Source organism: Muscardinus avellanarius (genome assembly GCF_963383645.1).
Source record: "Muscardinus avellanarius genome assembly, chromosome: 16".
NCBI lineage: Eukaryota > Metazoa > Chordata > Mammalia > Rodentia > Gliridae > Muscardinus > Muscardinus avellanarius.
In genome coordinates, this window is record NC_137802.1 from 73737159 (window position 1) to 73797700 (window position 60542).

Sequence of the window (60542 nt, forward strand, 5' to 3'; positions counted from 1 at the left end):
AAATCCAAGCCCATCCTCAGAAATCAAGCAAGAACCTATTTCTTTTTTTCTTTTTTTTTTTTTTTCTTTCTTTCTTTCTTTTTTTTTTTGCGGATCTGGGGATGGGACCCAGGGGCATTTTACCTCCGAGCTACACCCCCTGCCCTGTTTTTTTTTTTTATTCTTTATTTTGAAACCGGGTCTCACTGAGTTGCAGAGGGCCTCACTAAGTAGCTGAGGCTGTCTGCAAGCCGCGATCCTCCAGGTCTCAGCCTCCCGAATGCTGGGATGACAAGCGTGTGCCACCACGCCCGGCACTAAGCAAGAACCTATTTCAAAATAAAAAAATAAAATTGGAGCCGGGCGTGGTGACGCACGCTTGTAATCCCCGTGCTTGGGAGGCAGAGACAGGAGGATCACGCAGGTTCGAAGCCAGCCGCGCTGGCGTAAGAGACCCTGTTTCAAAAATATAAAATAGGTCTGGGAGTGTAGCCCGGAGGTAGAAGGGCTTCCAGGAACCCCAGTACCACCAAAAATAAATAAATAAATTAATTAATTAATTAAATAAAATTGGTCTGGGGGAGCCGGGTATGGTGGTGCACGTTTGTAATCCCAGATGTTGGGAGGCTGAGACAGGAGGACCGTGGTTTGCCGACAGCCTCAGCTACTTAGTGAGGCCCTTTGAAACTCAGTGAGACCCTGTTTCAAAATAAAGAATAAAAAATGGGGTTGGGGATGTAGCTCAGTGGTAGAATGCCCCTGGGTTCCATCCCCAGCACCAAAATAAAATAAAATAAAATATAAATAGACACAGCTGGGTGTGGTGGCGCACGCTTGTAATCCCCACGCTTAGGAAGCTGAGACAGGAGGAGCGCACAGGTTCGAAGCCAGCCTCAGCTACTTAGTGAGGCTCTCGGCAACTTAGTGAGACCCTGTTTCCAAATAAAATATAATATAGGTCTGGGTGTATAGCCCAGAGGTAGTAAGACTCTGAGTTCTACCCCTAGTACCACCAAAAAAATAAAATAAAATAAAATTTGGTCTGGGGGTGTAGTGCAGAGTTAGAATACCCCTGGGTTCCATCCATCCCTAATACCACCAAAAAACAAAACAGCTAAAATAAAATTCAGTCATTTCACCTCTGAACATGTTTACATTGACAACACTTGGGCTGTTCCAGAGGACACTGTGTCCAAACTCCAGTAGCCACCCACACCTTCCAGCCCGCCTGGCTTCCCCTACCTCACCCCGGTCGGCGTGGAGTGTGACTCCGGCCGCCGTGAATGGACAGCACTGTCTCTCTGTCCCCTCCTCCTCTGCCAGCCTACTGGCCCTCAGCTCCGCTGACCGGAGCGTGGCCCGCTCAGGGCTGGTGGCAGGGCCCTTCCTGCCACCCCACACCCCTCTACGCGGCTGACTCAGTGAGGCCACACTGGTGCCCCTGATGGGACTTTGGCTGATGACCTCGGTGGTGACTCCAGACACGAGGCGCTGGCGAGGCAGAAGCGGGGCTGCTGCCCGGTCGTGGTGGCCGCCCTCTGTAGGAGGTTGGGGGCTGCTCGGCGGCCGAGGGGAGGGCCCCCTTCCCTCAGCACATCCTTGCTTCCTAGAATCAGCAGCGCTGCAATGAGAAACCAGGATTCATGGGGCCAGAGGGGCCTGCCCCGAGCCCCGGAGGAGGCAGCTTGGGAGGCTGGAGACGGGAAGAGGGCGGCCGGCAGCACCTCCCGACCCCCCACACCCAGCTCTAGGCCTGGGGACCCGACCTTCCACGGTGGCCAGACTCTAGACACGGTGTCACCGGTGTGTAGGCCACGAGCCAAGCTACCCTGTCACCGGGCAACACTGAATTGTTCCACCTCTCTGTGCCTCAGTTTACCTTCTCCAGATGCACTTGACTGGCCTTTCAGGAGCCTCTCTGGGAGGCGATGGTGCTGGCGGGAAGCACTGAGCCGAGCCTGCCTGCCCCAGGGACAGAGCGCATGGTCACTGGAGCCCCTGAACCTACAGCTCCCGGCCCTCAGTCCTGCTGCCTGCCCCTAGGGCCGCCGGAGGAAAGCCTCCACGTTAGGATGGGCCAGGTTGGAGCTGCGGCGCCCACACCTGCCTGGGAGCTTGGGTCCGGAGCGTCTGCCTGTGCTGGGGCTCGCTCAGACCTCAGGCCCAGCAGGCAGCGCCTCCCTACCCAGAGTCTCTCTGCTGGCCACCCTAGACCCCCTCAGCCCCTCTGGCTCAGCCCCAGCAGCCCCTTGGGCCAAGGGGCTCACAGAGGACAGCCTGGAAACACACACACACACACACACACGCACACACACACGCACACGCTCGAACACACACAGACACATGCCTTCCTGTGAGAGCAAGTGGCTGGCAGCTGAGCGCCCTGGTGTTATGTTTATTACCAGTGCCACAAAACTAACCAACTAACTAAATAACTAAATAAATACTTGAGGCATTGAACACAGGGAGATTCTAACTCTGAGCTATACACTCAGCCTATTTTAGTTTTTATTCTGTGTGTGTGTGTGTGTGTGTGTGTGTTCCTGGTGATGGGGATCGAACACAGGCATTCTACCTCCAAGTTACACCTCTCGTCCTATTTGGGTTTTAATTTTTATTCATATTTATTTATTTATTTATTTATTTATTTATTGCATTACTGGGGATGGAACCCAGGGGCATTCTACCTCTGAGCTACACCCAGTATAAAAAGAAAAAAAATGCCGACTGTGGTGGCGCACGCTTATAATCCCAGTATTTGGGAGGCTGAGACAGGAGGATCACGCAGGTTCGAAGCCAGCCTCAGCTACTTAATGAGGCTCTCAGAGACTTAGTGAGACCCTGCTTCCAAATAAAATATAAAATAGGTCTGAGAGTATAGCCCGGAGGTAGAAAGCCTCTGGGTTCCACCTCTATAACCAAAAAGAAAGAAAGAAAGAAAGAAGAAAGAAAGAAAGAAAGAAAGAAAGAAAGAAAGAAAGAAAGAAAATAGAATAATATCCTTAATAAACACAGATGACATGCAAAGACTTCTTAATAGAATGATAATGAATCCAACTCATAAATACCTTATTACAAAGTGAGATTTATTTCAGGAAAGCAAGGCTGGGCAACATTTGGAAATCAGAGTGATTCACCATAGCAATTGACTAAGAAAGAAAAATTATAAGATCATCTTATAAAAAAAGAAAAAAAGAGCGGGTGTGGTGAGGCCTCCCGTGCCCTAGTCCTCGGGAGGCTGAGGCAGGAGGATGCAGGCTCCAGGCGGCCTCGGCAACACAGTGACGCTCCTCAACCTACTGAGACTCTGTTTCAAAACAAAACATGAAAAGGGCTGGGTGGGACTCGGAGGTAAATGTGCCTGGCTTCAATCCCGGGTGCCATATATATATATATATATATATATATATATATATATATATATTTTTTTTTTTTTTTTTAAGAAAATTCTGTTTCAGAGCTGGGGATGATGGAGCATGCCTGTAATCCCAATACTTGGGAGGCTGAGACAAGAGGATCACAGTTTTGAAGATGGCCTCCGCGAGTAGTGAGACACTTATCACCCTCGAGACCCTGTTTCAAAATAAAAATAAAATTGGGATTCCAGTACAAAAAAGGAATACATATTCATGATAAAAGCCCTCTGCAAGTTGGACATGGTGGCACACACTTGTAATCCCAGTACTTGAGAGGCTGAGACAGGAGGATCTGGGTTCATGGCCAGCTTCAGATACTTAGTGAGGCTCTCTGCAACTTAGTGAGAACCTGTTTCCAAATATAATATAAAATAGGTTTGGGAGTGTAGCCTGGAGGTAGAAAGCTCCTGGATTCCACCCCAGTACCACACACACACACAAAAGAAAAAGAAAAAAAGAAAAAGAAAAAGAATAAAAAATAGGGCAGGAGTGGAGCTCAGAAATAGAATGTCCCTGGGTTCAATCCCTAGGACCACACACACACACACACACACACACACACACACACAAAAAAAAAAAAAATGGCTAGCTGGGCATGGTAGCACACACTTTAATCCCAGCATTTGGGAGACTGAGACAGGAGGATCACAGTTTGCGGCCAGCCTTAGCTACTAAGTGAGGCCCTTCGCAACTCAGTGAGACCCTGTTTTGAAATTAGGAAGAATAAAAAAACAGGGCTGGGGGTGTCGCTCTGAGATAGAAAGCCCGTTGGTTCCATCCCTAGCACCAAAAAAATAAATAAATAATAAATAAATAAATAGAATAACAAATAGGGCTGGTACCTATTTGTACCACAAATAAAATAAAATTTAAAAATAAAATATTGGTCTGGGGGTGTAGCTCAGAGGTAGAATGCCCCTGGGTTCAATCCCCAGTACCAAAAAAACCCCCCAAAAAACCCCAAAAAGTCCCTGAGCACACGGGCTGCCTAGAGCCCTGCGCAGGCGCAGGTGTCTGGGAGGAGTCCGTGAGCTTCCCCGGGCACCTGCCGCTCCGGCCGCGGCTGTTGGACGTTGCACTGCAGATCACAGCTCACACGCTGAGCGGCCGAAAAATAAACAGAAGGCCGACGTGGGACAGTAAAGGCAGAGGACCCTCTTCACAGTCACGGTCACAGGATAGCCCAAAAGGCGTTGCTGAGAGCCTCACTGCGTAGCGAGGCTGCCTGCGAACCTGCGCTCCTCCTGTCTCAGCCTCCCAGGTGCTGGAAAAATAAGCGTGTGCCGCCATTCCTGGCTTGGCCTTTTTCTTTTCTTTCCTGTGGTACTGATCAATGCAGGGCCACACATACAGGCGCCCACTCTACCACTAGGCTACATCCCAACACTTTTTTTTTTCCAGTACTGGAGATGGAACCCAGGGGCATTCTGCCTCAGAGTTACACCCCCAGCCCAATATTTTATTTTATTTTATTTTTTATTATTTATTTATTTATTTATTTTTTTTTTTGGTGGTACTGGGGGTGGAACCCAGAGGCTTTCTACCTCCGGGCAATACTCCCAGACCTTTTTTACATTTTATTTGGAAACAGGGTCTCACTAAGTTGCTGAGAGCCCCACTAAGTAGCTGAGGCTGGCTTCAAACCCCGTGCGATCCTCCTGTCTCAGCCTCCCAAGCGCGGGGATTACAAGCGTGCGCCACCACGCCCGGCTCCAATATTTTATTTTTAAATTTTATTTTATTTGTGGTACTGGGAATGGAACCCAGGGGCTTTCTATCCCTGGGTTAGATGGCTTATTCTTTATTTTGAAAAGGTCCCACTAAGTCGGGAGGGCCTCGCTAAAGAGCTGAGGCTGCAGGACCTGCACGCCTCCATTTTCAGGGCCCTGGAAATCTGTGTCGGCCCAGGGCACAGGAATAGCGCGCCTTCCCCCTTGGTGGGGAGGACCCTGGGGAATTGGGCGGACAGGCGCCTCGCCCAGCCCCCTCGTTCCCAGCTCCCACTCTGTTTATGTCTTTGAACGTCAGAGAAACCCAGAGCGGATGGTAGTTACAAAGGCAAAACAGATTTTATTCAGGGCTACTGGATGGGGGCAGAGAAACCCCAGTGTGGAACTGGGCTCTGAGCACCGGGCAGCCAGGGCGGGAGGGGCCCCGAGTGGGAAGTCTGCCAGGACACGCGGCAAAAACAACCTGACAGGATTCAGGCTGAAAAATTCTGGGGTGCCAGGGCGATGGCACCCCGCTGGGGAGGTGAAGGATGGCATCAGACAGGAGGCCGGGTTTCCAGCTGCCTGACCGGGCAGGCTCTGGCTGAAACTGGATTTCACCAGGCCAGCCATGGGTGGGTCTAGGAAGGGTTCCGGAGCGGGGCAGAGCTGGGGTGAGCAGAGAATCTCTGGCGGGAATCAGTCATGCAGGGAGTAGTGGCCCAGCCTGGGAGGGCGGCCCAGGGTCCTCTCCACCTCCCCCCACCTCTCCACCTCCCCCCACTGCCCCTCACACTTCTTCCCCTGGTTCCCCTCCCCCTGGCTGTCCTGGGGAAACAATGTCCAGAGGGGAGAGCCAGCAGGGATGGCCCAGCCTCCCGACAAGCCTATAATCCAGTACTTGGGAGGCTGAAACCAGAGGAGTGCAGGTTGGAGGCCGGCCACAGCAACTTGCCGCCCTGCGATGGCGGGGAGCCCAGGCGAGAACCCTGACACCCCTAGCCTAGGGGTGGCCCTGGAGGCCAGGCAGCAGCTGGAGAGAGGCTGCAGGGAGGAAGGAGGTGGTGCTAGGCAGCCCCCAGACAGGTGGACACTGATTTCATGACCTTTGCCTCTGCCGTTGCCTCCCAGCTGTTACCTGAGCCCAAACCGGAGGGCTGCTCTGTGGCAGGGCCCTGGGGATGGGCTGGTGAGGATGGCGCACAGCAAAGGCTCCCCCAGAAGACCCCCGAGTTCTCAGGCTGGCGCCCGGGGGCAAGGGCCAGGTGTCGGGACGGCCGTGATGCCATGGAAGTCTTCTCCCTGTTGGCCTGCCCGCTGTGACGACCATGGATTCTAACGCCCTAAACAGGACTGGGGTTCTAGCACTTAAGGACCCCACCTGGGCAGGATCTGACGGGGCAGGGAGAGTCAGGACGACGGGGAGGGACCAGAGATACTGCAGGCACCGGAGGGCAGGGCGCAGCGGGGAGTTTTTATAATCTCAACACTTGGGAGGAGGGCAGGTGGCTGGCTAGGGGCCAGCCTCGCAATTTAGTGAGACTTTAAAAATAAATAAATAAATAAAGCTGGGCGTGGTGGTGAACACTTGTAATCCCAGTCCTTGGGAGGCTGAGACAGAAGGATTGCAGGTTCGTGGCCAGCTTCAGCTACTTAGTGAGGCCCTCTGCAACTTAGTGAGACCGTATTTCAAAATAAAGAATAAAAAACAGGGCTGCGGGTGTAGCTTAGAGATAGAATGCCCTGGGTTCCATTCCCAGTACTGCAAAAAATAAAAAATAAAATAAAGAATTAAAAAAAAATCAGGCTGGTGGTGTAGCTCAGTGGTAGAATGTCCCTGGGTTCAATCCTTAATACCACACAAAAAGAAAAAAATAAAATAAATAAGGTTGGGGTTGTAACCCAGAGGTAGAATGCCCCTGGGTTGCATCTCTAGTAATGCGCACGCGCGCACACACGAAAGAAAGAAAGAAAGAAAGAAAGAAAGAAAGAAAGAAAGAAAGGAAGAAAGAAAGAAAAAGAAGGAAGGAAGGAAGTGAGGGAGGAAGGAAGGAAGGAAGGAAGGAAGGAAGGAAGGAAGGAAGGAAGGAAGGAAGGGGCCCGACTAGCCTGGGAGGGGAGGCCTGGGCCCCTGCCAGGCATCCCTCTGATGGGGCTGGAGGCAGCCCCTGGGGGGCATGGAGGCCTCCGTGGACCAGGAAGAGGGCTCGGGGTGGGCCCAGACTGTGGACTGGGAGAGGGGAGAGGAAGCCCTGGAAGAAGTCATGGCCCCGTGTCCCGGGACTCAGCGAAGCCAGGAAAGCTGGCGCCCACAAACCCCTGGGCAGGTTGGGGGCCGGGATGGCAGGGAGTGATGGACGGGGTGGGCGGCGCTGCAGGAGGGCCGGCAGAGGCACCCCGTTGGCCTTAGGGGCCAGTCAGGGAGCCAGCCTCCCCTGGGCGAGTCTGGGGCAGAGGCGGCCTCCTGGCTCGGGCTCCTGGCAGCCGGGGGAAGGAGGCGCCTGTGGGAGGGGCGAGCGCCGGCCGCGGGCCGGGGTCAGTGGGCTGTCCGTGCGTGGCGCCGGGATGCTCCGCACCAGGTCCGGGCGCTGAGACTCGCTGCAGCGCGCAAGGGGTTAAGGGCCCCTGGGGGCCCACCTGCGAGACCTCCAGCCCCCGCCCCGCCCGCGATGCCGGCGCCCTAGCCGAGCAGTGTCACCCGGAGACGGTGGGTAAGTACGGAGGGTCCTCGCGGAGGGTCCGGAGGCCGCGGACCCGAGAGGACGGGTGCGGGAGCCGGCCCGCGCCACCTGCGAGCCAGGGCCGCGGCGCAGGTCAGCAGGTCAGCTGGGCTCGAGGGTCTGCAGGCGGGTCGGGGTCGCCGGCGAGGCCGGGAGGGACGCCGTCTGCGGACGGGGCGCGGGCGAGGGCGCCAGGGAGTGCCGCCGGCCTGCCGGGGCCAGCGGGCAGCGGGGCAGCGGCCGGACGGCTCCCCAGCCCCGACCCCAGCGCCGCGGGGGACGGAGGGGAGCACCTGGCGCGGCCAGATCAGCTCCGAGCCCCCCTCCTGGACGCAGGAGCGCGGGCCGGCGTCGGGCCGGCAGGTGGTGCCCGCGCCGGGGCCTGACCTTGTCCGGGTTGGGTGCCTCAGTGCCCAACCCTGAGGATGCGCCCCTCGAGCTCACACGGCGCCTGGCCCCCACCGTGGCAGGCACAGGCTCTCAGCACCTCTTCCCGTGCTCGGTGCCCCCCACCACACTGCGCCGGGGCTCCTCCTCCCCCGGGGCTGCACCCCAGAGGCGCCCGTCCTCCCTGTGCACTGCCTCTGCTCCCTAGGACTCCCGGCCGGCACCCGGGCTTCCCCGCTGGGGTGAGGGGCACTGTCAGCCCGCCTGGCAGGCCCTTCTTCAGCGGCCCAAACTTGTGACTTTGACCCGGGCAAGCGGGTCAACGCCCTGTGCTGCCCTCCCCCTCCCTCCGCAGCCCCGTGGGTTCATGCCCCGACTGGACCCCTCCGCCCCTCACCTCTTGGCGCCAGCATGCTCTGAGGAAGGGTCAGGGCTGCTTTGCTGTCCTGTGTGGGGACATGTGGGCGTGGGGGGTCAGAGCCCACTGTGGCCCGCATCCCAGGCCAGCCTGCCCCCATAGTGGGGAGGCTTCGGGAGTAAGTTTGTCAACAGCCTGTGGCCCCTGAGCCCGCCCTGGAGTCATGACCTTCTACCTGCTGTTTCTGGTTTCACAAAAACACCTCACCTCAGGGCTCCCCGGCCAGGCAGAGGAGGCCCCTGCCCCGCCCTTTCGGACCCTGGGGCACTGAAGGCCAGGTGGCCCACCAATGCCTTCCCAGCCAGTTGGCTATCTACCTGCCTGAGGTCCCCCAGCCACCCTCCCGTGGGAGTTGTTGGGATACTGGCCACACCAGGAGCGCCCAAGAGTCCCGTGTCCTGCGGGGCCGGCGCGGGGCAGCCAGTCCAGGTGGCCGGGCGTGGGGAGGGGCATGCCCGCGCAGGGCTGGGAGCCCTGGGCTCACACTGGTCCCTTGACGTCCGAGAGGGAGCTTCACTCACCTGGTCAAGAAGGTAGAAGGTAGGGTCCCGCCGGGCGCCCAGCCCCACCTGCTCCCCGCCTGGGAGGGTAATAAGGTGGAAGAGGGCCAATGGGAGCCCTCAGAGTGGTGCATCTGGCTCCCCTGTCATTCCAGTGCTTCTGTCCACCTGCTCATTGAGCAAATATTTATCGTGCTCAGTGAGGGGCACTCTGGAGTGTTAGCTCGGTGGGGGGCCTGGAAACACAGGCTGCGGTCCTTCCCTGCAGGTGACAAGCCCTTTGCCCTCTGGAAGCAGGGATCCCCACGTGAGACCTTAAATTGTTTGACCTTGGCCCCAGGCTCCAGGTGTCTGCCCTCTTCCCGGGGCCAGCCTCCTGCCTGGAGCCTCAGCCATGCACAGTTGGAAGCCCCCTCCCCACTCAGAGAAGAAGCTGGAGATGTCCTTACACCTGGCCAGCGGTGGAGGATTCCCCCACTTCTGCCCTTCCCAAACCCAAGTTTCTTTTTTCTTTTTTTCTTTCTCCATCTCTCTCTCTCTCTCTCTCTCTCTCTCTCTCTCTCTCTCTGGTACTAGGGATTAAACCCAGGGGTATTCTACCATTGAGCTACATCCCCAGCCCTATTTTATTTTTTATTTTGAAACAGGACCTCACTAAGTTATTGAGGGTCTCCTTAAGTTGCTGTGTCTGGCTTTGAGTCTGTGATCTTCCTGTCTCAGCCTCCCTAGTACTGGGATTACAGCTGCCCGCTTCTCGGGCCTCCGGTTGCGAGGTGGGGCCTGAGGCTCTGGCCCTGGGGACTTGGAGCCTGGGCGTGTGTGTCATGGAGAGGCCCTCCGCAGCCATGCCTGCAAAGGCCTGTGCTCCTCACGGGCCCAGGGCAGCCCATCTCCACTGGCTTCTGCCTGGGGGCCCTGCTGCTCTCTGGGGTTCCCTAGTCTGGGTGGCTGGCTCCCCTGGCAGGAGCAGTCCCTGGGGCAGGCCAGCCCCACTCTTTCTTCTCTATCAGCTCCAAAGTTTCTAAAAATGGCCGGGCGTGGTGGCGCATGCTCCATAATCCCAGTACTTGGGAGGCTGAGACAGGAGCATGGGTTCATGGCCCACCTCAGCTACTTAGTGTAGCCCTCTGCAACTTAGTGAGATCCAGTTTCAAAATAAAGAATAAAAAAAGGGCTGGGTCTGGTGGGGCATGCTTGTAATCCCAGCACTTGGAAGGCTGCGATGGGAGGATCACAGGTGTCCGGCCAGCCTCAGCTACTTTAGTGAGACCTTCAGCAACTAAATAAACCGTGGTTTTTTGTTTGTTTGTTTGTTTTTGTGGTACTAGGGGTGGAACCCAGGGGCTTTCTACCTCCGGGCTACACTCCCAGACCTATTTTTAAAAATATTTTATTTGGAAACAGGGTCTCACTAAGTTGCCTAGAGCCTCACTAAGTAGCCGAGGCTGGCTCCAAACCTGTGCAATCCTCCTGTCTCAGCCTCCCAAGCGCAGGGATTACAAGTGTGTGCCACCATGCCCAGCTGAGTGAAACTGTGTTTCAAAATAAAAAATAAAATCAGGCCAGCAGTATAACTTGGAGGTAGAATGTCCTGGGCTCAATCTCCAGTACTGTAATAACAAAGCAAAACAAAGGTCCTAATAACCTGGGACGTGGGCAAGAAGAACAGCAGCCCACCTCTGTTTTCCAAACAGGGCTGTGGAGGCAGAGCTGGGTTTCCAGGACCTTGGGGACCCCCACCAGAGTGAGCCTCCCTTCCTTGGGGTTTCCCCCACAGCTGCATCTCCGCGATCTCCCACCCTGGCCAGCCCTGGCGCTCTCCACCTGTCCCAGGCTTATCACCCACTCGCCCCCCTACCAGGGCCCTGGGGAGCCCAGCGGCCTGAGGGTGGGGCCAGGCCTAGCAGCAGTCTAGAGGAGGCTGAGACCCCGTTGCCTGGGGCTGAGGATACCCAAGCGGCCCCTCCTCCGCCTGTCTGCTGCCCTTCCCCCAGTGAGCGCCCTCCACTCCGGGGGTCCCTCGCCCTAGCTCTGAGCCTGGGTCAGGGGTTGGGGACCTCAACTCCTGGACCCTGCCTCTCACCAGGCCCTGCGTGATGAGGGCCCAGAGGCGGAGGTCAGGGACTGGCAGTCAGCAAGGGCCGGCTGGGGGCTCAAAGGCTCGTGTCCTTCTCTGCCATCTGCCCAGGCCCTCCTGAGACCCCCACCTCAGCCCTGCCGCACCCTCGTGCGCCTCAATCCTTTCTGGGGTGCACAGGAGAGGGCCTCCCCCCAGGGATCTCCGCCCACTCCTCCCTTGGGATTCAGTGGAGGCAAAAGAGGGTGAGGGACCAAACCGGGGGAGGCTGCGTGCTGGCTCCCAGGACCAGGCGCTGGCCTCGCTGGCAGTGCTAATCTCAGAAGAATGTGCTGCCAGCCGGCCTGCGGTGTCCCGGGGGACAGAATCAGCGCTGAGCCTGTGTGAGGCCCCAGCTCAGATGGGCAGGCTGGCCTGGGAAAGGGACGGAGCGGGACAGAGCCCCTTGAGTGTGCCCGCTGCGCACACCTGGCTCGGGGGCCCAGTGACAGTGGGTCTGGTCACACCCCCAGCCCGCACCCGGGCCTGGCCCCCTGTGCGGCCAGCTTCTCTGGGGGTAAGAATAGGTGGGGAGGCTGAGGGAAGAAACTGGCGCAAGGGGAGCTGGTTCCCCTGAGAGTTTTGAGTGGCCGCAGGCCGTCCCCTGGGACTGTCAGAACCACCATACAGACAGCCAAGTAACCACCCAGCCTGCACTGGCACAGACTCCCCCATGGCCCCCGTGGGCGCCAGCCTGCACCTCGTCTGCCACCTTACCAGAGAGCGGGACAACGCTGGGTCAGGACTGTCTCCGAACCCCACTGTTCTGACCCTCTGCAGTCCAAGGAGGGCCGTGCACACCCACAAGGGCCCTGACGAGAGCCCCCTGCCAGATGTGCGGGGTGGCGGCCCAGAGGCATGCCCCCCGCTCAGCCCCGCCGCCCCCTCCTCCTGCTGCTGCTGCTGGCCTGCCAGGTGAGCGTCGTGGCCGCCCCCTCCCTGGCTCTGGGTCCATCGGCATCCCTTGTCTTCCTGGCACTCACCCCCTGTCCCCAGCTGCAGGCCCCCTGCGCACAGATGATGGACTTCCTGTTTGAAAAGTGGAAGCTGTACAGTGACCAGTGTCACCACAACATGAGCCTGTGGCCGGCCCCCACAGGTGAGGGCCTCCCTCGTCGCCAGAACCAGGCAGAACAGAAAGGGCAGATGTGCCCGGGAACGGGCGCTCAGCAGCCTCCCTTGCTGCTGGGAGAGCTGTCCTGTGCAGCTCAGGCCGAGCGGGAGGGAGACAGGCCGCCACGCAGATGGCTCGTGCCTGGGCTGGTCACTGGGGAGCAGGGGCAGGATTGCCCACGGGGGGCCATTGTCCAGACCCGGAGGTGACCTATGCCAGGAGGAAGGGAGCAGCAGCGGAGCCCTAGGGTTGACGGGGGCTTAGGAAGGGTGCTGACAGAATTGGCTGCAGCCCCAGAGGAAGGTGCTGCTAGAGAGAGTAGAGTGGCGGGCCCGGTGGCGCACACATGTGCCCTAGTCCTGGGGAGGCCCGGGGTGTCACAGGTTTGAGGACTGCCTCAGCAACTTAGGCCCTTTGCAATTTAGTGAGACCCTGTTTCAAAATAAATAAATTAGATCCGGGCGTGGTGGCACACCCTTGTAATCCCAGCATTCGCGAGGCTGAGACAGGAGGATCGCAGTTCGTGGACGGCCTCAGCCACTTAGTGAGGCTGTTTGCAACTCAGGGAGACCTTGTTTCAAAATAAAGAATAAAAGAATAGGGCTGGGGGTGTAGCTTGGAGGTAGAATGTCCCTGGGTTCCATCCCTAGTATTGCAAACAAACAAACAAAAAATAAATAAATGATAAAATAGGGCCAGAGCTGGATCTCAGAGGCAGGATGTCCCTGGGTTCTATCTCCAGTACAAAAAAAAAAAGTGTGAAGAAGGACACCCCAGCATGGGCCTGGGGCACACTGGGTCTCCAAAGGAAGGTGCCCTGGGCCAGTTGGTCTGGCCGGAGATGGAGGTGGACCTGGTGGATCCAGGAGAGGCAGATAGCTCTTGGCCAAGCTGGAGAGACCGTTGCTTGCAGGAGGAGGCGAGGTCTTTGCCACCCGCCCTTGTTGAGGAGCCCCGGCCCTGCCTCTGCAGAGCTGGTTTGTAACAGAACCTTTGACAAGTATTCCTGCTGGCCCGACACCCCTCTCAACACCACGGCCAACATCTCCTGCCCCTGGTACCTGCCTTGGTACCACAAAGGTGAGCCTGGAGGTGCAGGGCGTCGGGAGGCCTGCCCTGGCACGGGCTGACCCGCGCCTGCCCCGGCCCCAGTGCAGCATCGCTTGGTGTTCAAGACGTGTGGGCCCGACGGCCAGTGGCTGCGCGGGCCCCGGGGCCAGCCATGGCGCAACGCCTCCCAGTGCCAGATGGAGGACGAGGAGATCAAGGTGCAGGTCAGCCCTGGCGCGGCGGGAGGCAGCGGTGGCTGGGGAGGGGTGTGGGTCCTGCCGCCCTGACCAGCACTGTGTGTGCAGAAGGAGGTGGCCAAGATGTACAGCAGCTTCCAGGTGATGTACACCGTGGGCTACAGCCTGTCCCTGGGGGCCCTGCTGCTCGCCCTGACCGTCCTGCTGGGCCTCAGGTACTCTGTGGTTCTTGCCCACGGGGCCCCGGGGCAGGCGGGCGTGGCTGACGCTCTGTCCCCGCAGCAAGCTGCACTGCACCCGCAACTACATCCACGTGAACCTGTTTGCGTCCTTCGTGCTGAAGGCTGGCTCCGTGCTGGTCATCGACTGGCTGCTGAAGACCCGCTACAGCCAGAAGATCGGGGACGACCTCCACGTCAGCAACTGGCTCAGCAGCGGGGTGAGCGCCCGCTCGCAGCCCCTGCGGCCCGCACCCGGGCGGCAGGGTGACGCCGGCTCATGCCGCTCCCCCCAGGCGGTGGCCGGCTGCCGCGCGGCTGCGGTGATCATGCAGTACGGCGTCGTGGCCAACTACTGCTGGCTGCTGGTGGAGGGCGTGTACCTGCACAGCCTGCTGGGCCTCGCCACCTTCCCGGAGAGGCGCTCCTTCACCCTCTACCTGGGCATCGGCTGGGGTAAGTGAGCGGGCACAGGGGCTGGCGGGGAGGGTGGCCCGCCAGGGCCTGAGGACAGCCGCTTTCCCACAGGGGCGCCCCTGCTGTTCGTCATCCCCTGGGTGGTGGTCAAGGGCCTGTTTGAGAACATCCAGTGAGTATGAGCCGCCTGTGTGCCGGCTGGGCCAGGGCGCGGGGGTGTCTGGAGCCGGGCTCCTGGAGTCTCCCTGGGAGAGGTGGGGGGCAGGGCGGCGCTCTGGCCAGGGGCCTTTGGGTGGTGTGCAGGGCTGGTGCCTGCAGATGGGGGTCATTTGTGGCCTTCTCCCTAGGCGCTCACTGCCTCACAGCAAAAGCAAGGGCGCTGGGGCTTGGGTGGGGGCTGTGTGCACCCCAGGGTGTGAGCTGCCCGCCCTGCAGGTGCTGGACCACCAACGACAACATGGGCTTCTGGTGGATCCTGCGTGCCCCTGTCTTCCTGGCCATCCTGGTGAGGACAGCGGGCCTCCACCCAGCGGGAAGGGCTCTGGCGGGGCTCCCAGGCCCCTGCTTGGTCCGCTGAGACTTTGGAAAGGCAGCGTCCTGCCCGGGGGAAGGGGAGGAGCACCGCCAGCCCTGGCTGAGCACCAGGCTGTCCACGCTCGCTGGTGCTGCCGGCCCAGGTCCACACCGCCCAGGGCCAGTCTGGCTGTGGGCTCGGGTCGTGAGGGGCCGTGCGGGTGCCGAGCAGCTCTGGGCCGCCCTTTCCCTTCCTTCCCAGATCAATTTCTCCATCTTCATCCGCATCATTCACCTCCTTGTGGGCAAGCTTCGGGCCCGCCAGATGCACTACACCGACTACAAGCTCCGGTGGGTGCGGGCGGGGGCTGGGGCGCTGAGGCCGCGCGTGGGCGCTGGCCCGGCTGTGGCCGGACTGCTCATGCGCTGCCCCTGCAGGCTGGCCAGGTCCACCCTGACACTCATCCCCCTGCTGGGCGTCCACGAAGTGGTCTTTGCCTTCGTGACTGATGAGCAGGCCCAGGGCGCCCTCCGCTCCACCAAGCTCTTCTTCGACCTCCTGCTCAGCTCCTTCCAGGTGACCGCCCGCTGGCCCGCGCACTTCCCGGGGTCTGGGTGCCGCCCTGACCACCCTGTCCCTCCAGGGCCTGCTGGTGGCTGTTCTCTACTGTTTCCTCAACAAGGAGGTAGGTGGGTGCCCACCAGCCCAGGTCCTCGTGCTGGGGCCGGGGCGAGAGGGCGGCGCAGATCCCACACACTCCTCCTCCTCCCTCGTCCATGGGCAGGGCCGGGTTGCCATGGCACTGGGTACCAGGCCCCCAAGTCCTCAGGAGCGCAGGGAGGGGGACTGCAGGCGCCCGCACACCCCGGCTTCCCGTAGTGTCCACTGCTGGGACGTTGCTGTGCCCGCACAGTGGGTCCTGGGGAGGCGGCGGCTGGCTCCGGGCCTGGCCTGACTGCTGCGTCCCCAGGTGCAGGCAGAGGTGCTGCGGCGCTGGCGGCTCTGGCGAGAGGGCAAGGCGCTGCAGGGGGAGCGGCTCACAGGCAGCCAAGAGGCCGGGCGTGGCCGCGGCTCCTCGGCCTCCACCTTCGCCTTTGAGAAGCTTCAGCTAGTGCGGGGGGTCAGCAGCAATGGAACCAGCCGGGAACCGCCTGCGGAGACCACCTTGGCCAGCGCCCCCCCTGGGCTAGCCGAGAGCCCCTTCTGTATCTCCACTGGGCCACATGGGACAGACCACCCAGAATCGGAGACCAGCTGAGGCCAGAGGGGCTGGAGGCCTGACGGTGGCTCTTGCCACTGTCCACGTGTCCCCCTCCCCGCACCCTCCGTCCCTGGGGCAGAGGCCAGATGTGTGGGGCTGTGCCACGAACTGCAGGCCCACCTCCCGGCGCACGTCGGCGTGCCCCGTGTGTGGAAACGTGCATCTTCCAATAAAGAACTCCCATAGCCGCTGCTGGGCTCGTCCTGCACGGTCAGGCTAGAAGTGCCCTGGGTGGCAGAGCCCGGCTCTAGTCAGGGCGACATGGGGTGCACTCCCTTGGGGACCCACTGACGCTTCACAGACAGTTGCAGGGGACCTGTCACCTCCGAGCAGGTCCTCAACCCCCTCCCCAGTCCTGGTTCGGGTCAGTGTGCCTGTGGGAGCTCTGGCCCCAGTCCCCACACGGGTCACCGTTCCCCAGCAGAGGGCCGTGAGGAAGGAATGCTGGCCGAGGCCACTGGGTCACAGCCCTTCTGCCAAGCCCACGTGAATACCTACGTTCCCCAGCGGAGTCTTCTAGAAAGCCCCTCTCTCTCGAATCCCAGCATTGGCCACCCCGGCTGGACAGAGGCCGTACAGTGCTGGGAGCGAGGAGGCCCGGGCTGGCTGCGGGTGGAAACAGGGGCAGCGAGGTTGGCCCGCCTCAGCGCCGGCCTATCACCTGGCATAGGCCCCACTCATCCCTGCCTGGCTCATCCCTGGGTGGATGGCACCCCGCTGCCAGAGGTGCGGGGCAGGCACAGCCCGGAGACAACTGCCCCAAGCGCCGGACACAGAAGAGCCAGAGGCGCTCTGGCCTCATCTGGGTTCGCTCTAAGTCGCCAGCCTCGGCGGCACAGCAGGTCTGAAGTGGGTTCTGCCCCGCGCTGGGTTGCGGTGTCCTGAGCCACGTTGCGCGTCTGGGGCGGGCGCCCAGGGGTCCGTAACGTCCTCTGGGGCGTCGCCGGGCCTGGTGGGGTGTGTGCGAGGAAAGGGAATGAGCCAGACAGGTGTCACACCGAGGAGCTGGCTGAGGCTGCCGTGGCCCTGGGGGAGGGGTGGCGTAGTCCACAGGGCCACGTGGGCGGGAGCTGCTCGGGCAGAGCTGGGCTAATTGGAGCAAATGAAGGGACAGGAGGCTCTCCAGAAAGGTAAATAGAATTACTCACCCGCCAGGCGCTGGGGCCCTCCCAAGGGGGCCCTCGCCCCGCCACCCACCGCAGGCCCGCCCGCGGCAGGCCCGAGCAGCGGGAGGACCAGGCAGGCAGGACCCTGGGTTAGCAGTGCTGGGCCTTCTGGGGCCTGGGGCAGGACTGGTGGGCCCCGAGCCACCAGGGCAGGACTGGAGGCTCGGAGCCAGCTCTCACTGGCAGGTTCCCCTCTCATTGGAGCCCTGGTGGCCTGTGGGCACGGAGACACGCTGAGTGGGCACGGGTAGGTTCTCCTTCACGCCAGCTGACTCGGGGTTGGTGCCTCCCTTGGGGAGAGTGGCCCTGGCGGGGCCTCCTGACGGCCCTCCCCGCCCCAGTCCCTCTGCCCTTGTCCTCCTTTGCCCCGTCTGTCCCCATCCCCATCCCCAAGGGAACTGGAGCAGGCTGGAATCGGCGGGGTGGAGGGGGCAGAGCTGGACTCACCTGGCTGGCTGCCCCCGCAGGTGGGCAGGTGGAGGAGCCCTCACTCCGGGACCCCACTCCCTCCCCACTGCGTCCCCTTCCTCCCCAGGAATGTGTGGGAAGAAGGGGGCAGCTGGCGTGAGGACGTGCACCAGGTGCGCAGCCGTGCAGTGCCCCAGGGCGCGCATGTGTGTACGTGTGTGGGGACACGCACGCTACTAACGTGAGGTAGAGACCAAGGGAAAGGGAGACACGGACAGTATCCAGGCTCAGGCTCAGGAGAGTGGGCTGTGGGCAAGGGATGGATCCGTGTGGCTCAGGACTTAGGGTCAGACCACAGAACCCCAGGCAAAAGAGAAGGAAGGCAATCAAGCCAGGTGCGTGGCGCCCGCCTGCAATCCCGGGACCGTACATAGGAGGCTGAGACGGGAGGAGCGCCAGTTCCAGGCTAACCTCAGCAACTTAGTGAGGCCTTCTGCAATTTAGTGAGACCCTATTTCAAAATAAAAGTATCAAATAGGGCAGGGAGGTATAGCTTGAAGGTAGAATGCCCCTGGGTTCATCCTCAGTTCAAACAACAATAAACAAAATGTAAAAGGAAAGAAAGAAGGAAAATAGAAGCCAAACACTTACACTTATAATCTCGGCATCTGGGAGGCTGAGACTGGAGGGTCCCGGTTCGCAGCCTCAGCTACTTAGGGAAGCCCTTTGCAACTCAGTGAGACCCTGTTTCAAAATAAAGAATCAAATATAGGGCAGTGGGTGTAGCTCAGAGGTAGAATGCCCCTGGGTTCCATCCCCAGTACCGCAACAACAACAACAAAACAAAAAAAAAAAAAAAAAAGAAAGAAAGAAAGAAAGAAAGAAAGAAAGAAAAAGGAACTCCAAGGAAACTGAGTTTCTATTTTTTTATTTTTAATTTTATATATTTATTTATTTATTTATTTATGTGTGTGGTGCTGGGGATGGAACCCAGAGTTATCTACCTCTGAGCTACACCCACTGCCCTATTTATTTTTGTTGTTTTGTTTTGTTTTTTTGTGGTACTGGGGTTCCTGGAAGTCCTTCTACCTCCGGGCTACACTCCCAGACACCTATTTTGTATTTTTATTTGGAAACAGGGTCTCTTAAGTCAGCACACGCGCCTGGCTTCAAACCTGCGAGATCCTCCTGTCTCTGCCTCCCAAGCGCGGGGATTACAAGCGTGCGCCACCACGCCCGGCTACCACTGCCCTATTTTTTATTCTTTATTTTGAAACAGGGCCTCACTAAGTAGCTGTGTGGTGGCACATGCTTGCAATTCCAGTACTTGGGAGGCTGAGACAGGAGGATTGCAGGTTTGAGGACAGCATCAGCAAACAGTGAGACTGCAGTCAACCTAGCAAGATCCTGTTTCAAATAAATAGGACTGGGGGTATATCTTGGAGGTAGAATGCCCTTGGGTTTGATCTCCAGTACAAGAATGAAAAAATACTCCAAGGAATTTGGGCAGAAAAGAAAAAAAAAACAATCATAATTTACCACACAGCTCAGTTCCACAAACACAGACATCACAGTGTAAACACTCTACACTGACCTAACCAAAGTTGTGGGGGAGGAGCTGTCTGGGAGGACGGACACTGAAGAGCAAGCTGTGCAGGGGAGGGAGAGGGACATGGGAAGATTAGCAACTCAAATATGCTGCTTAGAAATAGGAGCACAAGTCTCTGGTGGCACATGCCTGCAACAGTAACACTTGGGAGGCTGAGCTGGAGGGTCACAGGTTCGAGGTTAGCCCCAGATTTGGTGAGACCTTTAGCAACTTAGACCCTGTTTCTTCTCTTTTTTTCTTTTTTTATCGTGTGTGTGTGTGTGTGTGTGTGTGTGTGTGTGTGTGTGTGTTACTGGGGATTCAACCCAGAGTCATTCTACCTCTGAGCTACACCCCCTGCCCTATTTTTTTTTTTTATTCTTTATTTTGAAACAGGGTCTCACTAAGTTGCAGAGGGCCTCATTAAGATGCTGAGTCTGGCTATGAAGCTGAGATCCTCCTGTCTCAGACTCCCACGTGCTGGGATTACGAGCATGGGCCACCATCCCTGGCTCTATTTTTTTTTTCCAATACTGGGAATGGAGCCCAGGGGCATTTCACCTCTGAGCTACACCCCCAGTCCTATTTTTTTTTTTTTTTGAAACAGGGTCTCACTGAGTTGCAAAGGGCTTCACTAAGTAGCTGAGGCTGTCCAAGAACCACGATCTTCCTGTCTCAGCTTCCCAAATGTAGATTACAAGAGTGCGCCACCACACCAGGCTTGCCCATCTCTATCTTTTATTTTTTATTATTTTATTTTGGTGGTACTGGGGTTCCTGGAAGCCCTTCTACCTTGGGGCTACACTCCCAGACCTATTTTATATTTTTATTTAGAAACAGGGTCTCTTAAGCCAGCAAGGCTGGCTTCGAATCTGTGCGATCCTCCTGTCTCCGCCTCCCAAGCGCGAGGATTACAAGTGTGCGCCACCATGCCCAGAATTATTTTTTTATTTTTGGTGGTACTGGGGATGGAACCCAGGGACTTTCTACTTCCAGGCTACACTCTGAGACATATTTATATTTTATTTGGAAACAGGGTCTAAGTTGCTGAGCCTAAGTAGCGGAGGCTGGCTTCAAACCTGCGATCCTCCTGTCTCAGCCTCCCAAGTACAAGTACGAGGATTACAAGCGTGCGCCACCAGGCTCAACTTTCTATTCTTTCTTTATTTTTGATGGTATTGGGGTGGAACCCAGGGGCTTCTCTACCTCCTGGCTATACTCCTAGACCTATTTTTTTAAATACTTTTTGGAAACAGGGTCTCACTAAGTTGCAGAGAGCCTCACTAAGTAGCTGAGGCTGGCTTTGAACCTGTGCGATCCTCCTGTCTCAGCCTCCCAAGTGCTGGGATTACAAGCGTGTGCCACCAGGCCCAACTCTATTCTTTATTTTTTTGTGGGTCTGGGGATGGAACCCAGGATTTGACCTCCGAGCTACAGGCCCTGCCCTACTTTTTATTCTTTATTTTGAAACCGGGTCTCACTGAGTTGCAGAGGGCCTCACTATGTAGCTGAGGCTGTCCGCGAACCGCGATCCTCCAGGTCTTAGCCTCCCGAAGTCTGGGATTACAAGCGTGCCCACCACGCCTGGCTCTATTCTTTATTTTTGAAGCAGGGTTTCACTAAGTTATGGAGGGCTTCACTAAGTAGCTGCGGCAGCTGGCTGCGAACCTGTGCTCCTCCTGTCTCAGCCTCCCAAGTATTGGGATTACAAGTATGCACCACCACACCTGGTGTTTTTTTTTTTTTTTAATCAATCTTCAAAGATCTCCAATACTCAGATTGACTCCTCATTTATGGCCGCGGTTCCTGCGACCCCCCCAGTCCACACTTCAGACCTAGCTTCCAGCTCAGCACCTCCGCCGGGAGGCCCAGTGGGGCCCCGGCCCTGCGTGTCCACACCCTGGCCTCCTGGACCCCAGCCATGCAGCAGCCTCCCAGAGGTCTCCCCGTCTGCCCTGCAGCCCTTCACATCCAGTCTCCAGCCTCACCTCCGATAGTAGAGATGCTGGCCAGCTGCACAGAGGAGCCTGCCAGCCTCTGACAGACATACCGCCAGGCACTTGGCCTTGAAGGGCCCCAGCAGTACGGAGGGCGGTCCGGAGAGACCTGGCCCGGCGCTGTGCCTTCGTAGGGGCTCAGTTAGTGGGAGCAGGAGCTGGCATACAGTTTGCTATATTGCACAGTATGTATTTTTTACTTTTTTTTTTTTAGGTACTGGAATAAAACCCAGGGGCATTCTACCTCTGAGCTACACCTCCAGCTCCACACTTTATTCTTTATTTTGAAACAAAGTCTAAGTTGCAAAGGGCCTCACTAAATGGAGAACCATGATCCTCCTGTCGTAGCCTCCAAAGTCCTAAGCATACGCCACCACGCCCTGCTCTATTATGTTTATTTTTTTGTGGTACTGTGGATGGAACCCACGGGCATTCTACCCCTGAGCTACACCCCCAGCCCAGATTTTTATTCTTTTGAACCCAGAGGGATTCTTTTTTTTATTTTTTGTGGTACTGGGGTGGAACCCAGAGGCTTTCTACCTCTGGGCTATACTCCCAGACCTTTTTTATATTTTATTTGGAAACAGGGTCTCACTTAAGTAGCTGAGGCTGGCTTCGAACCTGTGCGATCCTCCTGTCTCAGCCTCCCAATTGCGGGGATTACAAGCGTGCGCCACCACACCCTGCTGAACCCAGAGACATTCTAACTCCAAGCTACTCCCCCTGCCAAGTTTTATTTATTTGGTAACATGGTCTTGCTAGGTTGATGCAAGTCTTAATGAGGCTGTCCTCAAACCTGCAATCCTTTTGTCCCAGCCTAAGTCCTGGGATCACAAGCGTGTGCCACAGCGCTTGACTCTTAATTCTTTATTTTGAAATAGGGTCTAAGTTGCAGAGGACCTAAGTAGTTGAGGCTGGCTGCACACTAGCAATCCCTCCTGTCTCAGCCTCCCAAATCCTGGGATTACAAGTGTACACCACCACGCCTGGCTCCTGGCTGGCTTTTAAAGTTCTGATTAAAAAATAAAAGAGAGCAAACCCAAAATGCGAATCTCTAGGTGCGGCAGGCTGTGGAGCACTTCCCTCCCATGTATGTCTTGTTCCATCCCCAGCACTATCCACCCCTACACATAAGCTTTTGGGGGGTGTGTGTGTGTGTGTGTGTGCGCGCGCGCGCGTGCTGGGGGTGAACCCAGGGGCATTCTACCTCTAACTACATCCCCCCAACCCTATTTTTTTTTTTTTTTTGCAGTACTGGGGATGGAACTCAGGGCATTCTACCTCTGAGCGACACCCCCAGCCCTATTTTTTATTCTTTATTTTGAAACAGGGTCTCACTGAGTTGCAGAGGGCCTCACTAATTAGCTGAGGCTGTCTGCAAACCGCAATCCTCGTTTCAGCCTCCCGAATGCTGGGATTACAAGCATGCGCCACCACGCCCGGTTTATCCTAACCCTATTTTTTGGTCTTTACTCTTTTGCAGTACTGGGGATGGAACCCAGGGGCATTCTATCTCTGAGCTACACCCCAACCTTATTTTTTTATTCTTTATTTTGAAACAGGGTCTCACTGAGTTGCAAAGGGGTTCACTAAGTAGCTGAGGCCGTCTGGGAACTGAGATCCTCCTGTCTGACTCCCCCAGATGCTGGGATTACAAGCGTGCGCCATCATCCCTGGCTCTAGTCTTTACTTTGCAGAGGGCCTCACTAAGTAGCTGAAGCTGGCCAGGAACCTCCCAAGCCTGGGATTACGAGTGTAAGCCACCACACAGGCAGCTAAAGTGTCCTCAAGGTTACTGCTTCCTCGTTTGTAAACTGGGGTGGTAAAACGCCCCATGCAGTTGCCCACGTGAGACTGAAGCAAATGGTGAGTCGACGGGACCATGGCACAGGAGGACCAGGATGCCCGCTCCCGTCCCTAGCAAGCAGAGTGAAGCCCACGTCAGGCTGAGGACGGGGCTGCATGCTGGCTTTGGTGAGAGGGCCACGCCCCTCCAGGAGCTGCCCGCAGCCAGGGTGGACCGGGGAAGCACTGACCTCTGGCACTGGCACCCCCATGTGCCCTCTCCAGCCCGGGTGCAGAGGTCCCCCTGACCACTGAGCTCTCAAGCCATTAGCTGGAAGGTGGGACTCTGGCACAGACCCCACTGGGCTGCCCTCAGCCCGGCAGAGCGTCTGCTGCGGGGCCAGGATGACCCTGGGGGGCATGTCTCCAGGGCCTAAGGCAGGCTGGACCCATCTCCCCAGTCTGCCTCCTCCCTGGGCAGCCACAGCAGCAGACCCAGGGACAGCCCAGGACACTGGGCTTCACGTGCAAGCCCCTCGCCCCGGTGGTCTTGGGGAGCCCGCCAAGGGCCCCCAGTTGGCAGGCAGTGCCAGGAAGACCCCGAGGAGCGTGGGAGCACCCGTGTGCAAGCCCAGGCAGCCGTGGCAGAGGCCAGTTCCCAACGAAGGCGTGACCAAGAGGAGGAGCTGGAGCCCAAGCCGCGCCACTTCCAAGCCGTCCTGGGCTGTGTTGGAGCGCCACCTGGGGCCTCCCTGGAGTGGCCAGGAAGGGGCCTTTGGGCCACCGCAGCCCCTCTCCCACGCTGCACATGGAACAGCATGTTGGCGCCATGAGACATCAAGGCTCACTGCAAACTCGTGGCCGCTGGCACACTCCCACCAAACAACGGCAGGTTGAGTCCTCGAGGCGAGAGCCTCGCTAGCCACGTCCAGAAGGCACCTAATGGCATCGTGCGCACGTGGCATGGGGCAACCACCCGGGAAGTGGCACTGCCACTTCCAGAAATGAGTGTGAGACTTGGCAACTGGCTTAGGGCCGCGTGCCCAGGGCCGCAGCCCATCTCTGGGTACGGCAGGGAGCCCCTGGCAGGGCTTGGTAGAGCCGGGTCTCTGCACCTCTGCTGACGCGGGCAAAAGGCACAGGTGGGGCCTTGCTCCCCCTCCTGCCTCATCCCGAGTGCTGCAGTGGGCTCGGGGTGCGGGTGAGGAACCCAACTGAGCACGTGTGCCCAGCCTCATCCCGGTGCCCTCTGGGCTGCGTCCGCCCTCCAGTCCTGGGCCCCGCGAAGCGCTGGGCTCAGCCAGGTCGCTCAAAGCTTCTGCAGCCTCCCATGTTGGGGGTGGGCACCTGGCCCCAGGAGGCCACTGCAGCAGCTGCTTCCCAGGCACTGACCCCGGCGCCCTGTGATGGGAAGACCTGCCCAGCTCGCCCGGAATACTCTTCTGGGAAAGGCGTGCCTGGAGTGATTCTGGTCTGGCTGCGTGTCAGGAACAGGTGCCTTCCAGGGCCATTTCCATGTGTGAAGGTCAGTGCAGGCAGGCCTCTCCTGGGGCTCAGACACCGTGTCACGGTAGGTGGGTTGGGGTGGCAGGATGGCCTCCCGGGGAACCCTGGCCGCACCAAGGCCAGCAGCTGTCCAGAGCTGCCCAGCCTCTCCCCTCCGCCCACTGAAGAGCGCTGGCCACACGGGCCCCCAGCCATCCATGTGGGCTGTGGGGAAGGGGCCTGACAGACCCCAGGAGGCCGAGCCCAGTGCCACCTGCCTTTATTCACACACCCTCAGGCTCCAGAGGGCACAGGAACAAACAGGGGCCCTGCTGACCCTCCCAGCACACTCAAACGCCAGGACAGGCCCGGCAGCACCACCCCTGCCCAAGGGCACCGCTGTGGCCACAGGACCATGGGCAGCGGGCGCCAGCACTGTCCCAGGTCCCGGTGCCATCCTGAAGCTGAGGCAGGGAAGAGCAGGCTGGACAGTTGGGGCAGGGGGAAATGCTCCCCAAGTGTCCAGGCCAGCAGGAAGCAGGCGTCCAGAGGGGCCTGCACTGTGTAGGCAGGCTGCGCTCGTCCTGGCTCCTGGTCACCTCAAGGACAGAGTGACCAGTGCCACCAGGTGGGACTCAAAGCCCCCTTCTCCCTCCTGACCCTGAAGTAGCCAGGAGCAGGAGGTGGGGTGGCAGGTGAGGAGGTGGCGGGGTCAGGGTCTCTGGGGAGCAGGCGGGGCCAGGCGGAGCCCCAGGTACAGCTGGCCAGGGTTGGGGGGTGAAGGGCAGGGCTGCCAGGCCAGACCCCTCCCTGCCCAGTGCCCAGGGAGGAGGGCCAGGGACACAGCGCGGCAGGGATGGCGCGAGTGCACCCCGGTTCTCGGAGGCCGGGGAGGGGCGGCCGCTCTCTAGGACTTCTTGGCGTCCTGCGTGTTGCGGCGCTTCAGGTCACTCAGGTCGATGGGCTTGAAGGCTGCCAGGGGACGTGCGGTCATGCCAGGCAGGCCCAGCCAGCCCTCCCCCGGGGCAGCCCCACTCACTCTTCAGGCTGGGGTTGGGGACCTTCTCCACGTACTCTTCCACCAAGCCCCGCTCACTGCCTGCCAGCTGGCTGCGTAGGTCTCGCTCCACACCCTGCCAGGCTGAGGCCAGCAGAGAGCAACAGGGTCAGCGTCCAGCAGCCCAACCAGGGCACACCGGCCCCTCCTGCAGCAGGCTTGCCCCTCCTGCAACGGTCTGACTGACCGAGCCAGCTTCCCAGAGCGGGACGGCAGAGCCTGGCCCGGCCCGGCCCAGCCCCAGCCTGCGTGCTCCACCAGAGACATCCCACTGGCCAGCTGAGCGCTCTGCACACAGCTGGGCGCACCCCTCCTTCCCTAGCAAGCCCGGTGCTGAGGGGAGGCTCCAGAGGCCACCTTTCCTGGGACCCGCCCACACCTTCCTCCTGGGCTGTCAGATGGTCTTCTGAAGGCGCAGAAGGGGTGATAGGGGCCCTGCACTCTGGGGGATGCGGTGGAGGCAAGAAAAGGCTCCAGGGAGTTCCTGGAGCCTGGGTCAGGGCTGCGAGGGGCCGCCGTGCCCAGCAGCACACCCACCTTCGTAAATAAAGCGCACATTCTCCTCGTGGGCCGGGGTGAAGATCTCGCTGCTGTTGGTGGGGGAGCGGGGGCTGCTGTTCCTTTTGCCGTTGTAGACGACTCTGGAGACAGGGGAACTGGGGGGGCCCAGAACCCAAGGTCAAAGCTGGCAGTGGGGCAGAGTGGGGCCACCCCACCGCCCCGGGTGGTGGTCAGCCCGCCTCAGACTCACCTGGTCATCGCTGGGGTGTCTGTCTTAGCACTCTGCTGCTGAATCCTTTGGTCTCTGAAACAGAAGCCCCAGAACACAGGAGTGGGGCACCACCAACGGGGGGGCAAGGGCATCCCTCTAAGCCGTGCCCAAAGGTGTGCCCTGCTGCCCTCTAGGAGACCCCAGCAGGCCAGCACAGGCTGGGCCCGGCCCCCGGTGGCCAGGGGGCTCCGGGCGATCCTGAGCCGCCCAGGATGGGTGCGTCCTCTGCCCCCTTCCGGCTCCGGCTGGCAGCTGTCTCTCAAGTAGAGCAGGGTCCAGGGGTGCCTCTGCGCTGCTGGCGCTGGCTCAGGCTTGGCAGGTTGTTTCGGCTGAGCCTTAGCTTCCCGACGGCCAGCAGCTAGCACATACCAATGCCTGGTTTCCTGGTCCCTGGGGCTGGGGTGTGAGCCGAGTCAGCGCCCCCAAGACAGAACCGAACTAGACTGGGGGTGAGGACGTGGGAAGGTCCTGGAGGGGCTGCCAGGTCTGACCAGTGACCAGGAACCTGGGACACTGCCTGCTTCCAGTCAGTCCAGGGGACTTGAGCAGCCTTGGGTGGAGCTGGGGCATCTATTTTGGGGACTAGGACACACAGGGCCGCTCCCTGGCCTGCTCCACGAGGGGCCACCTGAGGTGCTGGGGCAGGGGCAGGAGGCCCGCGCATCCCAGGCCCCGGGCCTCACTCAGCCTAGAGGGCGCAGCTGCTGCTCCTGCCAAGGGCGGGAGACCAGGCATTCAAGACTCTTCCTTTCTGGTCAGTGACCCATCGCTGAGACATAGCACAGGTAAACACAAGCCCTGGCCACGAGCAAAAGCAAAGCAATGGTGCACAGTCGCTGAGGAGGCACGAGGGCCCGCCCCCCGAGGGCCTGCACTTCCTAGGGCTCTCGGCTCTCCGCCCCACCGTGACCCTCAGGGCTACCAGCCCAGGATACCCTGAGGAAAGCCCTCTCAGGCCTGACGCTGGCAGCAGGAGGGGGGCGCTGCAGATCAGGCAGGACAGATTCTCAGAGAAGGCAGCACTCAGCCGGCGGACCGGACGGGCCTGTGTACCACCTAGGGCCTGGGCCCTGTGCCACGGCTCCTTCAGCTACTCCTGCCTCCCAGGCCCCTCCCCCCGGTGCCTCTCCCGCCCTGGCCCCCGCCTCCAGTGGCTGCTGGGCTCTTGGTTTTCGGCCTGGGTCCTGGCTGGCAGCGGCTCTGTTTGGCTAGGCACAAGGAAACCTGAGTGTTTCCTGGCCAGGACTAAGAGAAGCATGGTACCAGGTGAACGGGTCCCTAAGAAGCAGCTGTGGAGGGCCCTGGATCACAGCAGCAGGGGCTGGGAGAAAGGCGCGGCTGCAGAGTGCTGGAGATGCCTGGAAAGCCCCGCTGCAGAGCGCCAGCGCCAGGCAACGGTGAGGGCGGCCCAAGGAAGGCTGGCGGGGTGGGCCTGCTACTTCAGGGTCCAGCCCACTGGGGCCACCGCCAGGGGGAGCACAGGGGAGGGTGGCGCTGCTGTCACCTCAAGCTTTGCCCTGTCTTACTCACTCCCTCGCCACCAGGGCTCACCGCCTCAGCCACACATCCTACAACCCAGTGACTCTCAGAGACTTTTTTTGGGGGGTGATACTGGGGATTGAACCCCAGGGCATTCTAGCTCTGAGCTCTACCCCCAGCTATCTTTCTTTAATTTTGAAACAGAATCCCACTACGTTACAGAGGGCCTCTCTAAGTTGCTGAAGCTAGTTCTGAACCTGGAATCCTTCTGTCTCAGCCTCCCAAATACTGGGATTATAAAAGCATGCACCAGCCGGGCGTGGTGGCGCACGCTTGTAATCCCCGCGCTTGGGAGGCAGAGACAGGAGGATCACGCAGGTTCGAAGCCAGCCGCGCGCGCTGGCTTAGGAGACCCTGTTTCCAAATAAAAATGTAAAAATAGGTCTGGGAGTGTAGCCCGGAGGTAGAAGGGCTTCCAGGAACCCCAGTACCACCAAAAAATAAATAAATAAGTAAAAAAAAATTAGGTCTGGGAGTGTAGCCTGGAGGTAGAAAAGCCCCTAGGTTCCACCCCAAGTACCACCAATAAATAAATAATAAAAAATGCACTACCATGCCCAGCTTCTTAGTTTATTATTTATTTATTTTACATGTATGTAGTTTTGGGGACTGACCCTAGGGCCTCCCATATGCCAGCCAAGCACTCCAGCACTGAACTATACCCCAGCCTTTAAAAATTTTTTTTTTTTGCCGGGCATGGTGGTGTACACTTGTAATCCCAGTACTTGGGAAGGTGAGACAGGAGGATCACAGGTTCACAGCCAGCCTCAGCTACTTAATGAGGCCTTCCACAACTTAGTGAGACCCTGTTTCAAAATAAAGAATAAAATAGGGCTGAGGATAGCTCAGAGGTAGAATGATTACCCTGGGTTCAACCCCCAGTTCCAAAAAAAAAAAAATTTTTTTAAGCTGGGCATGGTGGCAAATGCTTGTAATCCCAGTACTTGGGAAGCTAAGACAGAAGGATCACAGGTTCAAGGCCAGCCTTAACAACTCAGTGAGACCCTGTTTCCAAATAAAAAATAAGCTGGGCGTGGTCCCAGCATTCAGGAGGTGGAGGGACAGCCTCAGCTACTTAGCCAGGCCCTTCGCAACACAGTGAGACCCTGTTTAAAAATAAAAAGATTGCCAGGCGTGGTGCGTATGCTTGTAATCCCAGCAATGGGAGGCTGAGACATGAGGATCGTGGTTTGTGGACAGCCTCAGCTACTACTTAGTGGGGCCCTTTGCAACTCAGTAAGACCCTGTTTCAAAGAATAAAAAATAGGGCTGGGTGTTTAGCTCGGAGGTAGAATGCCCCTGGGTTCCATCCCCAGTAAGGCAAAAAAAAATAATAATAATAATAAAATAAAATAATAAAAAGACTAAAAACTAGGGCTGGTGGTGTAGCTCAGAGGCACAGTGCCCCTGGATTCCATCACCGGTACCGCAAAAAAATAGGGAGGATGGGGGTGTAGCTTGGAGGTACATGCCTCTCAGAAAAAAAATTTTTTTTTCTTTAAGACATGTCTCAAAAACTAGGCATGGTTATTAAACATGCCGATAATCGCAGTAATTGGGAGGCTGAGATAGGAGGATTGCAGGTTTGAGGACAGCTTTAGTAAGTAATGAGACTCTCATCAACCTAGTGAGACCTTGTTTTAAGATAAAAATAAAAGCTGGGCGTGGTGGCACAGGTTTGTAATCCCAGCGTTTGGGAGGCTGAGACAGGAAGATCACACAGGTTCAAAGCCAGCCTCAGCTACTGAGTGAGGCTCTCAGCAACTTAGTGAGACCCTGTTTCCAAATAAAGTATAAAGTAGGTTTGGGAGTGTAGCCCAGAGATAAAAAAAAAAAAAAAAGCCCCTGGGTTCCACCCTCAATACCACAAAAATAAATAAAAATTAAAAAAAATTTTTTTTTTAAAAAAAGGGCTGGGAGTTTGGAGGTGGAATGAATGCCCTTGGGTTCAATCACCAGTACAAAAAAAAGAAAAAGAAAAAAAGAAAAGGTTTCAGGTCTCCTTAGGTTAACCAGGCTGGCCTTGACTTGAAATCCTCGAGGGGCATTCTACCTCAAAGGTACACCCCACCTCCAGGCCTTTTTATTTCTGTTTTGAAACAGGGTCTCGCTAAGTTGCTAAGGCTGGCCTCCAACCCCATCCTCCTGTCTCAGTCTCCCAAGTACTGGGATTACAGGTGTGCAGCACCACCACACCTGGCTGGCAGTGCTTTCTGTTGGTAGGCTGTGAAATAAGATTCAGCTCACAATGGTGTCTCAGATCTGCTGGCCCCAGTGATGGTCTTCCAGCCCAGGACACCCCCTCAGAACCCCACCAACGATCCTCACACCCCCGCCCTGTGGCGCCAGCCTCCCAGCAGGGGAGTGAGAGCACCAGGGTGCCAGTGGGATCTTGCTGACAGCCCCATCTGGTCACTCGCCAGTGAGCTGCCCCTGAGGCCCTCTCCTGCCATCAAACCCACAGCCAGCGTTCATTGTTTTCTCAGGTGTCAGCTCTGCCCCCCAACCTCACAGTCTTCACCGAGGGAACACCTTCCACCCCACCGTGTGGGTGCCTTTCTGGTCTGTATTCTGTGTAGGACTTGACTGCTTGTCATCTGTGACTATCAGCTACAGGGCCGGAGGTCATCTGCTCCTGCTCTGCGGCCCGAGGCAGGGCTCTCTTGGCCTCAGCATCCTCATCTGAGGTGACACAGCCCCCAGAGGTGCTCAGGCCCACCTGTTCCAAGTACAGCTGCATGAAACCCCCACCTCAAATGAGGTCTCTGTGGCTCCCTATCCAATACAGCAATGGATAGAAAAATTATATACTGTTCCATTCACCTGCAAGATTCTTAAATGAGGGGATACTCTGGTCATTAAATGAGAGACAGGAGAGTTCTGGACAAACGAATATAGAGCCCATTAAAGTCAAGGGTCCTGAAGAGGCCACGCAAGCCACGGCAGACACCTGCAAGGGCTGGCCAGGAGGTGGCCCCGTTGCTGGGTGCTACATTCTCCTGGCCTCCAGGCCACAGGGCAGGATGGGGCCCAAATGCCAAGGAGGGGGCATGCCTGCACTCCTGCCTGATCCCCGTGCAGGTTCCTGCTTCCCTGAAATGCCCACTCTCACCCTTTGTCTCTGCTCAGACTGGCCCCTGCTGCAGGTGGGGGCCTGGGGGGGTTATTATGGGTCTCCAGAGAACCTTCTTCCATGGACCCAAGAGCTTCAGAGACTTCCTGGGGGGAAGCAGGGATGGGGAGGCAGACAGCTGAGGGCAGGGGCCCAGGCCCCATCTCAGGCTCCCCTCACGGCCACGCTCCAGGGAGATGGTCAAGGGGACAGGCACTGTAGTCCAGCAAAGTGACAACAGGTGTCCCTGAGCGGAGCCAGCGGCGCGATGGCTGGTCAGTGTGTGCAGCTTTGGTGTTTCTGGTATTTACATTTTCTCGGCCTCCGCGCCCAGGTTCTGTGTCCGTTTCAGCCAATGAGACCTCTAGAAAATGATCCAGCGGCCGAGCGGGTGTCGGTGGGCCGTGGCGGGGACAGCGCCCCCCGGGCGGCGGGCCCGCGAAGACCGCCCCCCGCGGCCACTGCCCTCGGTCCCGGGTGGGCGCGGGCGCGGGCGGCGCGCCCCCTCCGCCCCTGCCCACCTCGCGCGCCGAGGGCGCGAGCAGTTTGACGGCGGGCTCACCTCCGCCTCGTCGGCGCCGAGCCCCCAGCCCCTCCGGTGCAACCCCGGACCCCTGCGAGCGGCGTCCGCCGGGGCCGCCGCATCCTCGGCCCGGCGGCGACCCCGCCCCGGGCTCCGCCGGCCCCGCGCCGGGACCCCGGCAGGGACGCGGGGGACGCGGGCGGCCGCGAGCTGGGCGCCCCCCGCCCCGGCCCGCGCCGCCGGACACCGGACACCGGCGGGCCCCGCCCCGCGCCGCGCCGCCTCACCTGCCCGCCGCGCCGCCGCCGCCTCCAGGGCCGGCCGGAAGTGACGCCGCGCGTGCGCAGACGCCGCGGGCCACGTGACCGGCGGCGGGGCGGGGCCGCGGCGGGCTGGGGATGCGTGGATGGGGCTGGGGATGCGTGGATGGGGATGGGGATGCGTGGATGGGGATGGGGATGCGTGGATGGGGCTGGGGATGCGTGGATGGGGATGGGGATGCCGTGGATGGGGCTGGGGATGCCGTGGATGGGGATGGGGATGCGTGGATGGGGATGGGGATGCGTGGATGGGGCTGGGGATGCGTGGATGGGGATGGGGATGCCGTGGATGGGGATGGGGATGCGTGGATGGGGATGGGGATGCCGTGGATGGGGCTGGGGATGCGTGGATGGGGATGGGGATGCCGTGGATGGGGATGGGGATGCCGTGGATGGGGCTGGGGATGCGTGGATGGGGATGGGGATGCCGTGGATGGGGCTGGGGATGCGTGGATGGGGCTGGGGATGCCGTGGATGGGGCTGGGGATGCGTGGATGGGGATGGGGATGCCGTGGATGAGGCTGGGGATCCGTGGATGGTAATGGGAATGCGGCTGGCGGGCGACCCTCGAGGGCCTCGCGCGAGGGCGGGGGGTCGGGACGCCGGAGGGGGCAGGAGGTGGACGTGGACCGAGGGGGTCCCAGAGGCTCCGGCCCGGCCCAGCGTGGACGGTGGGGGCTCGCGGGGGTCCCCAGTGATCAGGCCGCCACCACGGGCTTGGGAATCACGTTTATTGAAAAAGTAAAAAGTGGCACAATAAAAAATTAACCTGGAGGTCTGGGGGCGTAGCTCAGTGAGTGTTGCAGCGCTTGCCTGCCGGGTGTGAGTCCCTGCTTTGATCCCCAGCACCACAAAAACAAAAAATTCACCTGGAGAAAAAGCCAGGCCAGAGACCTGGGCACGGGTCCTGGCCAGCTGTGGCCGCCGCCCTGGCCCAGTGGGCAGGGAGCGCCCTGTTCTCTGGGAGGTGGAAGCCCGGTGGGGCAGGGCCGACTCAGTGCATCCTGGTTCCTTGGAAGAGCTCCACCAAGTCCTTGAAGTCCGGGTCGATGAGGTCAGAGGGCAGGTCGCCGTCATCATTGGCTGCATCTCGGTCTGCCCCCAAGGAGATGAGGTACCTGGGGTGCAAAGGGCCCGGGTTGAGGCTCACTGGCCCCCGTCCCGGGCAGAGGGCTAGAGTCCTGGGGTCACCTCTTTCCTTTTTCCGGGCAGGGCAAGGAGGAAGAAACCTGACCCTTTGGAAGCTGCAGCCAGCTTTTCCAGTTCGCTCTAATGACAGCAGGGTGGGAACGGGGCCAGAAGCACTTGGGGCTCATGCCTACAGCATCAGGGTCATCACTGGGGCCTGCACCTAGAGGTCACCTGAGGCCTGGAGGGTCCAGGCCTCTGCACCCGAATCCTACCCTCTCACCTGGCTATGTCCGGGTACCCATCGCTGCAGGCGATGTGCAGGGGCGTCCAGCCCGTCTCGTCCCGCTGGTGAATGTCAGCCCCGTATTTTACCAGCAACTTCACACACTCCAGGTTTCCAGAGAGCACGGCTTCATGCAGGGCAGCCAGGCCTGGGCAGGGCAGGAGGGCAGGGGTCAAGGCTGGAGTCCCCAGCACTCCCTTCCCCGTCAGCCCGCAGGCCCTTTGCCAGTCCCTCCGGCCCTCACTCACCTGAGGGGTGGATGGTGTCCAGGGAGACTTTCCGAGCCCGAATGAAGCGTCCCACCTGCTCCAGGTCACCCTGGCGGATGTGATCCAAGAACAGGACCTCATTAGGGAAACGCACGCTCCGGTCAGCCAGCATCCGCCGGCGCCGCTGCTGGGGACTGTAGCGGGTGTAGCGCACCGTCCTGCTGGGCATCCTGGGGGCCGGGGTGGGCTGCCCCCTGGGGACCTCGCTGTGCCTGGTGAGGAGTGTACGGGCTCTTCTGCCCGAGCGAGCCCGTGCTTTCCGCTTATATAGGGTTTGCGGCGCTATATAAAGCTGCGTGGTCATGCTCGTGGACGGGGGGCTGAAACTGAGCTGCTCCCCCTCCCTGCTCACAGGATCATGTTCAGTGGTTCATCTTTCAGCCCACCTGTTGCCGTGTCCGGCCAAAGGGGTCAGATCCTTCCTGGCCATTCTCCCTAGCCACAGCTGGACCTAGAGTTGCCTTACTAGAGGGGAGGAGAAGGACAAGGACAGAGCCCAGGAGGAAGGCTGCAGATGTGGGCTCCAGGATGAGACAGGCGCCCAGTCATCAGGTGGGCTGGGAATCTGAGGAAGGCTCCCGCCCGACCTCCTGGGAAGCATGGCACCACCCCCTGTGGTCCAGGGAGCACCTGAGCAGCACGTGGCGGTCCAGCCGAGCACCACCGCTTGCTCTCACCCACCCGACGCTCTTAGGAGGTTTTCCCAGAACTGCCGGATGGCTCTCCCTCCTTGGCAACCTCCTGCTACCCAGGCAGGAGGTTCAGAGCCCAGGCTCCTGCCTGGCCACCCCAAGCAGCGCTCCCTCTGTCCTGGCTCCCCTGCCCTCAACACCACTGGCACCTCTGCCTACCATATTTTGTCCTGGTTCCGGGTTCCAGAGATGCTCACTCTGAAGGCAGTGAGTGTCCAGTCTTCTACACGAGACAGGGACTCTCACCGGCCTGGGTGCCTGGCCCCAGAGGCTCTGGCCACCCTGCCCTTGTTTGACCAACAGTCACAGCTGAAGTCCTTACAGTGGGGGGCACGAGAATAGCTGGTGGACAGCCAGCGTGGTGGTGCACGCTTGTGATCCCAGCATTTGGGAGGCTGGGACAGGAGAATCGTGGTTCAAGGACAGCCTCAGCTACTTAGTGAGGCCCTGTGCAACTCAGTGAGACCCTGTTTCAAAATAAATGAAAAATAGGTCAGGGGCTGTAGATCGGAGGTTGAATGCTCCTGGGTTCCATCCCCAGTACTGAAAAGAAGGAGGAGGGGGAGAAAGCTGGTGGATGGGACGTGGGCACCAGAGCAGAATCAGGCCAGGGGGCCCAGTAACGTGGCTGTGGGTGGGGACGGCCCCCAATCCCATGGGGTTCCTCTGGCACTAGAAGCTGGCAGTGGAGCCTGCGAGGGCCGCCTTGGTGAAGCAACAGTCAAGGCCAGAAGTGTTCTCCCTCTTTCTGAAGGCTGACAGGCTGAGACCAGCGTGTCTGCGGGGCCTGGGAGCTTGCCAGGATCCTTGGTGATGCCTGGTTTGTAAAAGCGTCCCCCAGCCTCTGCCTCCATCTTTATGACCTGCTCTCGGTGTCTGTGCAAAGCCCACTTCCTTTTGTTGTTCTGTTAGGGACTGAACCCAGAGGCGCTGCACCGCCAAGCAGCATCCCCGGCCCTTTTTTTTTGGTACTAGGGACTGGACCCAGGGTCATTCTACCCCTAAGCTACACCCTCAGCCCGATCTTTTTTTTTTTTTTTTTTTGGAACAGGATACACTAAGTTGTGGAGAGCCTTACTAAGTAGCCGAGGCTGGCCGTGAACCTGGATCCTCTTGTCTCAGCCTCCTAAGTACTGGGATTACAAGTGTGTGCCACCACTCCTGGACCTATTTTTTTTTTTTTTTAAACAGGGTCTTGTGAAGTTAAGAGCCTCACTAATTTGCTGAGGCTGGCTTTAAACCCATAATCCTGTCTCAGCCTCCCAAGTACTAGGATTACAGAAGACCATGCCCAGATTAGACCATTTTATTTTATTTTTTTAGTTTTTTGCAGTATTAGAGATTGAACCCAGGGGTATTCTACCTCCACGCTGCACCCCCAACCCTGTTTTTTATTCTTTATTTTTGAAACAGGGCCTCACTCGGGATTACAAGTGTGCACCACCACACCTGATTTGACCCTGTTTTAAAATAAAAGTGCCAGTGGTGCTTGAAGTCCCAATATTTGGGAGGTTGAGACAGGAGGATCACAGGTTCAAGGGCCGCTTCAGCAATTTAGTGAGACCCCAAGCAACTTAGCTAGATTCTGTTTCAAAATAAAATAAAATGGTTAGGTATAGCTCAGAGATAGAATGCCCCTGGGTACCAAAAATTAATTAATTAATTAATTAATTAGTTATAAAATGGAGTCGGTGTGGTGGTGCACGCTTGTAATCCCAGCATTCAGGAGGCTGAGACTGGAGGATCACGGTTTGTGGACAGCCTTGGCTACTTAGTGAGGCCCTCTGCAACTCAGTGAGACCATGTTTCAAAATAATGAAAAATAGAGCTGGGGTTGTAACTTGGAGGTAGAATGCCCCTGGGTTCCATCCCCAGTACCGCAAAAATTAACAAATAAATTAATAATTTAAAAAAAGGTTTGGAGTATACTAATAAATATTCTGGTTTCTATTCCCAATACCACACCAAAAAATAAATAAAATAGCTATGTACACAAATAATCACATTCAGAGGTACTGGGGGTATGGTGGTGCATGCCTGTAATCCTAGTACTTGAGAGGCTGAGACAGGAGGAGCTCAGGTTCGCCACCAGCCTCAGCATCTTGGTGAGGCCCTCTGCAACTTAGTGAGACCCTGTTTCAAAATAAAGAATAGCCATCCAGGTGTGGTGGCGCACGCTTTTCATCCCCACACTTGGGAGGCTGAGACAGGAGGATTGCGCAGGTTCGAAGCCAGCCTCAGCTACTTAGTGAGGCTTTCAGAAACTTAGTGAGATCCTGTTTCCAATAAAATATAAAAAAGGTCTGGGAGTGTAGCCCAGAGGTAGAAAGCCTCTGGGTTCCACCCCCAGTACCACCAATAAATAAATAAATAAATAAATAAATAAATAAATAAAATAAATGTAAAGAATAACTGGGCATGGTGGCATACACTTGTAATCCCAGCATTCGGGAGGCTGAGACAGGAGGATCCAGGTTTGTGCAGACAGCCTCAGCTACTTAGGCCCTCTGCAACTTAGTGAGACCCTGTTTCAAAATAAAGAATAAAATATAGGGCTGGGGGGTATAGTTTGGAGGCAGAATGCCCTTGGGTTCCATCCCCAGTACCGCCAAAAAAAAAAAAAAAAAGAATAAAATAGGGCCGGGGGTGTAATGCTCAGAGGTAGAATGCCCCTGAGTCCATCCCCATTACTACACATACAATAAAAGAGGTGCCCTCCAGGAGGGTTCAGGCCGGAGCTGTGTAGTGCTCCCTGCCTGGGGGGCTGTTCCTGCACCTGCCTCTCTGCCCAGGCGCCCCCACGGTGGCACCAAAGGGAGCTTCACACCAGCCAGGCCCCCGGCTGCTCCCTCTACCACTCGCGGTGGCCCCAGAGACTGTCCAGGCCTCCGTCCTAACCCCTGGTCACTTGCAGGAGTCAGATACAGTTTCTTCTGACTTGTTTATAGGAAGACAAGAGACTCAAAGTTCTGTGCCGTCGCCAGGTGACAGAGCCTCCCCTGATGTGAAGATCGTCCTTTCTCATGTTGTGGAAAAGTCCTGCCTGCCCCCCGCCGGCCGGATCAGATGAAAGTGTGGGAGGGCTGGGGTTCAGCGCAGTGCCTAGCATGTACAAGGACCTGAGTTTGTCCCCAGCACTGGAACGGAAAGAAGGAAAGGAAAGGAAAGGAAAAAAGAAAGAAGAAAGGGGGAGGGAGGAGGAGAAAGGAAGGCAGGCAAGCCAAAAGAAAGAGAACATACTGTGGGCGGATGGATGGGCTGCCACCCACATCGTGGGCAGGAGGGCAGCAGAATGGTTAATCCCAGCAGCGGCCGGCCCAGGCTGGACAGGGCAGGTGAAGGCCCTCCGGGAGCAGGTGCAGCACCCCAGGCAGCCGCCTCTAGTCCACCCAGCTAGTGGTGAGCTGAGCGCGCAGTTGGCAGCTTCAGGTTTCTGTCTGGATCAGAGAGGGACAATGTGCCTTTCCCATCCCGGCCCAGGTACACATGACACTGTCTGGAGTATCCGCCTTGGGCAGTTTCAGCAGCAGCTGGCCATGCGCAGCGCTTTTTGTTTGTTTGTTTGTTTGGGTGATACTGGGGATCGAACCCAGGGGCATTAATCTCCAAGGTATATCTCCAGTCCTTTTTTAAAATTTTTGTTTTGAAACAGGGTCTTGCTAGGTTTTTGACAGTATGTTGCACTGAGGCTGTCCTCAAATCTGCAGTCCTCCTGTCTCAGCCGCTGAAGTACTGGGATTACAAGCGTGCACCATTATACCTGGCACCATCCAACTTTTTTTCTTTTTTTTTTTGTACTGGGGAATTTTTTTTTTTTTTTTTTTTTTTGCAGATCTGAGGGTGGAACCCAGGAGTATTTGACCTCTGAGCCATACCCCCTGCCCTGTTTTTTTATTCTTTAATTTGAAACAGGGTCTCACTGAGTTGCGGAGGGCCTAAGTAGCGAGGCTGTCCGCGAACTGTGATCCTCCAGTCTCAGCCTCTGGAATGCTGGGATTGCAAGTGAACACCACCACACCGGCTTCGTACTGGGAGTTGGACGCAGGGGCATTCTGCCTCCCAGCTACATCCCCAGGCTGAGTTTGTTTTCTTTTGCAGTGCTGGGACTGAACTCAGGGTCAGTCTCCCTCTGAGCTATACCTCCAGCCCTATTTTTTATTCTTTTTTTGGTGATACTGAGGGTAGAACCCAGGGGCTTTTCTACCTCCGGCTATATTCCCAGATCTGTTTTATACTTTTTTTGTGTGTGGGGGCGGGTCTGGGAATGGAACCCAGGGGCATTCGACCTCCGAGCTACACCCCCTGCCCTAATTTTTTTATTCTTTATTTTGAAACCGGGTCTCACTGAGTTGCAGAGGGCCTAAGTAGCTGAGGCTGTCCGCGAACCGCGATCCTCCAGGTCTCAGCCTCCCGAATGCTGGGATTACAAGCGTGCGCCACCACACCCGGCTGTTTTTTTAATTCTTTATTTGGAAACAGGGTCTCACTAAGTTGCAGAGGGCCTTGCTTAGGAGCTGAGGCTGTCTGTAAACCGCAATCCTCTGGTCTCAGCCTCCCAAAAGCTGGGATTTCCAAGCATGCACCACCATGCCTGGCTTATACTTTATTTTCAAACAGGGTCTCACTAAGTTGTTGAGGGCCTCACTAGGTAGACCAGGAACCTGTAATCCTGTCTCAGCCTCCCAAGTACTGGGATTACAAGCGTGCGCCACCATCCAACTGTAGTTTTTTTTTTTTTTTGGTGGTACTGGGGTTCCTGGAAACCCTTCTACTTCCAGGCTACACTCCCAGACCTATTTTATTATTTTTAAAAATTGGAAACATGGTCTCTTAAGCCAGAGAGGCTGGCTTTGAACCAGCGCGATCCTCCTGTCTCTGCGTCCCAAGCGCAGGGATTACAAGCGTGCACCACCACGCCCGGCACCATCCAACTTTAAAAAGTCCAGTGAAGCCATGTGTAGCGTACGCCTACAATCCCCGTACTTCGGAGGCTGAGAAAGAAGGATTGCAGGTCTGAGAACTGCCTCAGCAAGGAGTGAGACTCATCAACCTAGAGACCCTGTTTCAAAATAAAACTAAAATATAGGGCTAGGTATGTAGCCGGGAGGTAGAACAGCCCTGGGTTCAATCCCTAGTACTACAAAAAAAAAAAAAAAAATCCAGAGAAGCCAGCAGTGCAGTGCCCTGCCCAAGACACAGAGCCCCAGGGCCACAGGAAAGGGCAAGCCTTGGACAGGAAGAAGGGCTGGCCCAGGGCTAGGGGCAGGCCCTCTCCTCCTGGAGGCTCTGAGGCCAGAGGACCCTCAGGGCATGGTGCCCAGGCCTGGTCTGCCTTTTTAGGTTTCAGGCAGGTGGCTCCTGGCCAGCTGGAGCGAGAGAAGGCAGAGTTTGGGAAGTCCCAGGTGGCTAAGCCTTCCCGGACCCTTCAAAGTTGACTTGCTAATCCACCACCCAGCTGGTAAGGTTTGGATGAGCACCGCAGCCTCCCGGCACAGCCTGGGCCCGGAATGCACTCCTCAGCTGCCTCTGCGAAGGGGGAAAAGGATCCGTGGCTCCCGCGCCCAGGAGCACGTGACCACCGCTGCCTGCTCCACATCTGTCTCCAGGCCAAGTGCCCGCACTGCTGGGCAGCACGGTCACCAAGGCAGGGCAGACAGCACTCTCAGCAGTGGCTAGACATGGGCCCTGCTCTCAGCACTGCCCGCCTCTTCCAAAGAGGCTGAGTCCTCCTCTGCCGGGGCCACAGCTCTGGGGTCTCAGCCCCAAACTCGCCCTCCCTCCCTTTTTTCTTGCTTTATTATTATTTTTTTAATTCTTTTTTTTTTTTTTTTTTTTTTGGTGGTACTGGGGTTCCTGGAAACCATTCTACGTCCGGGCTACACTCTCAGATCTATTTTATATTTTTTATTTGGAAACAGGGTCTCGGTTTTTAAGCCAGCGAGGCTGATTTTGAACCTGCAGAATCCTCCTGTCTCCTCCCAAGCGCGGGGATTACAGGCGTGTGCCACCACGCTCGGCTCTTGCTTTATTTTTTAAAAATCTTTTATTGCCAGGTGTGGTGGCGCACTCTTGTAATCCCAGTATTTGGGAAGTTGAGACAGGAGGATCCAGGACCCTGTTTCAAAATAATTAAAAATACGGCTGGGGGTGTAGCTTGGAAATAGAATGCCCTTGGGTTTTACGCCCCCCCCCCTCAACCCTGTTCCACAACAAACAAAAATAATAAAAAAAAACCCCCAGGAATGGTTCTAACACTAGATTATTTCTATCAGTTTGGTAAAAAGCTTGGCAACTTATTTTTTTGGTGGTACTGAGGATTAAACCCAGAAGCATTCTACCTCTAAGCTACACCCCCAATCCAATTTTTTTTTTTTTTTGCACGTCTGGGGATCAAACTCAGGGGCATTCAACTCCCGAGCTATACCCCCTGCCCTATTTTTTATTATTTATTTTGAAACAGGGTCTCACTAAGTTACGGAGTGCCTCACTAAATAGCTGAGGCTGTCCGCGAACTGTGATCCTCCAGCCCCAGCCTCCCGAATGCTGGGATTATAAGTGTGTGCCACCACGCCCGGCTTCCAACCCTATTTAAAAAAAAATTTTTTTTTTGTAGTGCTGAGATTGAACCCAGGACTACAAAACTACCTCCGAACTATACCCCAGCCCCATTTTTTATTCTGAAACAGGGTCTCACTAAATTGTGGAGTGCCTTACAAAGTTGCTGAGGCTGGCCGTGAACCCAGATCATCCTGTTTCAGCCTCTTGAGTACTGGGATACAAGCATGTGCCACCATGCCCAGCTTCCCTTTCCTTTTTTTTTTTTTTTTTTTGGTAGTACTGGGGTTCTTGAAAGCCCTTCTATCTCCGGGCTACACTCCCAGACCTATTTTTTATTTTATTTTTATTTGGAAACAGGGCCTCTTAAGCTAGCGAGGCTGGCTTCGAACCTGCGTGATCCTCCAGTCTCTGCCTCCCAAACGCCAGTCTCCGCCTCCCAAGCATGGGGATTACAAGCGTGGGCCACCAGCTTCTTTTTTTTTTTTTTTTTTGCAGTACTGGGGATGGAACCCAGGGACATTTTACCTCTGAGCCACACCAAGGTCTTTTTTATTCTTTATTTTGAAACAGGGTCACAGTGAATTGCAAAGGGCATTGCTAAGTAGCTGAGGCTGGCTGTGAACCACGATCCTTTTGTCTCAGCCTCCCAAGTGCTGGGATTACAAGTGTGAGCCACCATGCCTGGCTCTTTATTTTTTTGTGGGTCTGGGGATGGAACCCAGGGGCATTTGACCTCCGAGCTACACCCCCTACCCTATTTTTTATTCTTTATTTTTGAAACAGGGTCTCACTAAGTTACAGAGGGCCTAAGTAGCTGAGGCTGTCTACAAACCGCCATCCTCTGGTCTCAGCCTCCCAAATGCTGGGATTATGAGCCCGCCACACCCGGCTTTTTATTTTTGAAACAGGCTCTTAATCTGCAACCCCTCTCAGCCTCCCCAGTACCAGGATTCTAGACATGCGCCTCATGCCGGCAGGGTTAGTAGTTGCTTAGACTGTTGCTATCGCCCTGGGTAGCCTTGGCCTCCCAGGTTGCTGGGATTGTCAGGCCCTATCACGACGGCACAGGAATGAGCCGGCAACCAAGCTGCGCCACCTGGCCAGGGCCGCTGCGGCACGTGTGCGGTGCCTGAGGGCAGCAGCCCCTGGCTGCACAGCGGCCCGACCTCACTCCGACCTCACCTCGGGCTGCCCACACCTGGTGAGTCCCCGCTCCCTCTGTGAGAGGGACTTTCTGCACTGGTAACACACCAGTCAAGAGGCTCAACAGTGGGACCCACCAAAGCCAGCCATACCTGTGGTCACAATTCCAGCTCTGCTCCAGTGGCTGGAAAAATCCTAACAGAGACAAGAGCGGGTAATAAAATTTCAACTTTATTTGGCCAATGTGTTCAATTCCAATATTGTGGTAGAAATATGCCTGAAGAATGGTCGGCGTCGGACTCGGCCCCAGCATCCCCGACTGTCTCCTGGCCGGAATCCAGGATCCCGGCTCTGCCTGGCACAGGCAATTGGCCGCGCTGGAAGAGAATCCGGCAGTCACAGAGCAAATCGCATGTGGCGAGGTGGGGCCCGGCCTGAGGATGAGGCGCGCTGTCCAGGCCTGCTCTGGGCCCTGCAGCCCGCAGCTGTCGTCCCTCCTCCAAACGCGGCCGACAGGACCCAGGAGTCTCCGCTCACCCGAAGACGTAAGAGCCACGCTCAGTCACGGCAACGGGCGTGAGGTGTATGCGGGGAGCGATCGTGTCCAACCCGGGCCGTCCCTTCCCACACGGGCACGGGAATCTCCAGGGAGGCCCAGCCGTGGGAAACACCCTGGCGTCGAAAAATGTCTAGAAGTCCCACAGATGGAGTTTTTAAAGTGATAGTATAAACCTCTCTAACAGGAAAGAGATTACCAGCGTGAGATCCCAAACATATTAGCGAGCACTCGGGACAAAACATGTACAAAAAAGTACATCACAATTAAAAAGCAGCCCACGGACATGGGCTGGCCTGGAGAGAGATCCCTTTCCGAAAATTGAAAAGCAAAAGGGAGACGGGCTAGGTATAGACGTGTTAGGATGGTGTGGCTTCACAAAGATTCCCTGGGTTTCTGGCGGCGCTCCCCCTCAGGCGAGGGTCAGGCTCGGGAGGCGTGGGCGCGGGAGCGCGGCCCACCGAGGTGTCGGGCTGGTGCCCAGGCCTGCTCTCCATTACAGTTCGTCCTTCACAGCCTTCTGGTCCTCGTCTTCCTCCATGTCCGGCTCTTCTGCTTCTTCCAGGTCCAGGTCCTGGCATACAGGGCGAGGGACAGTGAGAGGGCAGGCGGCCAGCCGTGGCCAAGCCGCCGAGCGCGCAGGGCGAGGCCGAGCAGTGACCTCTGGGTGTGACCCCTCGGTCCTCCCAGTGCGGCTCCAGCAGCCTGGCCGCATTCCGCAGTGAGCCATCCACTCCCGCCTCACTGGCTGCCACGGCCACCTCCCGACCACTGTCCTGCCCCCACCTACCCACCGTCCCCGGCTAGGCCAACAAGGACTGAGCTATGGGCACGGCCGCCCGGCCTCAACCAGGGCCGGGCACTGGAGTCCATCAGCAGGGGCGTGCCAGCGCTCCTAAGCAAAACGTGGCTCTTAAGCTGCTTCAGCAGCGCGGGGAGCACCTCCTGCCCCGGGACCCCGAGGCCAGCCAGGGCCGTGTGGTCACTCACGTCGTCATCCCCGGCTCCATCCTGGCCACCACTCTCCAGGAACTTCTTGAACCCGTCCAGTGTCCGCTCCCCATTGTAGTCGATGACCTGTGAAAGACAAGGTGTGAGGGGCATGCGCCTGGGCCTCCTGCCTGGCTCCTGGGGTACAGAGACGCCGGCAGCGTGGGGCAGCCGTGCCCAGGCGAAGTCGCACCGTTCTGTCTGCGCTGGCGGGAAAGAACTTCAGAGTGGGGAAGCTGTGCACTTTGACGGCCTCCACCTCGTTGGCTGTGGAGTCCATCTTGGCGATGACGATGTTCTCGTGATCCTTGTACGTCTCTCCCAGTTTATCCCAGATGGGGGCCAGCTGCTTGCAGTGGCCACACCACGGGGCGTCTGAAAAGCAAGGGGTGCTGAGGGTTGGTGCTGGCCGGAGCTGCCTGTGGCTGTTCTACAACACACAGCCAGGGCGCGGGCGGCCTCCACTCACAGAACTCCACAAACACGTTCTTCTTCTCGTCAAAAGCCACCTCCTCAAAGTTCTTCCCGACCAGCACCTTGACGGGCTGCTTGTCCCAATCTGCAGGCAGCTCCTGGCTCATCAGGTGGGGCTGGAGGCAGACACCCGGGTGAGGGAGGTGCGCAACCTGCCATCCTCCAGGGGCCAGGGACTAGCAGGAGGCCGGCGAGCCCCGCAGGAGGCGCCCAGCTTGCTCCGCGCTGGGTGGCCTGGCTGCGGCCGGCAGAGGACAGGGACTCTTGCTGCCTCGGGCGCTGTGCTGGGATCATGCAGTCATGTCCTCGGACTCTGAGGATGACACCAGATCCCAGAGCCCAGGAACCCAGCTGTCCTGGGCCTGGACGGGCGGCACCAACCTTGATCTTGCCCTCCAGGAAGCGACGGCAGAACTCTGTGATCCTCTCGGCCGTGAGCTCGTCCGACTCAGGCTTGTACTTGGTCATCTCCTCCTCCAGGGTGATGAGCCGCACCGCCGGGCACTCCTCCTTTTTCAGGCCAAAGAACTCGAGGATGCGCTGGTTGTCAGCGTGGTCGCTGTCGATGAAGATAAACAGGATCTTGGGGGAGAAAAGGCGCGTTGAGATGGGCCTGGACAGGCGCCCTGCGCTGCACTCCTGCGCCTTGGCCGGGGGCTGCCCACCAGAGCTGGGCGGCCGCGGGCTGGGGCTGCCCCGCTAGGACCCGGCGCCGGGAGAAGCCCACCTTGCCCTTGAAGCCCTCGGCCGCTTTCTTGAAGTTGCTCAGCTTGCCGTCATAGTCAGACACGCTCTTGGGCAGGAACAGCAGGATGTGAGTCTTGATTTCACCTCCGAAAATCTTCGGGGCTGTCTGTGTCACAAACGGAAGTTTCTAGGTCTGAGCCACAAACCAAACAACCTTTGACAGTGTGCTCTCCCCACTGGCCCCGAGGCTACCAGCCCTAGAGGACCGCGGCCGGGGCCTCCCGTCGGCCCACCCCGCACCCCTGCTCTGACCGCGGGAGACACACACCTGCTCCGTGAACTCGATGACCAGGGGCAGCTGGTTGTGCTTGATGAAGTCCAGCAGGTTCTCTTTGGTGACCTCCCCCTCAAAGTTGTTCCGACCCTCGTCAAACTGTGGACAGAGAGGGCCGTGAGCGCTGCTGCTGTGAGCTGGCCCCCAGCAGCAAGCCCACGGCTCGGAGCCCGCCAGCGACAAGAAGGGCTCCTGCGCCACCACGGCCGCGTCAGTGGCCACATGGTCTCTGCCTTCCTGCTCCCGGCGGAGGGCTGACGCCGGGACGCATGGCCTGGCGGCGCGAGGACCCCGCCCCTCCCACCACGCCACGCATCAGTGAGACATGAAACCTAAACACTGTCTCATCACTAAACTGATTTTGTCTGGGGAAAATAATTTTCATAAAAATATTTCTGTTTCAAGCCGGGCGTGGTGGCGCACGCTTGTAATCCCTGCGCTTGGGAGGCTGAGACGGCAGGATCACAGAGGTTCGAAGCCAGCCTCAGCTACTTAGTGAGACCCTGTTTCCAAATAAAATATAGCCTCAGCTACTACTTAATGAGGCCCTTTGCAACTCAGTGAGACTCTTTCAAAATAAAGAATAAAAAAATTAGGCCGGGCGTGGTAGCGCACGCTTGTAATCCCAGCATCCGGGAGGCTGAGGCCAGAGGATCGTGGTTCGCAGCCAGCCTCAGCTACTTAGTGAGGCCCTCTGCAACTCAGTGAGATTGTTTTCAAAATAAAGAATAAAAAATAGGGCAGGGGGTGTAGCTCAGAGGTCGAATGCCCCTGGGTTCCATCCCCAGACCCGCAAAAAAAAAAAAAAAAAAAAAAAGTTTCTAACCGGGCATAGCGGCACACGTTTGTAATCTCAGTACATGGGAGGCTGAGACAGGAGGATCGCAGTTCGCAGCCAGCCTCACTTAGTGAGACCCTGTTTCAAAATAAAGAAAAAAATGGGGCTGGAGGTATAGCTTGGACGCAGAATGCCTCTGATTTCAATCTCCAGTACTGGAAAAAAATATGTTCTTATGGCGCTAAGGACTTGAACCCAGGATTTTCTACCTCTGAACTATACCCCAGCCCAATCTTTTTCTATTTTTTGAAACAGGATCTACATAGCTGAGGGCCTCCATAAGTTGCTGAGGCTGTTCTTGAACCTGTGATCCTGTTTCAGCTTGTCAAGTACTGCGATTACAGGCATGTGTCACTGTGCCCAGCACTTTGTTTTTGTGGGTCTGGGGATGGAACCCAAGGGCATTAGACCTCTGAGCTACACCTGCCCTACTTTTTATTCTCTATTTTGAAACAGGATCTAAGTTGCGGAAGGCCTCACTAAGTAGCTGGGGCTGTCTGTGAACCGCGATCCTCCTGTCCCAGCCTCCTGAATGCTGGATTGACGAGTGTGTGCCACCACGCCCGGCTCATCTGTTTTTCTTTTGTGGTGCTGTGGCTTGAACTCAGAGGCACCCTATCTGGAACTACACCCCGGTCCTATTTCATCATTTTTATTTGGAAGCAGGGTCTCACAAAGTTGTGGAGGGTCTTACCAAATTGCTGTGTCTGGCTGCTAACCTGCAATCCTCCTGTCTCGGCCTCCCAAGTTCTGGGATGACAAGCGTGTGGCTCCTATTTTACTTTGTATTTGGAAACACGGCCTGGCTAAGTTGCTGAGCACCTCACTCAGTGGCTGGGGCCGCTGCACATCGTGGTCCTCCCATCTCAGGCCCCTGGCGCTGGGGCTGCAGGCGTGTGCGCTCCCCGGCAGGATTCCTCTTTCTTACCAGCCACTTCCCCAGTCACTTCAGCAGGTGCCGGGAGGGAAGCTCAGCGGTGGCCACTTCTCACTCCGAGCCAGTTACGTCCAGGGGAGGCCTGAGCGGGCAGGAGCCTCCAGCTGAACCTCGGAAAGTGTCGCTCGGCCAGCTCAAGCGCCACAGCCAGCTACTCCCCAGCCTGCCCTGTCTTCTCCAAACCAGAGGCATGGAGAGGCTGCTGTGGGAAGGTAAGGCCGGGAGGCGCCTTGGCCAGCGGCCGCTCAAGCCCTGCACGTCGGCACCGGCAGGCCCAGGCCCGCTCCCCGGCACAACGCTGGCTGGACACCCCAGAGCCCAGCCGGGCACCTGTCTCCCTGTCTCCAAGCGCACATGCCCACTAAACTACATCCCAGCCCTTTTTATTATCTTATTTTGGTGCTGGGGATTAAAGCCTGGGTGTTCCATTTCCAAGCCACACCCCAGCCCTATTTTACTTACTATCTTTTTTGCAGCACTGGGGCATTCTACCTCCTTGCTACATCCCCAGCTCAGTTTTTTATTCTTTATTTGGAAACAGGGTCTCTTAAGCCAGCGCGGCTGGCTTTGAACCTGCACAATCCTCCTGTCTCCGCCTCCCAAGCGCGGGGATGACAAGCAGGTGCCACCATGCCTGGCTTTATTCTTTATTTTGAAATAGGCTTTCACTAAGTTGCGGAGGGCCTCACTAAGTAGCTGAAGCTGGCCACACCAGTGATCCTCCTGTCTCAGCCTTTCAAGTACTGGATTACAGGCATCTGTTACCACACCCAGCCTATTTTACTTTATTTTTTGTGGGTCTGGGGATGGAACCCAGTGGCATTCTACCTCCAAGCTACAGCCCCTGCTCTATTTTTCTTTATTTTGAAACCGGATCTCACTGAGTTGCAGAGGGCCTCACTAAGTAGCTGAGGCTGTCTGCGAACCGCGATCCTCTGGTCTCAGCCTCCCGAATGCTGGGATTATAAGCGTGCGCCACCACGCCCGGCTTATTTCAAAACAGGATCTCGCTCTTGCTGAGATTACAGGAGTGTGCCACCATGCCAGGACTGTTCACAATCTACCTTCGTAAAAATTTCCGTTTAGTAGGGGACAGTTCAAGAGGGCCTCAGGCAAAGACCAGTAAGACCACCCGTCTCTCTGGCTACGGATGCCCACTCTGCCAAGTCACAGTGGCAGGTGTTTTGAAAAGGTGGACGCTGCAGCTCAGTGAGGTTCCTGGCCCCCACACTCCCTCCCGATTCCTCAAGGTGAATAGAGCACCAGAGTAGATGAGCGCGCACGGCCAGCAGTTGCAGGCAGGGCTTCCCTGGTCCAAAGCTCTGCTCCTCACCCCGCCCGTCATCCTCCGGCGAGACAGGGAAAAGCCAGCGGTGGTGGCGGCCCCATGGGGCCAGGATCCTGGCCCACTGAGAAAGCAGCTGGCTCCGCAGGCCGCCCAGACGGTTCCCTGGGCGTACAGGAAGACCCGGCTCACTTGGCGGAAGTGGCTCAACAGCCTCAAGGAAGTTGGGCGGTGTGACACATGCCTGCAATCCCAGTGACTGGCGACCTGAGGCGCAAGGACCAAGCCAGGCCGGCCCGGCAACTCAGCAAGACTGTCTCAAAGTAAAACAGGTGTGGTGGCGCGTGCCAGGAAGGCTGAGACATTCCAAGTTTGGGGATGGTCTCTGCAACTTGGTGAGACAGTTTCAAAATGAAAAGTAAAAAGGGTTGGCAGTGCAGCGCAGCGGAGAGGGCTCCCGGGCTCTACTTCTAGCACTGCAAACAAAACAAACATCACGGAGGCTGGAGCACTCCAAGTGTGTGAGCAGTGCCTGCTCACAGGCCCAGGGCTGCGCCCAAACTAGCAGACAGTGACGACCGAGGCAACGCAGAAAGAAACATCACGAAGGGCCCGCTCACGCAGGCCCGCAAGCTGCTCCTCGGGCTGCGGCAGCAGAGGTGCTGGAGTCCAGCGCAGTGAGGCCAGTGTGAACCACATAGCGATGCCGTCTCAAAACCAACCAACCCACACACCCCACACTGATAGTCTGAACCAATTATCTACCACGTACCCCACCTGTCAAAGGCGAGAACCAGAAGCCGCCCTACCTCCAAGACGTGTGGTCACCAAAACCATCCGCCTGGCGTTAAGACAGACACCTGGGCGTAGTATGAGGGACGCAATTGGCGTGGACTGTAGGTTTCTACGGTCCCCAAAGAAACTCCCCCAGAACCTCGACTTTAGGAGAACAAGACTGTCTAAAGGCCCAGGGCTAAGCCAGGAATGGTGGCGCATGCTTGTCATCCCAGCACTTGGGAGGCTGAGACTGGAGGATCACGGTTCGCAGACAGCCTCAGTTACTTAGTGAAGACCTCCGCAACTTAGTGAGACCCTGTTTCAAAATAAAGAGTAAAAATTTGGACTGGGGAAGCTGAGACCGGAGGATCGCGGTTCACGGACAGCCTCAGCTTAGTGAGGCCATCTGCAACTTAGTGAGACTCTGTTTCAAAATAAAGAATAAAAAATAGGGCTGGGGGTGTAGCTTGGAGGTCAAATGCCCCTGGGTTCCATTCCCAGACCCGCAAAAAAAATGTAAAAAATATATTGGGGCTGGGGATATAGCTCGGAGGTCGAATGCTCCTGGGTTCAATCCCCAGCACCACATAAGTAAATAAATGAATGAATAAATGCCCAGGGCTTTTTTCTATGACTTCACCTGACACTCTCCAGTTTTGTAGCCAGATGTCTAAATTTCCCTGTGCATATGTGCAAAGACAACGGACAGCTTAGTAATTCCTTAGTAATTAATTTAGTAATTTTTTTTTGGGGGGGGGCGAGTCTGAGGATGGAACCCAGGGGCATTTGACCTCCGAGCTACAGCCCCTTCCCTATTTATTTTTTTGGTGGTATTGGGGTTCCTGGAAACCCTTCTCCGGGCTACACTCCCAGACCTATTTTATATTTTTATTTGACAACAGGGTCTCTTAAGCCAGCACGGCTGGCATTGAACCAGTGCGATTCCCATCTCTGTCTTCCAAGCGCGGAGATTACAAGCGTGCGCCACCACGCCCGGTGTCCCTGCCCTATTTTTTATTCTTTATTTTGAAACCAGGTCTCACTGAGTTGCAGAGGGCCTCACTCAACAGCTGAGGCTGTCCGCAAACCACGATCCTCCTGAATGCTGGGATTACAAGTGTGCGCCACCACTCCCAGCAGCTTAGTAATTTCATCCCTTTCAGGGAATACTGTGAGGATTTCTTTTTCTTTCTTTTTTCTTTTTTGCAGTACTAGGGATGGAACCCAGGAGCATTGTACCTCTGAGCTATACCCCCAGCCCTATTTTTTTAATTTTTTTTTTTTTTTTGGTGGTACTGGGGTTCCTGGAAGCCCTTCTATCTCCGGGCTACACTCCCAGACCTATTTTATATTTTTGAAACAGGGTCTCTTACGCCAGCGTGGCTGGCTTCGAACCTGCGCGATCCTCCTGTCTCTGCCTCCCAAGCACGGGGATTACAAGCGTGCGCCACCACGCCCGGCTTTAATTTTTTTTTTGAAACAGGGTCTCACTGAGCTGCGAAGAACTTTGCTAAGTAGCTGAGGCTGTCCACGAACGGCAATCCTCTGCTCTCAGCCTCCGGAATGCTGGGATTACAAGCGTGCACCACCATGCCCAGCTACCTTGAGGATTTCTACTGAGCAAAGTGCCGAGTGGCTGGAGTTCTTGAGGAGGGGCTGGAAAAATGGCTAGCTGCAAGCAAGCGGATACAGGAAGCCACCGAGGGGTGAGCCCACGCCTCTTCCTCCTGTGCTGCCAGGGGCCTCCAGCCTGCAAAGCCCCCTCAGAGGTGGAATGCACACACAAGACCACCTCAACCCAGAGGCCAGCAGCACCCAGCCGAGCCGCTGCCGCCGCACTGCACCCTCAAGCAGCCTGCCTGTCACTCTGCTCGAGAACCTCCCTGCGCTGGGAATGGGAGGACAGCACTCAGGACCTGCTCCCCAGGCTCTGAGGACCCTCCTCCTTCGTCCTCTTCTGGAACTCTCTCCCCTTTCCACTGTGTACTTTGCTACCTAGATGGCAGGGACCATGGCAGCACGTCCAGGTACAGCTACACTCCAAGAACAGGGCGCTCAGCTCAGCCCTGCCCATCCAAGATGAGGAGAGCCGGCCCAGACGCACTCAGCCTCCAAAGGGAAGGCGACGGCAACCGCCAAGGTGGGAGCTGCCCGGGCGGAGCTCGCCATCCAGACCTACGTGGGGGGGAAAGTTCTGGAACGGCACCTTGGATATAATCAAAGCCAGCAGAGCGGACACTTAAAAACGGCTGAAGGCCAACTGCCATGTGTCTGGCCACAAGTGAAAACAAAAAGCTACCAGTGAAAGGCAGACCCAGCAAGTCGATGGTGACAGGAAGCTGGCCAAAGGCCCCGTGCTCCGGGTCCAAAGGCCACCGTGAGCAGGGCTCGTGGCTCCGTGACTCGGCAGAGCGCGAGGACCCTTGATAACCACTGCGTCAGCCGGCGCTGGGCAAAGTCCCCCAGCACGGAGGAGAGCAACACCGCCCCCCGCAGGCCGACACCCGCACTGCCGGGGCGGAGCTGCCCAGGCCACTCACCTTCTTGAAGAGGACCACCCCATCTTTGCTGAGCTGGTATTTGGAGAACACATCGCTGTTGGATGTGATCCCAAAGGGTATGTCATCAATGGCCTCTGCTGCCAGCAAGAACTGCTTGGCGGTGTCGGACTCCGAGTCCTGGAAGAGGAAGGGTTATCAGAGGTGGCTGCACACCCCCGTGCCGAGGAGCCCACAAGGCCAACCCTGCGGTGCCCGGGAAATGTGACCCTCCCAGACTGAGCAGTCCACAGTGAAGTTCTAAAGCTCTACCTTAAAGAAGCCAATGACGACCACCTCGCTGGACTCCACTAAGGACTCTGCAGCCGATACATCTGCCAGGGTGGTGGCCGCAGGGCCTGTGCGCTTCTTCAGCCAGTTCACGATGTCGTCAGCCTCTCTGCCAGCTACACCCCAAACAAAAGCAGGTTCCACAGTGAAACAGGGTGCCGCCCACCCTACCTGGCACACTCTTGCCAGGGCTCCGCCCAGCAGGCCGAGGACGCCTGACCTGCCCCCAGAGCGAGAGCGAGATGTTCTCCCCGCGGAGAGCTGCAGACCCTGAGCGCTCGCCTCCCGATTCCAGCAGGCGAGGCTGCTGCTGTGCTTCAACGACAGAGGACAGAGGTCCCCTCTGGGAGACAGACCGATGCACCTTCTTTCTTCTCTAGTCCTACTGCGTTTTCTAGATTTTCTTGGACATGTGTAGTCATGGAACTCATATTCTCTCCATGTAGTGCTCTCAAGCCAGGTGCAGTTGTAGAGATGTGGTAAAGTCAAATTTTTTTATTTTCCTGGGTCTGGGAATGGAACCCAGAGGCATTCTACCTCCAAACTACACCCCTGCCCTATTTTTGAAACAGGGTCTCACTAAAGTAGCTGAGGCTGTCCGCAAACTGCGATCCTCCGGTCTCAGCCTCCCAAATGCTGAGATTACAAGCGTGCGCCACCATGCCCGGCTTAAAGTCAATCTAAAGCCAGTTCTCAAACCCCAAAACAGGTTCAGCTTGACTCCCTGATATCCTCAGGTGGCCAGGGGCCCCGATCCAAGGCTTGCCCGGCCCACCTCCCAGCAGAGCAAGGACAGGAAGAACGCACGCTCGCCGGCCAGTCAAGGCAGCCGCCGCGAGGAGAGGCCTGCTCCTCCCTCCCCTCCTGCGGCCCCAGTGCCCGGGTCGACCGGGGAAGGGCTGCCCACCCCAGGGTGGCCAGGACTTCCCAGAGAGGTGCCAAGAGAAGGCTGAGCTGCCAGGGATGAACAGACCCAGGAGCCGTCTCACCTACGAAACCCAAGCAATGGCTGGGCCGGGCATTTCCCCATTCTAAGAGTTACAGAGCGGGAGCCGCAGACGGCCCAGTGAGGTGGCTGGAGTGGCGAACACTGGCCGAGGCAAGGCTGCTCGAGGACACTTTTGCCAACCCTGGGACAGACAGACTCGGGCCACCCGGGCTAACAAGACTTCCACGTAACTGGTTTTAGAGACAGACGTCTCTTTTGTCACCAGTAACGGGTTCAGCCACATTGGAGCCCAGCAGCCCCCAGAAGCTGCTTGAGAGGTGGCTAGACGGCCGCTGAGGGCTTGGCCTTGGGGTCCGCTGTCAATCACTGCAACACCTTGGCTGCCCGCAAAAAGCCCTGTCTACAGGGCCTGGCTCCGTGGCCAGCAGGCTCCAAGTGAGAGCTCACAGCCGTCACCTAGGTGTTGTGGCTACACTGTGGCTCGCAGGGGCACTGATGGCCTGAAGCCCCGTTAAACAGAGCAGCAGCGGCCTGCCTCTCTCGCCGCTCCATCTCCAGATGAGAAGCCCTGGCCAGCAGATGCCCTAGGGTGTCGCCCTGGACACAGTGCCCTCCACTCTGGAGTCTTCCAGAGAGAGAACTTTCCTCACTGGACGCTCACATGTGGAAGTAAACATAGAACCCAGTTGAGAACAGGGTCCCCTCCAAGCCTCTGAAAATCCTGCTCCCCACGCTGGTGGCTGAGCTTTCAGTGAGGTCAGCTTCCAGGGCCTGCAGGGAAATCCCTCGGTGAAGACAATTAAAGGGCAGTGCTGCAATCACACCTGTATACTCCTTGGGGGAGGCTGTGTCTCCATTCTTGAAGAACTTGATTGTGGGGTAGCCACGGACGCCGTACTGCTGAGCCAGGTCAGACTCTTCGGTGGCGTCTACCTTTGCCAGTCGGATCTCAGACCCTTCTGCCTTCAGCTTCCCGGCTGCTTTGGCATACTCAGGTGCCAGCGCTTTGCAGTGGCCGCACCAAGGAGCATCTGGAAAAGAAAGGGGGATGCTGGGAAGCGGCCCTTGATCAGGTCCCGCTGCTTCCCTTCATAAAACCCTTATCTGTGCCCCAAGATAAGCCCTCTTGGTGCCTGAGGCTGATAGTAGGACTCTTGGGCAACATCAGGACAGAGGCCACAAGGGACAAACCAACGCCACCTCTGCTCTGCCGGGTCACCACCAGCACAGGAGGACAACCCAGCAAAGACTCAGAGCTTCTGATTATAACCAGCAGGCAAGCAGAGCCAGTGGGTTCCTAGGATTTCCCTTTAAGAACCCAGGGAGTTTGGGGGTCGATGCCACAGCCCTTTACCGACCAGGTAAAGGGTCCTAATTTTGCGACACACACCTAGAACTGTTCTTTATGGTGGGAGAATAAGAGTCTGCTAAGGAAGGCCAGCAACCGCGGGGGACGTAAGATTCCCACCCTGGAGACAGTTGGAGCCAAATACTTGTAAACATGGTCAGACGACGAGAAAACTGGGGCAGGTTAAAGGTGATGGGGCAGGAGCGGGGCATTTGTGGGTCCGTCCAGGTGAGTCATTAGCAGGGCCGGCCCCTGGCAGGCTCCCTTGTGTCTGCAGCGGCTCACACAAGTCGATCCTGTTTTCCCTAGCTCACAGAGAACTCCTGCCATGTGGACGGCGGGCACAAAGGCAGCTCCCTGGCGCTCAGCCCCGCAGTCACCCTCGAGGAGCCTGGCTCCAAGTGCTTCCAATTTAGGCAGGAAGGATGCCCTCTGGGCGGCGGGGAGCAGCGCGGCTGACACGGGCGCGCCGGGCAAGCTGCAGCCCGGGGCCGACCAGGCCGCGCGACCCGGAGGCCCAGACCCGCGGCCCGAAGCGCACGGGGCAGCGCTGGGCGACGGGCCCTCCGCCCGGCCAGGCCCTCGCACTCACAGAACTCCACCAGCAGGTACTTGTGCGCCGCCAGCGCCTCCGCGAAGTTGCTCTTCTTTAGCACCAGGACGTGGTCTTCCTCTTCGGGGGCTTCGGCGCCCACCTGGGCAGCCGCGGCCAGGGCGAGGCATAGCAGAGCGCGGCTCAGCATGTCGGACGTCGGAGCGGGCGGGGCAGGTCTGTTGGCGCCGCCAGGACAGCGGAGGCGACGAGAGCGCGCGCCGGCCCTGGCCTCGCCTTTATAAATCTTGCGCCGGGGGCGCGCCCGTGCCCCCACCACTGGCACCGGTCGTCGCGCGCACGCGCCCTCTATGGCCCTCCGATTGGCTTGTGTGCTGCGGGGCCCGCCCCCGCCACGTTCGGATTGGACAGCCACACCAGCTCCCGATCGGAGTCGGAAACGCTGCGGAGGCTTTTCTCACCCTCGCCAAGGATTGGCCAGAGTGCTCGCGCTCGCTCTGTTCTTCAGCCGCTGATTGGCTCCAAGAGGAGAACTTTCTCTCCCTTGACTTCTGATTGGTGGTTTTGCTCCCACGCCTTCCGCGAGTTTGGAATGGCTGCTGCTTTCGAGTGCCCGGACTCTGTGGCTCCCGATTGGCCAATTGGTGCGCGCACCCTGCGCGTTCCTCCGTCGAACGTGGCAGGGGTGGAGTCCCCGCCGAGGGGCGGAGCTGCGCCTGCGCCTCCGAAACCCCTCGTGTTGCATTCTGACTGGACCGCGTATCCGTAACGGGTACCGCCCTCGGCTGCCCGGCCGGAAGCCGGGGTGACGCAGCTTCCGGTGCGCGTGCGGACCGTGCCCAGCCTGTGGGGACCCGGGGTTCGGCGGGTGGGCCCCGGCCGTTCCGCTGGGCACTGCGAGGCGTGCGCGGCATTGGGCCTGGCGGCGGGCGTTCCCGCGGGCGTGGCGCGCCCCCGGGCCAATGGCGCCGCCTGCCCCGAGCGCGCTCCCGGGTGGGACCCGCGGCGCCTGGCCGAGGCGGGGCCGCGCCGGCTGCGGCGGAGGATGCCAGATCGGAGGTCGGGCGAACTGGCGAGGGAGCGGTGCCGCCGTTAACGGCCACGTCGGCTGCGTGTCGAAGGGATATTGTGTGTGTGCGTGGGTTAAACTCATTTTTTATTTGCCTTTAATCTTCACTTGATGATGCTGGGAATTGAACCCGGGCATGTCCTACTGGTGAACTCCACTCCTTGTCCTTTTTACTTTGAAAGAGGATGAGCCGGGTGTAGTGAAGGATGAGGCCGAGACCGGAGGATCGCAGATTCGAGGACAGAGTCAGCAAGTAGTGAGACTCAGCAACCTAGCGAGGTCCTGTTTCAAAATAGTAAACTAGAGCGAGCGTGGTGGCACACGCTTGTAATCCAAGGATTTGGGAGGCCGAGGTGGGGGGATCGCGATTTAGGCCTTCTGCAACTTAGTGAGACCCTGTTTCGTAATAAAGAATAGAAAATAGGGCTGGGGGTGTAGCCCAGAGGTGGAACCGCCGGGTCAGGCCCTAGAGCCCCTCTCGACACACACATAACAAGAGGGTCTCGCTAAGTACTTACCGCTGGCTGGCCTCAAGGTGTGATCTTCCAGTCAGACCTTCCAAGTCCTGGGATTACAGGCCGGTGCCTCCCCACCCGACTTTAAATTTTGCAACACATCGGGTGTGGAGGCGATTGCTTGTAATCCCAGTACTTGGGAGGCTGAAACCAGGGCTATCACAGGTTCAAGGACACCCTCAGCAAGTAGTAAACAGCAAACTAGCAAGACCCTGTCTGTTTATTTGTGTTACTGGGGATGGAACCCGGGAGCATTCTACCTCTAAGCTACACTTTCTCTGCCCTGTTTTATTTTATTTTGAAACAGGGTCTCACTAGGTCGATGAGAATCTCACTACTTGCTGAGGCTGGCCTTGTACCTAAAGTCTTCCTGTCTCGGCCTCCCAAGTACTGGCATTACAGGCATATGATGCGAGACCGGTTCAAAATAAAGTAGGGCTGGAGGTAGAGTGCCCCGGGGTTCAATCCCCGTACCACAATTAGGTGTGCTGTGTGGCTCAGATGTAGCATGTCTCTGGGTTCAATTTCCAGCACCACAAAATTATGAAATTTGGGGACAGGATCTTGCTAAATTATCCAAACTGGCTTTGAATTTGTGATCTTTCTGTCTCAGCCTCTCAAGTAGTTGGGATTGCAGGTGTGTACCCCCCCCCCGCCTCCTAGTGAGACTGAGAGCAGGTGTCTTTATCTGTTTCTTGCTTTCAAGACCAGGTGCTGCGCACCCAGCCCTCGCCTCCCTTCCCCAGCAGGTAGAGCAAGGGTCAGAGATACTGCTTTGCCTGTTGGCATATCTGTTTCCCAGGGTGACTTTACAGAAGGACTGTGCACAGGTGCCCCACCCCAGCTCAGCAGGACACTGGCCAGGTGCCTCCCCACCGAGTGACAGCTCTGCGCCATGCCACTGTGGGGTGGGGAGAGCCCCAGGCCCGCGGGACCAGTCCAGTGCTTTTGTGGTTGCCGTGACGTGTTTTACAAAACAAGTTTGAATCCCGAGACAAGAGACTTGAGCCACGTCTAGGTATAGGTGTTGAAGAGTTGGGTGCCTAAATATCGGGGCACATATTTTATCCACTGATGGGGATTTGGAGATACCATTGTATTGATTAGTGAGTGTGTTGTGTCTTGAAGGCAGCTTAGCTCCAGCACATAGCAAAGCAGGAAGAAAAAATGCTGGTACACAGCCAGGATGCCAGGACCAAGCAGGAAGTGTCCAGGGCCATGGCAGGGAAGGGTGCCGTGGCGGTGGCTGAGTGTCAGGCTGGCCCCAGCCCCCAGTGGCAGCTCTTAGGGACAGTTGGAGCACAACTCAGCTCAGTGCAGGCAGCCGCCCTGCCCAGGAGAGCAGAGGGCAGGCTCGTGTGGCCCAGGTGGCCATGCCCAGCTGACAACCTGAGAGCCAGGGCGTCCGTGGAGCGCCGCGCCGTGCTGCCTGGCTGCCCGGCTGCCCTGTTCTTCAGGTATCTCCATCCTTCCCGAACCTGAGCAGGCACAGCAGAGGGCGGCTTGGTTTATGGATGGCCTGAGAGTCCCCAGGCACTCTGGCTGTTTAGAAACTGGGCATGGTGCAGGGCTGCGTCTCGCCCAGCACAATGCCAGCTGGCCCACTTGAACACCTGTGGGCCTCAGCCCTTAAGGCCAAGCGAGGGCAGCATCTGGCCCTTTCCCAAGGCTTGTCCCCTCCCTTCCAAGAGCATCCCTGAGGAGAGGCAATGAGTTACTTCATCCTCACCCCTACCCTGCAAAGAGCACGCTCCCGGGGATCGGGGCCCACCCAGGCAGCTTCTGGACCCTCACAGGTGCTCAGGAAATCCTCCAGGGAGTCTCAGTAAGAGGACTCCGTTAAACACAGGCGGAGCTGCTGAGTGATCAGATGTGGATGAAACCCAGGGGCATTCTACTTTGGAGCTACACCCCAGCCGGCTTTCATTTTATTTTGAAACAGGATCTCACTAGGTTGACGAGTCTCACTACTTGCTGCGGCTGCCCTGACCCGGTGACCCTTCTGTCTCAGCCTCTGTCCTGGGATTACAGGCGTGTGCCACTCTGCCTGACTCAGTCACTCTGATGCTCTTCTCAGGAGCAGCGTTCTCAACACAACAGCTCCCTTTCAGCCTGATTTCCAGTTGGACGTGCCGCGATGGTGCTGTGGGCTCAGGACACACAGCGAGCGAGTGCGGGCTGCAGGATCCCACCTTGCTAGACAGCTGTGCCCCTGGGTGAGCCCGGGACTCGGCTCTGACTAGTGCAGGGGGCCACGGCATGGACGACGCGGCAGACCATGACGTCTGCTGTTGGCCCGCCTCTTGTGGAGTGGCACTGGCTACACCCTGTCCCCTTTAAGTGGAACAGCTGCTCTGGGGGAGGCTGAGGAGGCGGAGCCTTGGGGGGGGGATGGACGCAGGCCTGTGGAGTGGGAGACCAGCAGGGAGCTGCACGAGCAGGTCGGTGGGGCCGGGAGGATTGGGTTAGACTTGGGACCCAAGAGACACGTCACGGGCCTCCCCAGGCGCCACCTCGTGTTCCCGCCCTGGGAGGAGCCAGAGCAAAGTCCTCGCTATCGGCCTTGTGCCTGCACGACTTGGCACTCGGGGTCTGAGTTCACGTCTAACAAGCTAGGAAAATCTCAGAGCAAGAAAATGTAAGCCTCGTGGCCCAAGGTGCACCTCGGGAGCCCTGGCCCAGCAAGCGGACGGCTGCCTTTCCCAGCTGAGTGGGCGGGAGCCCCATGCCCCCCACCCCCAGTGAGGTGCAGTCTGCTGGGGGAGCCGAGGAGCTGGCTGCGCGGGCCTGCCCTTGGCTGGAGTGGGGAGCAGTTGTGGGAGAGGGTCAGCTGCTGCAGTGAGGCCATCTTGCAGAGGGCCGTTCCAGGGTCAGCTTCTCTGACTCCCACAGGGGCCCGGCGGCCCCTTGCCGGAGGGAGCCACTCACATGCTTGTCAGCAACGGAGCATCTCAAACCAACAGGTGGCCAGCTGGGCGCAGGCCGTGGGTCTCGAATAGGCATGACTGGGCGGGCCGTTACAGCAGCTGCCTGCTTGTGGACGCCTAAGTGTGAAAAGAACCGCTTTCCTGAGCTGCCCTGACTGCAGAGAGCAGGCTTCGTAGCTGGCGTTAGGCCAAAAGGGGACATTTCTGGAGCGCCCCCAACCGGGGCAAGTGAGCAGGCCAGGGGCTGGCTGCCTCTCAGGGCTCCCCAGCGGTTCTCTTGGGCCTTTACGTGGTGTGCCATCTCCAGAGAATCCCACACGGCTCCCTCAGAGGGGACTGGGCTGTGAAGAACGGGGCGCCGACTTCCCACATCAGCCCATGCACCCAGGGGCCATTCTCACCGGCTCACCCACACCCGGGGCTGGGACCAGCCACTCCTCTTAGGGTTTGTCCTGACCCTCCCATAGAGCCGGCCATTCCTTACAGGATGCCCGGATGGGACCCAGGCTCAGGCAGTATGCAGACCGCCCAGGGAGCAGACTAGATGTCACGGCACAGCCTCCGCACACGTCAAGCCCTGCTGAACAGAACAGTCCTGGCCAACACCCCCACACCTACAGGTCTAGGATGACAGTCCTGTCATGGGGCTTGACACTACCCACAGGGCTGAGAGACAAGGGGAGCTTACACTCAGTACCCAGCAGCTGAGACACCAGAGGGCTGATGGAGGGCTCCACCTGCCAGCATGACACTGCCAGAGGCCTCTGCTTGCCCTGGCATTGCTCCAGACCCCACCGCTCCTACCCCTCAACACAAGCAGCAAGCCCACAGCTTCCTTCAGGGGTGTTTATTTCCCGGTCGCAGGAGAAGCGGGGACAGGCTCCTCTGCCTGCAGACATCACGCCGCACGGGGGGGAGGGGCACAGGAGACAGCTCCAGCTGCGTGTGCGCTTGGTCCCACGCTTGTCCCGGCTGCTGAGGGCCTGCCCAGGGAAGGCGCAGAGAGCCGGCAGAGTGGCAGGCCGGCAGGCCCAGAGGACGGCACCGTGGAGGCAATAAGTACTGAGGCCAGGCACGAGGTTCCAGGCCGCCGGGCCCAGGCAGGACAAGTAAGGCTCTGCCGCTGGCTTCGCCCTCAAGGGCTCTCGGTGGTGGAGAGGACTCAGCAGGCCTCTTGGGACAGAGGGCTGAGGGTGCGAGACACCCGCCTCCCGGATGGGGCTGGAGTAATGGAGTTTTGGCAACTTGGCCCTCCCAGAGCTGCTGGAGCTGCCCCCAAGCCCTGGCCCGGGGCTGGGAGGGGCTGGCCAGGCCCTGGCAGAAGCAACAGCAGCGCCCCAGGCCTCCCTGGGTCACCAGGATTACAGACAGGGTAGGGACGGGGAGACCACATGCTCATGCAGACGGGGAGTTAGAGTTAGCGAAGGCCCCAGTACACGTTCCACATGTTAAGGCATCATGGTTAGACGGTGACTGACAGAGATGGATGAACTGGCCAGGGAGCGGGGTGGGCAGGACGACAGCCGGAGCTGCGGCAGGGAGGGCAGGGCAGCCCGTCCAGCGCTCCGCTCTCACTAACTGCTAGGGCCAGCCAGGGACGGCAGGGCAGGCAGAGGGGACCCGGAGGACAC

At 57.8% G+C, this 60542-nt stretch overlaps 4 protein-coding genes across 4 annotated transcripts; 1 reads left to right on the top strand and 3 right to left on the bottom strand.

The window, feature by feature from the left end:
• Positions 1-12103: 12103 nt before the first annotated feature.
• Positions 12104-24689, top strand: GCGR (glucagon receptor; the record flags this gene model as incomplete). The annotated part of the gene is made up of 17 exons (XM_080714166.1): positions 12104-12160; positions 12242-12344; positions 13332-13439; positions 13512-13633; positions 13715-13821; positions 13889-14045; positions 14121-14280; positions 14353-14413; positions 14677-14746; positions 15017-15105; positions 15193-15331; positions 15399-15440; positions 15726-15960; positions 17524-17649; positions 17718-17800; positions 23422-23688; positions 24552-24689. 17 exons carry the CDS (start codon positions 12104-12106, stop codon positions 24687-24689), a joined length of 2064 nt encoding a protein of 687 aa, XP_080570292.1.
• Positions 24690-25270: 581 nt separating this feature from the next.
• Positions 25271-26261, bottom strand: MCRIP1 (MAPK regulated corepressor interacting protein 1; the record flags this gene model as incomplete). The annotated part of the gene is made up of 4 exons (XM_080714167.1): positions 25271-25417; positions 25485-25586; positions 26040-26173; positions 26254-26261. The coding sequence occupies 4 exons, from the start codon at positions 26259-26261 to the stop codon at positions 25353-25355; spliced, it is 309 nt and encodes a 102-aa protein (XP_080570293.1). The 3' UTR covers positions 25271-25352.
• A 6501-nt stretch (positions 26262-32762) lies between these two features.
• PPP1R27 (protein phosphatase 1 regulatory subunit 27) lies at positions 32763-33620 on the bottom strand (the record flags this gene model as incomplete). Its single annotated transcript, XM_080714168.1, has 3 exons — positions 32763-32886; positions 33180-33330; positions 33431-33620. 3 exons carry the CDS (start codon positions 33618-33620, stop codon positions 32763-32765), a joined length of 465 nt encoding a protein of 154 aa, XP_080570294.1.
• A 9276-nt stretch (positions 33621-42896) lies between these two features.
• On the bottom strand, positions 42897-54590 carry P4HB (prolyl 4-hydroxylase subunit beta; the record flags this gene model as incomplete). The annotated part of the gene is made up of 11 exons (XM_080713435.1): positions 42897-42974; positions 43391-43477; positions 43584-43765; positions 43860-43980; positions 44246-44446; positions 44592-44717; positions 44880-44984; positions 51263-51400; positions 51533-51666; positions 53324-53530; positions 54440-54590. 11 exons carry the CDS (start codon positions 54588-54590, stop codon positions 42897-42899), a joined length of 1530 nt encoding a protein of 509 aa, XP_080569561.1.
• Between the last annotated feature and the right edge of the window lie 5952 nt (positions 54591-60542).